The sequence below is a fragment of the Anser brachyrhynchus genome, assembly GCF_964034855.1.
Source record: "Anser brachyrhynchus genome assembly, chromosome: 3".
NCBI classification, from domain to species: Eukaryota; Metazoa; Chordata; class Aves; order Anseriformes; family Anatidae; genus Anser; species Anser brachyrhynchus.
Window position 1 is genome coordinate 24,025,510 of NC_137696.1, and position 72,089 is coordinate 24,097,598.

Consider the following 72,089-nt stretch of genomic DNA (forward strand, 5'->3'; position numbering starts at 1 on the left):
TTCACCCATGTATTCCTGAGGTTTGCTTTGTGCCTCTGAGTATTATTTAATTAAAGTGTTTTAAGTTTGCAGAATCTTTGTTACTGTACCAGGTATGTGGGTGAACATTGAAAACCGAGGGGAACTTTTATAAAGCAATGTAAATATTCAACCTTAAGGCTGTTCTTGCGTAAAGACATAAGATTTTAATAACTACATTCTGAAAACATCTGTTGAATTTATAAGAAACACTACAGTAACTGTATAGATAGTTGAAAGCATTCTTGAAAATCCAGCTCTCTACTTTTAAAAGTTAAGTCTCTTTCATCAGATGTCAAGGGAATGGGTAATACAGTTTCTGTAAAATTGCAGAATTTTTTTCTATGTATAGGAAGTCAGTTAATAGAAAAATGTTTTTTTCCACAGGTTGATATTAATTAAGAAATAAAGGTGAAGATTTTGTGGCTTTAAAGATAGGATTTTCACCAGCAGCATTGAAAGATTATACATATATATATATACAGAAAGATATATATATATATAAAAATGGAAAGTGGTTTACAAAACCCCCAAAAACGAGCACTGTACATGAGAAGTGAAAGCAAAAACTATATTTGCCATGTGTATTATATAGTAATCATTGGTGTTGATAGTGCAAATGTTTCCTTCTGGTACCAACTATGTGTTTGAAAATTCCAATACGCATTGTTTTCAAAAAGCTCCCCTTAAGGAATGTAACTGGTTTATATGAGTAAGCAGTTACTGTATTGCACTTAAATGTTCTGTTGAAGGAAATGCAATTTTGTTTTCTGTAGAACTGTTGGTTGTAAACCATCTATAAACTGAAGCTAAAAAAGCTCATATTTAGAGCTGGGATGAAAACTGGTATTTAACCTTTGTATCTTCTTAGGAATATCCTTTTTAGTCTACGAAAGGTGGTGGCACTATGACTTTATTTAGTCTTTTCATCTGAGCCACAGTCACCTCTCCCTCCCGAAGCAGCCACCTTCCAAATGCACAAATATACTGGGATATGTAGAAACAAATCTAGAAGAAACAGCGAGCTTACATTTTCCTCTAAAATCCATCCTTTCTGCATTAAGTATACCACTCAAGTGAAATATTAGACAAACACGATAACCATCTCATTACCATGTAACATGTAAGAGTCAGAAACTGAAAAAGAAGGAAAAAAAAAGAAAAAAAAAAGCCTCTTTAGGTTGGTTTAAATGCTGCCCAGAAGAGTCAAAGGTTAAGGTTTAAACTGATATTGTCCCAGCCATTACTCGTATGTATATAGTTACAAAAGTGACAAAACACTGCCTTTATATTATTTAGCAATATGTTGTAAATAGCATTATTAAGCTCTTTTTTTTGTAATAAAGACCCTTTAATTTGAAGATAGTACAATAATTGAACTGATAAAGTCAATTTTTGATTTTTTTTTATTTTATTTTTTAGCTAGAGGCAATTTCAACTGTGGATTTTTTTGTTGTTGTCTATTGTTCTGAAGACTTTGCATAATTTATTGGTTTAATTTATCCTAATTTATTTGATGAAGGTGTACAATTTTGTATTACCAAGGATGTACTGTAATATTAATTGATGACAAGATAAAACAATAAGACTCCCCTGTCTGTTTGAAAAAAAAAATAAAAAAGGTGCAGTAGACAATTGATTGAAAAAAAAAAAGTTACAATTCTAGCTTGGCAGCTACTAAATTTAAGATAAACACAGGAAAAATGTTTTTGGGGGGGTGGATTTTATTTTGTGTGTTTAAAGCTTTTGTATACTCTCCAGACTTTTACCTTTTTGCTTTGTACCACTTAAAAGATACAGTAGTTCAATTGCCTTGTGTGCCTTCCATCTTCTCTAAACTGAATGTATGTGCAGTATATATGCAAGCTTGTGCAAAATAAAATATAAATTACAAGCTCATTGCCATTGTTTATATTTCTTTCCAAAAGTTGATGTTGCCCAGTATCAAAAAGGGAATCACTGGAAACTCTCTGCTGTGGCCAGGCTGTATCTAGGATTGTAGTCCTCTGCAGGTTTTCTCTCCCCCTTAGTTAGAATTATTTATTAATGAAACTGCCAGCCCTCTTGCAAAATGGATATAATGATTTATCTAATCCGGTGTCCTACCTCCAGCACTGGTTAAGATAATGAATGTTATTTTGCAACAGTCTATCAGAGAAGGAGTAACTCCCAGCACCAGACATGCTATGTCTGAGGCATACACGGCCTCAGACATAGCCAATGTAGCCACCCTGAGCTAGAAAGTTCCTGTCTTCGGGATATTTAATCATTTCCTGAGTACACCTGCCATGCTGGTGTCCTGCAATAGGGATTTCCACCAGTTAGGTGAATGCAGAATAATGCTTGGTTTGGTGTGGTTTACATTTACTCCTTTTATCAACCTTGTTAGTAGTAGTGCCCACATTTCATTCTTTTTATTTCAATCTATCCCTCTTTCCTGGATCGCTTCCTTTTTGAGCTGCATAATCATTAGCACTGTATATAACTAATCTGTTCTCACACATTTCCTCAAAATGCAAGTCTCATTTGTGCATTGTTTTTCTCTAGTCCTTCTCTCTTTCTGCTGCTTCATGTGTATCTTAAAGTCTTGAGGTTGAATGAACCACTGAATTAAATTATTGTCTGTGTTTCAGATATGAATGGTATCTTTTTGGCTTAGAATTGGTGCAGATGGCAGTAAAATGGTAATTTATTTGGATTGCAAATATTCTTGCAAGAATTTTTTGATTTTAAAGGAGGACTATGTTAAAAATACGTTTTCATCTGAGGTCATTTACTTTCATAATCTTCACAGATTCCGCCTCAAGACACTGTAGACTCGAGCTGGAGCATGAACGCAATGTTAGCTACACTGTAATAACCTAATAAATACTTCATCTCTGCAACAGCAATTAGAACTTCATGTCTTTTTATACAGTTGGAATTGCATTTGCTGGGCTGTATCAACAGCAGGTGTAAAGGAGATGATGAAGTTGCACCTGTGTAACTGGTAGTCCTTGAGGTGTAAGATCGTCTCCGATCTTATTGCAAACAATCTGCCTCATATCTATCTACATTACCAAGCCAGCATACTAGAAGCGTTGTCAGGTCAAAATACTTGACATTCAGGTCATTTCTTAAGGAAATGCTGCCCCACAGCACTATTTGTCTGTATATTCGGGAGACTGCTAGGACTGTGGCACGGTGATCAGGGAAGGCTGAAGTGTCTGAAATGTCAAGAATCCTGGCTCATCTGCTCCCGAAAAGCTCCAGCCTTGAGGAGGTCTTCTGCCAGCCTTGGTTCAGAACAGGCATGGGCATCCCAAAAACGCTTTCCTTGGAGGAGCAAAAAAAAGGAGGAAAGCTAAAAAAAGGCTGAGGAGACCCAAATTAGATATCTGCTTAAGCATCGCCTAGCAAAGGCTTACACGGGCAGCCAAGGATTATGTGGAAGGGCTCATTTTTGTGTTAGGTAGCAAGAGTTAACTCGATGAAGGAAAGGGAGATCACCCTTAGGTACCCAAATAATGGACGGAAGGATAAGATCTGCATGGGTAATTGCTAGCTCACCCTGTGCCCAGATCATTTTTTCTCTCAAATATACTTGTTCTATGAAATACATTTTACCCTGCAGTTGAAAACACACAGAGCTCTAAATAAGAAATCCTGGCTATTGGCATCTCATAATACTGCAGGAGTTCAGAGCTAGACTGGAACTTGGCAAGTGGTCCCTGTCACTGCAAAGGGCCAAATCAACTTTCCCAGGCTTCGAGCACCCTGAAATGATCCAAATTCTGCAGATCTGGCCATCTGTGCTTGGAAATCCTCAGTTCCCCTAATACCTGGAATTTTTACAATAAGGAAGATAGCGCGTTCTAGCTTTAAAATCCTTAGGAAGACGTGAATCATCTCTGGCCAAGGCAAGCGGAGCGCTTTTATGCCACTGAGACCGTCGGGAGGAACTGGGGTCCTTTACATGACGAATTACTGGGAGGCTGAATGTGGAACATGGCATTTTGTGATTTGAGAGCCTGAAAGAGTTAATTGCTCTCGTTTTCTTGGTCTGTACCCTTATTTATGCCCAGTCTAGGTTGTGCCAACACAATTTCTATGGAGATGATCCCTTCTGATCCAGTCTTCCCTCTTTGTTAGGAGGGGAAGGGAACTGGCTGGTGAGTTGCAGCATGCGACTGCTTTTAGGAAACAACGGCGAGCACATCTCTCGCTCTGCGACGGGTTACAGTGTTTCCCCAAACAGACTAATCTGATTCAGTTTTAAAATATGGCGCTGGGTTTATTTTAAGAACACAATACGGAAAATAAATTAAATCTTCGCTAGAGCTTATTGTTCAGCGGGGATGGAGGGCTCCCATGGTGGTGGCAGCACTGCTTGATAAAGGGGGGGTGTGGGGGGGGGCTGCTTCCCTGCCTGGTCCAAGTCTCTGACCCTCTGGGCACGTTGCAAGGCCTGCGTTTCAATAAAAGTGGGGGGAAAGGGGGGCTGAGAAGCTGCCTGTTAAAGCCTGATTGATCGGTGGGGTGCAGAAAACCCATCATTTGTCACACTGCAAATTTCTGTGTACAGCCTACTAGTATCCCTAACACACGTGTGCCTCAAAGAGGTGAGAGAGGTATATTATATTTACTTTTTTGTTGTGATTTTTTTTTAGCCATCCAAATGAATTCTTGCTGGCTTAGGCTAGCCTGTCTCTTTCCAGAGCTGCAGAGCAGAGTGAGGCACCAGCTCCGGTGCAGAAAAAAAGATCCCCCACCTCGCGCTGCCCAGAGCCTGGGAGAATGCGATTGCATTTTCATGAATAAATCCTAGGCAAGTGAATAGTGGTACTTTCCCATTTATTTGGGAGTCACTGTGAAAAAACAAACAAACAAACAAGCGCTTTGCTTCCCAACAAAACACATGAAAATGAACTGCTGTTCACACTCAGAGGCAGTTAATTGCTTGCAGAGTTTAATTTTATTCTTTAAAATTAGACTTAACGTTGAGTCCCTCGCTAGGGGGGAAAAAAAAAAAAGAACAGAAAAGAAAAAAAAAGAAAAAAAAAAGATGAGAGGGAAAGATGACACAGATAGCTAAAGAAATACTACCAGCTCCAATGTAAATATGTTTGCAGTTTGCAAGAGACCTGCCAGTCAAGCAGCTGTGGGAGGTAACAGGGGAGAACGCATGAGAGGAAAAAGTCTTGTGGCAACAGTGGCCAGTTTCATTATGGCCACTGCCAGACTGTGAAACAACTCTTGGGGCTTGAAATCCTATTGCCTATTAAAACTGGGCATGACAGCTCTTTTTTATGCTTCACCAACCAGAGATGGAACTGTGTCCTAGGGGAAATAAGGAAAAATATTTATTACAAGTGTTTAACACCTTTTAGTACAAAACAACCCTAATATGCAGCACTCAAGGATAATTCATGCCAGCGCATGTAAAACCAAGGGGAATCGCTTATCAGCTCAATAATTTGGTCAGAGCTTTTAAAGGAAGAGATGAAGCTCCGGTCAAAACCCTGAGCCCAGATTTCTCTGAAGTGGAGGCACTTTAGAATAATACTTTCAGAATTTTACCATTTCTGGGAGATGGACACAAAGCTGGGAAATCACAGCCCCTGTCCAGGGCTGTGGAGTGGCTGTTCAGACCAGGGACGTACCTGTCCTTGTGCGTGCCAGAGGCCCGTGGGGCGCTCAGGGGAAGCCCCCGGCGTGCTGCAGGAGGCTCACGCAGCCCGCGAGGCTGAGGCTCAAACCTCCGTCAAGGCTGACTGGGAAAATGCACACCCCGAGCTCGCCTCAGATCGCGAACAGCCAGGGAGCCTAAGGATGCTCGGATCAAGGGGTGTATTCCGACCCATGCCTACTAAAACGCGTGCAGCTAGAGTTGGCAAAACCTGACATAAATTTCCCAGCTTTCTTACACGAATCTGGGCGTTATGGCAGCACCTCCTCCCCAGGACCCCCGCTGCGGGGCCAGGAATAGCGCTGGGCCCTCCGGCCACCCGCCTGGCTGCGGGGCCGCTGCCAGCCCTCCGCGTTACTCATTAACATCCGCTGTTACTCGTTAACAGAGCGAGGGCTTCGCGGGCAGCCTTCGCAAAGCCCCTGCTTTAAATTGCGCAAGCTACGTGCTGCTGCCGTGCCGGCCTGTTTCCGAGTAGGGACGGTGCTTTCCGGCACCCCTTCCCATCCCGATGTTTTAAAGCACTGTTTACCCGCTCGTTTGCTTTTGGAGAACCTGGGGGAGGAGGGACAACGGGCAAATTGGTGAATCCTCTCCCCGAGGATTTTTGTGAGCCCGTTGGCCAGGCCCGACGCTCACAGGAGGGCAGGGCCTCCTGCTTGGACGGCGTGTGTGCCCTTGCAGAAATTTCCAGAGCGTTGGGCAGCCCCTCGCCTGCCGCAGCTGCCACTCCCGGGGGCGACTGGCCTTGCCCAGGCCCCCGCTGTGGCCCCCGTGGCAGCCAGGAAAATGTCCCCGGCGGCGGGGAGCTGCCCGTGCCCAGCCCTGCGTGCCCCACGGGAAGGCCGGGGTTGCCCCAGGGCTTCTATCCCAAACCCAGGAGAGCAAACTGCCGGTGTTTGCAGATGTCAGAGCCGTTCTGGGGGTTTTTGAGGAGGGAAGTGGAAGGGGGATGACCGTAGTCTCAACAAGGTCAATGCGGCGGCAGCCGCAGCGAGTCAGCACGTATGTCCACCCCAGCAAAAGACCTAAACAACTGCCCTGCGATTCTGGATATTGGGCCACGTCACTGGCAGAATTCAGGATTTATCCAAAATGCGGTGCTCTTCTTTGTTTGTTTTAACAGATGATATCAGGAATATATCATAATTATTATTGTTATTATTAACCCTGGGGAACTTTGTTCTTCCGTAAACATAAACGAAGTGTATTTATCCTTAACCCGATTTCAAATGACCTGAAAAGAGAATCAAAAAGTGCAAGGCAGCAATACAACAGGGCAGAAAAGGGGGTGGGGTGGGGGGGCAGCGAGGGTGTTGACTGCAAAAGAAAGAAAATTATCCCAATTCTAAGCACTGCTGGAAAAACGTGAAAGTTATTGCCGCACAAAGAACCTCTTGAACTGCTCTGCCTTCCAAAATTTCTACTGCACTCTCTGCAGTTACTTGTGTATGGCAGAAGCAGCATCTTTGTATTATATGAACAGTCTGCTTCATAATCAAATACCATCTGTCGCTACATCTGAACTTGTTTTCAACATCTGTGCGTTCTGGTCTTAACAAAGCTTTAAAAACTAATTCAAAAACTTTCACAGATCACTGACTAAATATGTACATTTACCATCTTTCATATTGGTTTAAAATATTTCTTCTATAGCTGCATCCCCTTGGCTGGGAATAGTTAAGATGTATACACTGAGTTGCTTTATTAAGCTTATTTTCTAATGGCCTTGGGTAGCCAAGTGCAAAAGAGGGACACTTGCTCAGGCACCGAGAGGACCCATCATATTCTTTCTTGGTGCCAATACAGTCCCTTTCTGCCAATGAGAAACCTGAAAGTTGATCAGCTACCATACCCCAATTACTCAAAATGACACTACAGATAAAACTGCAACCAAGGGGAGAATCAACTGTATGGCTTATATGCTGCTAAAGTGTGTCTGAACAAATGGTGAAGTAAAATCATGAGAGCCCTCAGGAGGATAAGTACGTTGTTACTTTGCACATGCTTCAGAAATGTGAAGTACATCTTTACAGAACTTTTGGCCAACCCCCTGGCAGATGTTGACCAGTTTTGCTTATGTATACATCAGTTGCAGAACACTAAAACAGAGATTGGAAATTTTAATTTAGTCAAGGCAGTTGGGCTAAAATGATGGCTTTTGTTGAAACCATTAAATAGAGCTGCCTAATGAAGTACAGTACAGCACTGGCAAACCGAGCCCTGATGAGATGCAGCAGCTTCCAAACTGCAGCCCTGCAAAGGGGAAGAAGGAAGCTTGCAAGTCTTTAACTAAAGTGGAATGGCGACAGCCCTTGTAAAGCTGCATTTGATTTTGTGTTTGAGGGCAGACGCACTTGTACATTATCACCCTGACATTTTAACCATTAGTTGGAAATGTGCCGTTGCAGTTCCTGCCATATATTTCTCAATCCTATTTGTTAGGAAGTGAGCTAATAGACAGCGTGATGAAGTGATCATAAATTCACTTTCAAAGGGCATTTGGGTTCAGAGCCTAAAGATTGAATATGGCAAATTCTTAGGCACGGGGAAGAAGGTGGGGGCCAGGAGGGTCATTCTCACTGATGGGTTCAGTGATTGATTCCACTACAGAACTATATTTGCCCTTTACTTGGCTGTTTAACACAGAATAGCTATAATAGGTTCCCGATCCATTATTCCTCTTCCTCCTAGGGTCAGTATGAAGCTGAAAGAAAATATAACCTTGGCTGTGATAAAATAAACTTTAACATTATCAGGTGTTTGGAAATTGGAAGGTGTCTCCTTGCGTTACGTCCATACACACAAACACACACAAAGGGTTATAATATAATCCTCAGCTCTGCCTCTGACAAATGGTTATTGCCATTCAGTATTGGTTTTTTGCTCATGCAATAATATGGTGTCATGCAAGTCCACACAGCCTTGAAATTCTTCTTATTATATGTAGCCTTCCAAAAAACATGTGCAGCATGCTGCTTTTTTGACTGTGATTAGCAGCGTTTTTTAAAGATAGGTGGCTTAGAACAAAATTTGCTTTGAGAGAGCAAAAAACGTTCTGAAACGCAAGATCAGAACGAGTGTTTTAGCACAAGGCAGCCCCAAAATATTTTCAATAATTAGGAGAGACTTATGTTCCATTTCAGTGTTTTATGTGTTATATAGTATAGAGCAAGTGCCACTGTAGTTAAGTGTTTGTCAGCATTTCCCTTGTAAATCCTGGTTTTCCAGAGGGTTGCTGTAACTTGCCAATTTCAAATCACACTGGGCTAGCACTCACTATACACATTGTCAGCCCAGATGCAAATTTCTGTTGTTGTTATTACCAAAAATGAAATCAAGTGAAGCCACTAGTTTTTAGTTCATGGCAAAAGATAATGCTTTGGAGGTGTTTTGTTTTGTTTTGTTTTGTTTCATTTTATTTATTTACTGCTATTGCTCCTGGTTGGGTTTTTCTTGTTGCAATGGTCTGATTCAAATGGGTTCATTTTGAAAGGGATGTGAAAGGAAATTAGGGTAGGGGTATTTTATATGCCCCAAAATATAAATGAAGCATAGAGGACTCAGGGACAGAAGAGGGCAGCGTTCTGATCTGGTGTGACTTACCTGTGGTCAGGAATATGTTACTCAGGAGAAAGCCTACTGACCCGTGTCCCAAGCTTTGGTCCATTCGGTCCATTCAGCAGCCAAATTTTGCAAGAAAATAAAATTTGTTTGAGTCAGCTGGAGCAACTCATGTGAAGCACAGATGCAAACCTCAGCCTCCTCCCTACAACATTCAAGACTGGCTGTTGGGTTCCTCCAGACCCCATAAACTCCGCACAGAAGGGAACAAACCTCCCTCTTCATTCCCCCCAAAACCTGCACCATCCCACAAAGGGCTGAGGATCGTGCAGGACTTTGGGGCTGTGCTGCAATCCCAACCATCCTCTGCCTGAAAGCAGGAGGAGGGTGCCTCCTCCTGCCAGGAGGAGAAGGAGAAGAAAGAGAAGGATGCTCACTAAATCGGCAAGACTTTTTCTGTTTTATTTGTTTTTGTTTCTCTTTTCATGATCCAAAATTATTTTTCAAACTTAAAAAAAATGCTGAAGCATTGCTCTCCCCTTATTGATTGAGTCTTTTACTATTTAACAACCATTTGGTTTTGCTAACTGTGGAAGGCTGTACCAGGCTCCCTTGGCTGCTCTCCTTGGAGGATGCAGCCTTCCATCTTTGCAAGCCACAGGCAAAATCATAGCCCCGTCGGAACAGGTAAGTACCATGTCGGCTGTATGGAAAGCTGATGCCAAATTCTGGTTGACAGAGGCACCGTAGCATGTCACTAGTGCCACCAGAGAAAACATTTCCCTCTCTGCAAATGACGGCAGGTGTGCCCAGATCCTGATTTTACCAGCACAGCAGTAAATCCAGACTAAAAGCAGATCTACACCAGTGCAGCACAACAGTATATTGTAAAAGTAAGTCATAAAAACAGGCCTAAGGTAGAAGGGTTGCATCTAGGAGGAGTTCACTTCTAGATGTTTACAGATGTAGAGGGTTTTCCGCAAGCAAAGGAACAGGGAGTCCCTGGACGAGCAGGTCTATCAGCTCTTAACTGGAGAGGATAAAAAGTGACACCATGCTCTGGCTGCCTGGAGAAAGCCAAGTTGGAGAAAATGTCCATATCTCGTGGACACGTTTGGTGCTGTCATCTGTGGGGTTTATCTCGCTGCTGGTGGAGATGTGGGCTACGGCTTGTGAGGGTTGGATGCTCTGTGCTGGAGACTAAGGTCAGCGAAAGGGACTATGACATAGTAGGGTTGCATCAATTCACATCAGCTGAAGTTTTCAGTCTGCTTATATTAGCAGCAGGTTAATTTTACAAGCTATTTTTCATACAGTTGCCTCCAAGATCTACAGTAATCAAACACCACTTTAGCACAGAAAACGAGGTGCACATTTAGTCATGCACTGTTGTCCCCATCTAGAAAATACTGAAGTGTATTCCACTTGGAAAAAAAGGGCAATTCCCTACCAAGTTAGAGTTAGGCTAGGATCCCTCTATTTTACTATATCCTAGCTCCAGATTTCCATATATTGATGCATTCCACTACAAAATTCAAGCTTAAAGATAAGATGACCCCAGTTAAATGTCAAGATTTTTCCACACAAAAGAGAAACTGGATTTGCCCTCTGTGTAAGACACACAGCAGATAAAACCAATAATACCTTATCTCCTCCCATGACTTCCTGGCCAGGAGCAGCCGCAATATATATTAAGATATCAATTGACTGTTTATAGGATTAAGTAAGGAATAGCTGAAATCAGCCCTTGCTTTTATTTGAGTTTAATTCATCCAGTCATAGATCTGTCTGGTAACCACCTATAATAAAGTAATAATAACAATAATAATAGAGCCTTGCACTTTTACAGCATCTTCCACCGAAAGCTATCTCAGTGTGCTTCATAAACATTACTCTTGCATTCATCCCTTCAATTCCTTCACTTTCTCCTCATCTTTATCTGTAGAAATTGTAGTAATACCACAGCATGGATAGCTTTACAAATAAATTAAGGCAAGATGTTATTTCAAAGAACTATAGAAAGAGCAAGGTGAAGTTATTGGAAAAATATGAGAGAAATTCAGTAGGCTGAGGATGGCTTTATGTTAATTTTGCTAACATATTATGTGCTTGGTTAAGGATAAAAGAAAATCCATACATTCTGCTCAGTCAGCTGATATTTCTTGTATTAAAGGAACATAAATCAACATATACCACTCAACATGTCTTGTTTCTGAGACAAAGAAATAAAGAAGAAAAATGTCCATGAAGAAAGTTTGGAAAGATATGGGATTCATTTCTTTATTATAGATAATATTTTGTAAAATCTCAGTCTTATGATCACACATCTCATGTAAATAAGTCACAGCATTGAAAAGTGACAGGAGATGCGGGTATGGAGTTGCAATTTTGGACTCTGGAATAGCAATGCTGTCTTTATCTATGGTTATATGGCAGCTAGTTCAACACAGTTATGAGACAAATAAGAAATCCTAGCAAATATTGACACAGGTAGTGTCTTCAGTGTCCTGAACTGACTTCAGAACAAGGAAAGAAGAGGGTGTTTGCTTCAGGAAATTCCCCCCTGGAAGGTTAGCCTGTCTCCAGTGGAAGACTTCCCAGGGCGAAATTTCCTCCATGCAGATAGCCAGCACAAATCCTGTATACTGCCAAGCTTGTGGTAATGGCTGCCTCCATCTCAGTGCTTTAATTTAACTTGAAAGGGGAACAGAAAGGCAAGGGAAATACTTGAGAATGCACAAAATTAAAGCCAGCAGGCAGATTTCAGAGCCCCCCACCCCTCAAAAAACAAAACAACAACAAAAAACACCTACAATCTTCTACGAATATCTGACCAACATCAAACTTGAATCCAGGCTTGAATCAAGCAGGAGTGAGATGCCAGCAGTAACAGGGAAAGCAGAGGGAAAGTGGGACAACTGGTAAGCTCCAGTGGAGAAGCAGGAGGAAGAAAAGAGCCACAGTCCATACCTCAACTTCTCCATCTGTAAAATACAGAGTAGTAAATATCTTCCTATGTTAAGTATTTTGAGACAGACTGTGTAAACATTAAGATTGCTACCAGCTATTACCCCTTCAGTAATTTCATTCTTCCCTCCCCCTTTTCTCAGTTTCACAATGACTGTAGCATTATCCCAGTAATTGGATATCCTCGTGCCTCAGATTGCCTGGTATTTAATTTTTATATCATTCTCAGAACCTATCACATATTTGTTTTGATTTATTCAATATTGATCCTTTCTCTGACTTTCGAGCAGCTATCACCTTCCCCGCCTGTTCCCAGAGAATCTGCCAAGCCAGCAGTTTGTGATTTTGTCATAATACATGTGTTTCGTTCTCCGAGTGGCTGTCACAAGCTTCTGGATCTCACAAATGTTACATCCCCTCTTTTTATTCACACGTTCTGTATATTCAGTGTTCACAGAGATGGGCTTTTCTCATGTGGAGAATCATGGCTTTCTGTATCAGTTTGTAGGGTACAAGTCTGTACCTGGTTTAATGGAGAAAGGGGAGCTTGATTTTTGCTGCATTTGAATAAATGCTCTCATACTGCTTTCTACAATACACTATGCATAGGAGAGGTGAAAAAAAAAAGAAAGCTGACTGTGATGAACCTGGGGCAACATTTTCTGAAGTGTCAGGGTAACTTGGGCATGTTTCACTTCGATAGCAGATAAACAGTTCTCTTGCTTTTGGTACAACTTACTCAAGAGCCTCCCTCAATCTCTTCAGAAAATTGGATCGAGATATTTTAAACTGTCTTCCCCAAATCTGTTCTCTTAGTTCTGTGTCTTGCAGCTGGTTGTCTCCTTAAGCATGGCCATGACCACCATGAGAAGAAGGACACACATCACCTGTTAAAGCATTGTCCAGTTAGGATCTATCCTCTCCCCAGGAAGACTAGAGCAAAGCCCATATGAGGCTATGTTAAGAGAAGCACAACCAACATACCAAGGGAAGTTTTCATCCCCCTTTATTAGGCACTGTTGAGGCTTCATATGGAATACCACCTCTGGCTTTGAGACCCTGCAATTCAAAGAAAATGTTGAGAAACTGGAGAACTTCCAGCAGAAGGCTACAAAGATAATTAGGGCCTAAAGCTCATAAACACTGAGGAAAGACTGAGGTAACTGAGCTTGCTTACTGTGGTGACGAGGGAGGAAAGGGAGGTCCCTGGTCAATGTGAATATCTGAGGGACAGTCGCAAAGTCCTGGTGCTGACAGACAGTAAAACAAGGAGCAATAGTCTCCGTGAGCTTCCATTTCCTCCCTATTTTTTTTTCTCCTCAATCTGTATTTCCTGCTTGTGAAAGTCTTATTTCTTTCTACTTCCACATCCCAATATTAAATGAGTTTTGCCTCTTTTCTCTCAGCAACATGCCATCTTGCGTAAAGCTGAGATCTGGCTCCTTATCTCAGGACATTTCCACTCACAGCAGCCTCAGAAATAATTGGTTAATTAGAGGCATATGCTTGGGTGCTGTGTCCCTTATGACAGTTTGTGCTGTAGTCTTTGGGGGAAGCAATGGAAAAAGAATCTATCCTTTTTTTTTTTTTTTTTAATGGAGAGATCTTTTGTTTGTTTGTTGTGCAACCCCAGGCAGCTCACAAAATAAAAGAAGGGTTTGCACAGGGAAATTCAGAGATGGGGCAGACTTTTGCATAGATTCTTTTCAATAAACATTTTGCCGCATTACCATTTCTGCTACTGCGTCCAGTATCACCAGGGAACGGTTCAGCATAAACACCTCCTGAGGAACTGTTCCAGAGCCTAATGCCAACCTGAGACAGCTGCTGATGCTGAACAACATCATCAAGGGCCCACTGTCCCTTCCTGCCACTCCTCCTCCTTCACTACCAGTGAAAGAACTATGAAAAGACCAAGAGCTGGTGTACAGCCAACAAGAACTAAAGATCTTGCAGCTGGTTGTACCACCTGTGCCTTGTGAAATTCCAGCCAAAACAACGTCCCCTCCCTCCCCTCGGATAACCCCTTTATTAAAGAGAAGGGCATAACATTTGATAACTTTATAACCAAGAGTGACACGAGCACAGCAGCAGATCTGGAAGATGCTCTGTTAGCTATTGCTGATGGCTGTGGACAACTGACCGTCTTTTGTGGGTGTGCAGGGCCACTCTGGGTGAGCCGTCTAGTACGTTCAAATTCACACACAGTGTGTAAGCCACATTGTGCCAGATATATATAGCTGTTCAATGCCACCCTGCTGAGCCAGTGCCAGAGCAGATCACGTGGTGCTTGCTTTATTTGGGCTGGTTTGTGGGAGATGTACAGAATCCATGAGTGAAAGCGCTGATACATGCTACTCTGACACAAAAGGAAGAATCCTTCACTTAGGGCCATAGAGCAAATCCAATGATCTGGATTTCCATGCTAATATCAAAAGGTGTTATACGTTCTTAGTTAGAGCACATTGTCTCAGGTCAAGATCCAGCACACAGCTCAGGAAGGGGAATTTTGCTTGGAATGGGTCTATAGTCATTAACTGATAACATTCTTTAAGCAGCAAAGTATTAGGCGTGCTTGTTTTTATCTATTGCTAACAACCAATGTTTTGACAAATAATTTTTATTTTAACTGACCTAGAAATGGGAGGAAACACAGTTAAGATGGAAATAATGCATCTTCAGTCTATCTATTTGTGTTTCAGTTCAACTGTTTTCACATCTAGTGTGAGTGTACACTTTTGCACTTTGTGATCATGTCGTTATTTATATCTAATACTGATGGGTGTGAGAGAGAAAAGACCCTAAACAAATACATCTGTGTACAACCAGGGAATTAGTTGTTGTGATTACTGTGCACACCCTGGTGACACTAACAAGACAAGTGAGACCTTCTTTTTCATGGCCACTTGGTCTAAAGACAGTCTCCTGACACCATCAGAAGCCCAGTCTTCAGACACATAACTGGCCAGCTTTGACTCTACTCAGCGAAGGGCAGCAGCATTCAAACACAGAGGCTCATTAAAAAATATCAGCATTCCAGCTTTTTTTATCCAGTGAAAAACATCTGGCACTGGGGTGATCCAGCTGGCAGCCCATGGACTGTACTAAGTTGTGGGACTGTTGTATTCATATTCATCCCACCACAGTTGCCTCAGTGAAGACAAAGATCAGCTGTTAGAGTGATGCTGAAAGCTGAGCACCACACGCTGAAGGTTTCTAGACATTACCTGCAGGCAGGAATGCTACCTGGGGCAAGGTCAGGGGCTGGGAGGGCCGGCATCTCCTCCACCTAGCCCATGGTGGGTGAAGATGGGTTAGGGGCAGAAGGACCCTCCAGTATTTTGTACAGTTTTGGGCAACACACTATGAGAAGGACCAAAAACTATTAGCATTCAAAGGAGGGCTACAAAGCTGGTGAAGGGCCTAGAGGGCAAGACATACAAGGAGCAGCTGAGGCCCCTTGGATTGTTCAGCCCAGAGCAGAGCAGGCTGAGGGGAGGCCTCATGGCGGCCTGCAGCTCCCTCACGAGGGGAGCGGAGGGGCAGGCGCTGAGCTCTGCTCTCTGGGGACAGAGACAGGACCCGAGGAAAGAGCATGGAGCTGGGACAGGGGAAGGTCAGGCTGGGTGTTAGGGAAAGGTTCTGCACCCAGAGGGTGCTCGGGCACTGGGACAGGCTCCTCAGGGAAGTGGTCAAGGACCCCAGCCTGATGGAGTTCAGGAAGCATTTGCACAATGCTGTCAGACACATGGTCTGATTTTTGGGCAGTCCTGTGTGGGGCCAGGAGTTGGACTCAATGATCCTCGTGGGTCCCTTCCAACTTGGGATATTCTATGATTCTATGACCAGCTCCTCCACCCATGAAGTTTGGTTTTGCCCTGCATGAAGTAGCTGGAAATCCTTTGTCTATTAGAAAATGATCTCCTATTAAAGGGTCCCCAAAAATTGTACTGGAAACACTGGGAACATTTTTAAACAATTCTTTGAGACAGGAACTACTTGGCAGGAAGATCTGATTTTGCACACTTGGCTCTCTCTCTAGCAGTTTCTGCCACAGAACACATACTCTTCCTTACTGACTCCACAGGGCGGTACTGAGAGGAAATACGCCATGACCTTCATCAAAATAAGAAGTACCATTAACACAAGTTCCATTCCTTCTCTGCTTTCCTCACAGAGTTAAGTGAGGCGCAGGAATCATCAAATTAAATGGCTGGGTCAGCTTAATGTAATAAATCTATTAGTTCATATCATCATATATTTGATTTATACTACGCTAGACAATTACTAGCATGTCATTTCTTTGTTTAGGGATTTTTAATTTGAAAGTGTTCTAATCCTTAGTGTCAGCTGTTCCTGGTGGGTGATGACATATCTACTGTGAGTGAAACATTCTGATGACATATAGAGTGTAGGAATCAAATGTCATAAGCATAAATATTTAAGCAATAAGACATGACAGGTAGAGCATTTCTTGGCGATTATCACACACCTCGGGTGGTGTTATGACGAGGCATTTGTCCAAAGGCCAACTGACTTTAACTACACTAAAAGTAGCATAATCGCCTGGAAATGTGCTGCTTGAAGTGTCTTATTGACATTTTTCCTTCTCTTGATGATTTCTTCTTTTTCTAGTGGGAGCCCCAAGGAACTATCATTTCCTTCCTCCAAGACAGGGACAGCTTACACAGTAGAGATATCTGAGCACCTGGAGCTGCACAAAAAGGGGGTTGAATGAAGATGGAACTAACCCTTAATGTAAGACATGTGCTGCCCACATTTTCACAGTCCAAGTGTGGTATTGAAACGGTAGGTCTGGCATTTCCTGCTGTAGTACGTGCTTTCTGAATCAAGTAGACATAGTCAGCATGGCAATGAGGAGCCAAGAAATTTCTTTAGCAACATTCAAGCTACAGACAGGATTTAAGGAGAAAATACCATATAATCTTCACATAGAAGTTGCTCTCTGTAGGCAATTACTCTGGATTAATAGCACTACTATTTCTGTGAATGCTATGATGAAATGCTGTGAAGTACTGAGGAGTTTCTCTTGACCGAAAGTAGCGTAGAAAACACATACTCGGCTTTTGTTCAGTCCATTCAATATTTCCAAAGGCCAAATGTAGATAAAGCAGCCTAGCTCTACCACAAGCATCTAAACTAGTTGTACCTCTAAAGCTCTGCGGGACTAACTTCTTTTGTGTCTGAATTGGATTCTGTTAAAACGAAACTTATATATAAAAATAAATGTTGTGTCCCTTCAATGCCTATAGTACTTTTTCTATTTGCTTGTCGTGTAAGAGAGGAAACATATGGAGGAGTTTCCTAATCTGGCCAGGCCTGTATCATTCATGGTGATAACTGCTGTGATCACAACACCTCAGCTTTTTGCCTAAGTATTCTGCTGGGCTTAGGACAAGTAGGTAGAAGAATGCATACATACATCCAGTGCACCTCACTGAGGAAGATTATGGGCCACATTCATAGTATGAGATTGCAAAGCCAGTTTTAGGCATAACTGACTCCCTCAGCAACTCAGTTCTTTGGTAATGAGTAAGCAGAGAATGCTTTAACTTCATAGATTTCAAAATCATGCTTAATTTGGGGTTTTGAAATGACAGGAAAATCCTGCATCCTTTTCTTTTCCCCCCATGAACCAGGCAGCTCATTGAATTAATGAGTAGTAGTAGCCATGGCAGCATTTGCTTCCTCCAGACGAGGCACTGATGTTTCTATGGACGACTTTCAGGCTAGTGCTAAGGTGAGCCCCAGTTTTTGTGAAGAAAGAGCCTCTGTCTGGTCTGACAGAAAACCTCCCACTCTCCCTTCTTTCACTGCTCCACTGCAGCTTCAGCACCAGAGCTCGGCTGCGTTCCCCAGCATGCCGAAAAGTCAGTAGCACTCAGCCTTGGTAGCCTTCAGCATTCAAATCACAGGACGGCTAATAGGACCATCTCATGCAACGAAGTAATAGAAAAATGCAGAGATGGAGAAGACACCAGCAAAGTTTTCTTTGTGATCATTGTTTAACACTGTAAGTAATTAAATATTAATGAAAGTATGCTACTTTCATTTTGTGAGCAATTTAATTCAATTAAAAATAAATGGATCTCCTTGGCTCAGTGGATATACTGATATTCAGCACTGCCCTTAACTTAGTTTCAGCAGCATTTAACTCCAGCGTAGCACAAAGTACAGGGGCAGAAATGTAGCCCCCAGCTAACATCGTTAACTCTTTAGGTCCCAGCGGCACGATTCTGTCACCCCGCTGAACCAACGCAGCCTCTCCCAGGGAATATTGGCTATGCTGTTTAACTTGCAGGAGCGGCAATTTATACCCAGTGTGGTAGCTAAGATATCTTGCACTGGGGCACTGTTTTCTTGAAAGGAAGCCATTTCAGAAAGACTTAGCAGGCCTGCATGGGTCTGAATCTCCTAGCATGCCGTGATCTGGTTAAGTAATATATCTGGGAACTTCATGTCACATAATGTAGAACTCTTCTTTTATTGCACTGAAAGAGCTGTTTTAGATTCCCTCTGAGCCCATAGGCCATGTCTTTCTGATAATAAGAGTGTTATCAATGCTTTAATATTGAACTCAAATCTCTGCGTGAGAGAGCATCTAAGAGCTATTACTCAGCGCTGAAAGCAAAACCCAACTGTTCTGAATGGGGAGGAAAATGCCAATCTGTTGACAAAAAGTTAAACAGAGGTGAAATCTAAACTCCGGCCAACATTTTACAGCCTTAGCGCATTGTTAACTTTTCATCTTATCTGTCAGGAATAGGAAACTAATGTTTTAAAACAATGTATTGCTTTTACGGGCAAGGTCAGCATTTGTTAGATTTCAGGGTTACACCAAGCACAGGCAGCCAGCACTACACAGAAAGAATTGCTCGAGCACCCACAAGCTGAGGTCTTCCAAAAGCCAAAATGTACACACCGGTTTCATTCCCATTTTTTCCTCTCAGCCAACAGAAGCTCTGTTCTGACTTCTTTGTTCGACCTCTGTTTTCACGTGTGATAGTGCTAGCAGTGGCCAGAGGTTAACATCCTTCAAGAGGTGCCACCGAGCAAACCCTAGGCCAAAGGAACGGTTATTGCATTTTGCTTTCGTGGGAGCGAGGGTTCAGGGTCACTCCACTCTCTTCCAGGAGCGAGTTCCAGATTTGTGTGCCTGCCCCTTGGACAATGCTGGGCTTTGTTCAAGCAGCAGGGCATCCTTGCTCGGCCATGCAGTTCCCAAGGAGCCACATAGGTAAGATAATACAGGGAAATGGTACAGAGAGTCATTCTCTGCAAGACACAGACAGAGATCTTGTCTGAAACATGCGTCTCAAGGATGTTTTCCCTATATTCTTTTATATTAAATAATTCTACCTCATATCCTCAGAAAGCATATGATCTGTATGACAACTGTAAGAATTAGCTGCTCATGATGTCATTAGAAAAAATCCACATACAACGTCCACCAAGCAGCAAACAAAGCAGCAAGAAATGGGTTTTGTGCAAAATAAAAGAGCTTCCAAAGCAGGTGCTCTGTGCTGCCACATCCACAAATCTGCTTTCCTAACCGATATATCCCCTCTCTTTCCTTACTAGTAGACCTAGTGCACCTTCAGGTGCACAAGACTTGTAAGCTTTTTTTGTGAAAGTAGTAAAAATGCCATGAATCCCAATGGAAGTGATTTTTTGTGGAAATCCTAATAACAGGAATGCTTTTGTTATCGTTCACACTGAAACAAAATAAATTTGTCACATCATTAAGAATATTCATGGATTATATGCAGACGGGCAAAGTACCATTCAGTGAAAAAGAGGCAATACTGTGTGACTTAGGTGATCAGTCACACAGGAAAGCTTATAAATTCCAAATGCTCAAAAATGATCTGCTTTTGAACAAGTTGTAGACCCAATTTTGTTTACAAGAAATAATACTTAAAGAGTAAAAGCCAAACCAAAAAATAGCACTAAAAACCTCATTAAATCATCTAAATGATTCGGGATGAATTATTTGACCAGCACTAGGTAAGGTATGTTTTGTACCTTCTGCCCCACATGCTTGGAGATTTCCCAGCTTGTTTTAATCTCTCTAAGCAAATGAGAGCCCTCAAGGCTCATTAGGGCTATTTACACAGTTCTTAACTGGAAAAAATCAGATCTACAAAAACGAATAAATAAATAAACTGATGTGAAGTATGAATGGGAAGTCATGTTTAAAATCGATTTCCAAGTCCGCTAGAGACGTGGACCTCCCTTGAGCTACTTCAAAGAAATAGCCATGGGGAGAGAAAGAAAGGAGAAGTGGGGAAAAAAAAATGCTGAAGTTTTTTTTAAAGAATTAAGACTAGGGTTGGTGACAAGTCAGAGACACCAGAGTCTGTAACCATACACAAACACAGCTCAGAGAAGAACGGAATCTTGTGATTAAAGGATCTGTGATTCAGCCTCGGCTCTAATAGGGTGGCTGTTTATCTGACCGTGGCTTCTGCTCTCTATTTGTAAAATAAAGGTAATGGCACCTTCTTTTTCCTCCAAGTTTTTTTTCTATTTCTCTAAGTACAGGATAGCTTTTATTTTGGATGTGCATTCCTGCAGTCATTAAGGGAAAGAGATGGGGACTCTTGTTCCACGGGACGAGCAGAGCATTTACAATCATACTGATCTTCTCCCAGACGTGCAGGTGCAACTACTCATGGCCAGCCAGTTCCTGCCATCCATACACACATGTTCCTTTGAATGGCTGCTTGTACCTACCCACCCACCCCAAAATAACATCTATCTGATTAGCACAGCACCTGGACCATCCACATTTTCCACTACTGAAACACTTCTTGGAAGGCAGACCCTGGCTTCAGAAAGGAGAAGGGAAAAATGGATATTGTAATAGGGGCTATAAATTATCAAGTGGCCAATTTTAACTGATGCATGTGAAAGGAAGAGCATCTTCCCATCACCTTTCTTCTCAGATATTTCAGTTCTGTCAGCAGAAAAATATTCACTTTTTGACCAAAACAGGTTTCAATCTGTTCTGTTGCATGTCTCCTAAGCACGTGGCCTCTGTCCATGCCCCTGCCCTCCACAGACTTCCATCATTATCAAAGTTTGACTCTCTTGATTGCCTCAGTAGTGACATTTTTTCCAGATTCACCAGCATGGGCATCAGACATAAGACATTAGCAGTGCAATAAAGCCGTTTTGTTTTTTTCAGCAGTCCTTTGCTTCGGTGATAGGATTGCCCATTTCTTGTGCTTCTGCTTAAACTAGAAAGGCTCATATGGCTTACCCATTGATCGCCTACATATTTCTAACCTTCTTCATTACCACAGTAAGAAGGACAGAAAAGGAATTTTTTCAAACACCTATGGCATTATTAGCCCAGCAAGAATGAATTGCTCCAAAAGCAAAAATTTAAAATGATCTCTTTAATACCCTGAAAGGCAGAACTGAAGAGAAGGAAGCATCTTGTGGTCAGTGGCACCACAGCTGAGGTTCTCAGCTGCTGCGGTCTCAGATGCACAGTCAGCTTCAGCTGAATCAAGAGGAATCATGCATGCAAACCCAAATGAAAATCGGTCTTGCATCCATAATATATATTTCTGAAAGTGATAAAAGTTACAGCAGATCTGCCGACTTTTAAATTATAATCCCATCAAGCTGAGTTGAATAACTGAAGAACATTTGCCTGGGATATTCAATAACCATTCAATTCATATGAATATTCTCCAAAGCTGCAGAGTGTAGGGTAGGCATCAGAAGCTCTTTCTTGAGACTTCATCCCATCTTTAACAAGATATTTTTAAAATGCTCACAAATTTCCCACAGCATGTGAATAATGGGATACAAATATCATACCATTGTTCAACATTAACAATTAAACATGGCCTGCAGCTGTACCACCTGGGGCTCTGATCTTGACAGCACTCACAAGTTACAGAAGACTCAACTCCAGCTAGAACTTGGACGAAAAGCCTCCAAGGAAAAAAAAGTGTTACAGAAAAGAATTCTGCAATTCAGTCGGAGAAAAAGACGTAAAGATTTTCTAGTGGTCTCAAGGTGTTTTAACTGATGGCTTTTGTAGGCTCTTTCACGGCTTGGAGCAGGGGAGTTACCTGCCGCATTCTTCCTCAGTTATAAAATGCCTTCCCGCTTCTCTGAATTCCTCTCCGTGATTTCCACATGACAATGAAACTTGCAATGCTAAATTATCGGGTACTGTGGCTGTATGATCTCAAACACCTGCTGGTTTTCACTCCAAAGGTAACTGCATTTCTGCAGCGGGTGAATCACTTCCTAGAGATGTAAGGTCTATGGTAAATTGCTTAGGATCCTTGGAGATGACATATGCATAAGATACTGCTGTTAATGCACTACCACAGCTCAGATAATAATTATGTGAAGCAAAGCTCTCAAAAAGGAAAATCTCTGTTTTGTTTTCCTGTTTGTTTTGGGGGTTTTGTCATCTGTTCTCCATCTCCCTCACCCTTTCACAGCAAAAGCACAACTTGAACACCTCTGCAGAGTTAGATGTATAGCTTCACCTTCAAACTGAAAATTAGAAGTGTTTTTCCCTCCAAGCAGCTCCTTCAAAAGCTTTTGAGCTTGAGGTCTGTTCCCTCAAAGAGGTTTCAGTGGGAGAAGTGACACTAAAACCCTTCCCCTCATTGACAGTAATTACATCCTTTCCCCTGCTTCTCCTCACTTACCTGGGCTCGTGGTGAAAACTCACTGCGACCACTCTAAGGAAATTCTGTTATGTGCTGACATTTACCAGGTGACAACGAGGTCGGGTCAGGTGTTTGATACCCCAGCCTTTGCAGGTAATTATCAGGTAGTATTACAGGTAACTGAGGCTCAGCGCATTTCAAGGGGTTATGATGAAGCAGCTCTCTTACTTGTCTAAGCTTTTTCTCAATAATATTTTTAAAGGGGCAAGAGGAATTTTAATCCTAATCCTATGCTTCTCATGGTCAAATTTAGGGGTTATTTCTTTTGCAATTTAAAAAACCTACATGAATAAAAATGAGTGGGTTTGTGAGCCCAGGAAGGTGATACTCTGTAACATCTCTGAGTGGGAAAAATATTCTGTGAGGTTTTGATATTTGCCACCAGATTTCTTCTCTGATGTTAGCAGATCAATCCCCATTCTCCAAATCTTCTTAAAACCTCAAACGAGTGCTGCTTTCAACTCTTGAAAGAAAAAGCTACCCACTTTCTGTTTTTTCTTCTATGTCCAGAAAATAGTCCAACAGAAGCTTCTTAAATCAACGAGAAGCTTCACTTGGGATTAGAGTATCAGCCTGTGGATCTGACCAGACTGGAGTTAAATTACATTTCAAAACAACATTTTAAATACTACAATCACCATTTCTGAGTCTGTTCGCATGGATTTCGGTTTGTTTAGTTTTCTTTTAAGCTCAAAACCTCGCCGCCACCGCAAAGGTGCCGTCTTAAGTGTAAATCTAATCTAAATATTTTCCAACAGAGGAAAGAAGAAGAAGAAGAAGAAGAAGAAGAAGAAGAAGAAAAAAACTTTCGAAATCATGCTGGAAGCTTTGAAAGCGATCCCGCAGGCAGGCTTTGCTGCCGTGCTTTGCATTTGCCGGCCGGGTGCTGGGTGCCGAAACCAGAGGCTCACTGACACCCAGCGGCTGCCGCGGAGAGCGCAGCGCCCGCCCCGACGCCTCGGTGATGGGCACGGCAAAAGTTTCTGCTGGCCTTCGGCAGGGCCCTCTGCTTTTGGTTAGTCTGTCCTGGGTGCTTGAGAAGCAACGAGAGCTTGCTGCCTAAAGTCTATCTGCAAAGGGGTTGCTGCCCCGGCGAGGAGTTGCCTTTTTGATGCACGCAAATCGCGTGCACCGGTTACCCGCACAGCAGGGGTAAATCCTCTGTAGCTGTGTAGGCGTCGGGCTTCTCATCACCTGGTGTGCACGGCTGGGATTGTAAGGATGAAAAAAAAAAAAAAAAAAAGAAAGACAAAAAAGTAGAATTTGGAAGAAGGGGTAAGAAAAGCAAAGGAGGCAGAGGCAAGGGAAGAAAAAAATGGTTTCAAATTAAAAGTAAAGCAAATAGTCAACTTCCACTTCATTGCTCATTATGAATCGGAGGCAAAATAGTTATATGTAGAAGACAAATCAAGTAGCCACAGAAGCTGAGCCTTAGAAGTCAGTATCAACTGGTCTTTAGTGTCAAAAACCTCAGCTGCCGTGCTGAACTTCCTTAACCTCTGAGGATGTCCCAGTTAAAGGACTTTTTTCAGTCCTAATGGTAGCTTTTTTTTTTTTTTCCTTCAGAGTGTCAGACTCCTGGAGCTGCCGGGCTGCAGGGCTGACCAAGCACACCAGTGCAGCTCCAGCAAAGACAAAACATCGCCAAAGAGACGGCTGTAACTGTGCTCGTGTCCGAGGCTAGCGGCCCATCTTGGCACAGTTCTTGCAGCTCACAGCGGCGCTGAGTGAGAGCTTTGCTTCTTTTGCTACCAGCATGCCTGCCATGCTCAGCACCACAGTTTCTGAATGCTTTATGGACGTTGAAGGAACAGTGAACAATGGGTCTCTCTCCCCTCAGTTTCTTAGCTCTGTCCTCCAAATGTTGCAATCTGTAATTTTTTACTGGAGCAGTACAAGGAGGAATTTCCTATCTCATTTTTGATGTGACAGTGTTGGGTAGAAAAGACATAGTTTTTCTTTTGCCTGCAGTTTATATGTACAAGACAAAGACTGGCAGCGTGGGGTGCTGGTTTGAAAAACAAGTTACATGACCCCAGCTTGCAACAGGTCTATGGCCATTTATTTCTCTTCTGTTGCCCACATGCCACACGCTGCAGTTGCTGGGCATTCACAGAGCATGCTGGGGCCCTCCTTACAGTAAGTGGAGGCTCCCCATCAGCAGCCGGGGGTGCAAAGCCTCTGACACAGGGCTGGGCTGGTCCAGTGCAGCCCAAAAGATAGCAGAAATTTTGCACTGCTTGCAGTGCGCGTTTGATTTCCTTTCCCAGTTTTTTGGCTTATCTTCAGATGTTACTGTCAACTTTTGCAGTCGTAAAGGCAGGAGGTTTGTTCCTCCCACAAGATCTGGAGTGACAGCCCCATGTGTGACACTAACCTTTTGACAGAGAATTGCTTCAGTGTCTCTTTAAGTGGGTGTCCCAGCAGCACAACACAATCTGGAGACAGCGCAACCCAGAATTTTTGACAGACAAATCATCTAAAATATGTGGGATGTGGCCTTAAGTTAAAAAGAATGAATTATTTTTCACTTCTTTGGTGGATAAAATAATTCTCTTGTTCTCTTCTTCAGCCATTTGCATCTGAATAGGTGGATCTGTTCTTTACATTACTTTTGAGAGTCTGCATTTCCCAAATTCCAATTACACCACTGGGCTTTCAAGGACAGGAGTGAAGCCAAAGCATTTCCATCTAATGCAAACATGGATTACTGGAAGGATGTTCTCATTTTTTAAAAATGCACTGGGAGCAAGAGCCAGGTTTGCTAGCACCTTCTCAGCAAGCCATTGCTTCCTTGGCTTGATGCATGCAGAGAAAGAAAACCACACCAACAGGAAAGTGCAGAAGTTCCTGGAACGCCACAGCTTGCAAAGAGCTGAAGAAAGTGCTACCAGGCAGGCAAGCACACCCACAGCAGCTGCAAGGATGTCTTGCAGTGAAATCCAGCATGCTGGTGGCTGGAGGTCTTTCTCCATCCACCAGGCTGCAGGTGGTCAGCTCAGTTCTGCCTCACCTGCATCACTGGGAGACCATCTCCAACATAAAAGATCCAGTGCATGAAGGGAAGATATGTAATAGCTCCGATGTGAGTGGAGCTTAGATTTCAGCTGCAACTAACCCCAGGCAAGTCCAAGTTTCCAAATGTTCCAGGTGTGGTTCCAGGAAGCATCTTCAGCTCTAGAAAGGAGAACTCTCTGGTAGCACAACCAGTGTCCAAAGCACTTCTTCCTTCGAGTAGAGACAGAAACTCCCAAGTCAACCCAAACCATTCTTCCAGCCTATGGATACTGAATTACTGATGGGCTGAATTTTGTCATTGCACGTATGCGTGTGTGTATATGTATATATACACACAGAGTTCATCGGTACTTCTCAGAACATACACGTAAAAATTTATTGCCTCCACTTCTCCCTCCCCCGCTCCCAAAATTTTGGGGAATCTGGGGAGCTACTCAAACACAAAGTGGGAAATCTCAGTGCATGCTGCCGATGCTCCATCTGTGCAGAACTCATTGCAAGCCAGTTGATGTACTTAGGGTGGTTCGGGAGGGGGATCTATTAGAGAGAAAAAGTACAGAGTAGAGTTAAGAAGCATTTTTTTTCTCCTTCTAACTGCTCTCCTTTTATCTGCTCTCCTTCTCATGTTTCTGGGCTTTTTTTTCTTCTTCCTTCTCCTTCATCCTATACAAGTGATACTGAATGCTGATGAGATAATAAATGGTCCAACCCCAGGCAATCATTTTCAGGTAATTAGTTCAGCTACTGAACTTCTGAGAGTCATTTTTTCACCTGCCCAGCCAGAAAACTTGGGTAGTTAGTTACCCCATTACTGCTGAGTGGTCTTTGGGATAGGGGCACTCAGCAGTACATGTACTTCAGGTCCTGGATATGTTATGCAATCTCTAATTAAGCCTAACTTTGGCCTATATTTAGCATTTTATTTACATTTTAAGGAATTCCCTACTTGTGCCAAACATCACATCCCAAAATTCATGATTTGTTGTAAGCTTCTGTGCACAATCACACCTGAGCTCACAAATTGGTTCAGAAAAGAGGAATAGCACTTCTTCGGGGAACTTGGGGGATGCCCGTTGTCTTTTTCACTACAAAAGTTTCAAAATTTCCACTGGAAGGGAAGTTTGGAGAGGGGAATCATGGCATTTGGCTTAATCAACCTCACAGGAGAGCTTCCATCTTTTCCCTTTCCCAGGGCGCTTAGCTCCTCTTTGCTCCATGTCAAAGCCCTGAGAACCACACATGGGGCTCGCTGCCACACAACCCACAGCTGCACTTTCATGAGCACTGGGCTTTCCCAGCTCCCTGCCCCATGACAAGGAGCCTGTAAGCCCTACAGATGTCGATCTGGAACAGGGTGCCTCAGAGCTGAGGGCTCAAGGGCTTCAACTCCAAAGCAGCCCAAGCGATGGAGGAGCCCTGGATCCACAGACCCTGAAACCCCTGCATGGTGGTGGGGACCCATCACTGGTGGGTCCCCAAACCTGCGTAGTTCCAAGAAACATTCTGGTTGCAACAACTTGGTGTTTTTCAACAAAAATCTCTTGCAAGGGAGAGTTCCTACCCAGCTCTGGGGCACCCTCAAAGCTTCAGGGCTGACCTCTGATAAAATGAAGGGAGATTTGGGCTTATGGATGTACAACCTGCTCCTTTGCTGCAGAACACGGGACAGCCAGGGCTGTGGAAGGGGAGAGGAAGTTCCTCGCAGGGCAGTTATGCAGGCTGTGTAACCTCCCCTCTGACACCCATCAGTGTCAAAAGCAGAACATGGGATTAAATAAACCAACCATTGTCTATTTTGGTATTGGCAATTCCCATTTGATACTTGATAGGGTCAAAAAAGAAATTGAGCATCCTGGAATGATACAGAATTTGTCAGGCATCTCTGTACTTCAGAAACGAAGGAAGGACACAGCCACATTTCTGCTTCCACACAGCTCATCTTCAGAAAGTTTTGTTTCAAATCTTTGCTGTGTAGTCCCACTCCTTTTTTTTTCCTTTTCTTTTTTTCTCCTCTTAAAGTCATCTTGGGTGACAGATGTCACTGGGCCTCAAAAGAGTCCCTTGGATAAATCAGTAACTAATATTCATGAAATAGTATGTGCTAGCATATCCTGCTTCTCTTTTTATCAATTCTAACAATACTGAAATTCCTGCTCCCTGAGACTCAAATAAAGCCCACAACAGAGGGTTCACATTCAAACTCCAATCAGCAATTCACAAGCTAACAGAGAATGATCTAGCTGATTTCACTAGGGACCTCCATATGGTGATGAAATTTATTCTGAGCCATGTTTAGGTTTTGTACTTGTGGGCACTATACACAAACCCTGAGAGGAACTGAGGTTTTTAAAGCCAAGCTGGGAGTTTGGAAATACAACTCCTACTGAAATAAGTGGATGTGGTTTGCCCTTAGATCTCCGTCGTACTAGAAGTTGGATAAAGTCCTGTATCCTGCACATTTGTTATTCAGACAAATTAAGAATAATCTCTTTCAGCCTTTTGAGTCACCAGTTCACTACAACAATTTCCCAAGGCATATTTTTTTTAGACAGTAGTTTTGCTCTTATACCCTGGAGGTAAACATGTCTTCTCCAGTCATAGTATTTTTAACCTTTAAAATGTTTTGTTGGATTTCATTTTCAAAAAAGTACAATAGAGAATTCATATTCCCCAACCCTTTGAAGCATGTAACAAATATATATATTTTACAGTATGGTGTAGGTGTGAAGTTTGTATGGCTTGTCTTCAAAAGCAAATAATACTGATTCACTCTAGTTTTTCTCCTTACACTTTGAAAATGGATTGATTCTTCTCTCTCTTTTTTTTTCTTGTTTAAGTACAGAACTGGTGTTGTTTTTTTTCTGTATTTTTCCCTTCAGACAGCATATTTTCCTGATGGAACTCCCCTCCCCCCAATACACAATGTGCTTTTCTGATTTACCAGCTCTAGCATTTTCTCAACAATCATGTGAGCAAGAGCAAGGACTGAATATTTTTAGACACTAGAACTAAGCAGATGGCGAAGGATGTAGAAGATCAATAACTCCAGTTTTTGTAAAGTTTACAGTTCTGCTTTTTTTTTCTTTTCTTTTTTTTTTTTCAGTGTATTTCAAAATGCAATGAGAAGAATATAAAATTTCACAGAATGAAATGGGAGCGAACTGCACTGACCTGGGTGCTTTCTACAAGAACATTTTTCGAGCAGATCTTTGAAAGCAAGCCATGCACTTGCTCCAGCTGTAATTTTGAGCTCTCCCTTTGTTAATTTAATTGTACTCATGTTGCTGGTTGGTAAAAGGTCTTGGACAGATGTGTGTTCATCTGACGTTCTTCCAAGCATGTCTGCGTGGTCAAACTTGAAAGGTTTTTGGGAGCTGAAAGTCATCCCGTCAGGAACCAGAAACAGCACCATCTGCTTTAGGTGACTAAGCACACTTGAAGAATAGACACCTCCCTCCTCTTCTGGGCTAAAACATCCATGTTTCCTTGGGCTTTTCCTGGAGAGTAGCCCCCCTTCTGAGGTGCAGAGAAAGGGGAAACCACAAAAAAAGCTCTGGCCGCAACACAGTTTTCACTGCCCCTTCAGGAGCCTGAGGACTTAACTAAGAGCCAAGCAGAGTCAGGCACTGGCTCACAGGCTGGTGTCAGGGCTGGAAGTGGGGCCTCCTGCTCCAGAGCAGGGCCACTTCGCAGGAGAAACCTGTTTCTTGCTTTGTCACCCTGAGCAAGTCCCTCCGTCCTCCTGAATGTTGCGAACAGCTAAAGGCCAGGGACAAAGAGGCTGGTTGGCGACCTGTAGCCTGTCGTCCACGGCTGCTGACCTTTCTGGCCCCTAACTTTTGCTCGCTAAGGGAAATGCCCGCACCCTGCCAGCGAGGAGGAGCTGACTGGGGCCCCGTCACTCATTTCCATGACCTTGGAAGTGGAGCCGTCCCTAAAACCAGGATGCTTTTTTTTTTTTTTCAAGAGACATAAGGCAGAAGGGGTTTATGTGGTATTTTTAGGGCTCGCAACATCCTCGAGCTGTTTGCGCCCGAGGCAAGCGTCACACAGCTGCCATCTTGCACTCAGCAAGGGCCAGGGAGCTGGGGGGACCAGGACCACCGGCCTGCCGTTCCCCTGAGACCTCGAGGGTTTCTGTGCCTCAGGCCTTGCTAGTGAGGCTCCTCACGCAGGCAGGAGGCCGTGAGGAGCCATGTGGCCCGGGGTGGTAATGCTCTTCTCACACCCTCCTCAAAGAGTTACGGTGGGGTTTCCAGCTTCCAGCCAGGTCTTCCCTGCCCAAAGGGGGCCCACTAAAGTGTCTCGGTGCCACCTCTAGCAGCTGTCCCCTCCACCCGAGCAGTGTCAGCCTTGGAGCTGGGCCAACATCTACGTGTGGAAGCTGTTCCCTCCTCCAACCTTCTGGACCTTAGGCAAAAGAGCTACTAAATGAGCCATACCGACACCAATACCGCAATCAATTTGTTAATAAGGATCAGAGACAGACTCCGCTGCTGGGAGGAGGAGGAGAGGGGAGAGGAGATCATTATTTTTAATTTAAATAAATCAATATGTTAATAGGGAAAAGGATGCACCCCACACAGGGATGGTGGGAGGAGGAAGGCAAATGAGTACAGCTCTTTTTTTGGGGGATGGGAGGGTGAGGGGGTGGTGCCACGTAGTTTGTCATTAGCCTGGGTTAAAAAAATAAAAAGGAAAGAAAGAAAATATATTTAATATAAAAAGAGTGGGAGTAGACAACTTTAAAAGTCCAGTAATAGCAAATAACTAATTATACCCATCTGAGACTCCGGAGCGTGCCTGGCTCTTCTCTTTCTTTAAAACAAATTAAAGAAAAAGGAAAGCTTGATTCCCAGGAGGGCTTATCTAAGGCCTCTCATCTCCAATACACATCTAAGGGGACAGGGAAAATATCTTTTATCACTTAAATCTCCCTGAAATTTAAGACCAGCTGGGAATTTTTTTATGTGGATATGATTCATTAAATTCATATCATTCCAAAGAAACCTTCCTGCCGGTTTATCTTTGCCACTGCAGTCATCTCTCCAGAAAAGCACAGTTTCCTGAATGTTGTCAACCTGGACAGCTCAATTTTTGGCTGAAGGTTAGATTTCATTCGGAAACTATGGAACTGGCCCCACATTTTTCTTTTCAGGGAACTGGTACGTGCAAATCATTCTCTAAGGCAACTTTTTCCCCTCTGCTGAGACAATAGGAAAATCCTGCACCACCGTACCGGTTCCAGCCATTCGGCTTCTCAGTCCTGAGAGGTGGGGATTTTTATTTTATTTTTTCATAATTTGTTTCAATATTTATATATTATACTTGGAGGTTTAGCGTCTTTGATCAAATATAGGTACAAGCTGGGCTCCGAGAGCAGGCTCAGAGAGCAGCCGCATCCAGCTTCCGCTGGGATCAAATGCAGTAAGTTTGTATTTCGGCAATCTTTGGAGCTGCTCTGCGGCGCAGTGATGTACGAGCTGATAAATAGCGGGCTGTGGCGGAGTTAATATCCCGGTGTAGTGTGCGGCTGCCAAAACGCTCTGAGCAGCGCTCTGCGGAGTTTTCTTCGCAGGCAGGGAAATGTATGTTTTACATAATGAGCTGCTTCATATATCGTGCCACAAAAGTTACTAGGGAGACGGTTCGTCTTAAGCGCGAAGAAAAACAAAGGGAAGTTCACGTGGCAAGATCGCTCCTTGCTGGCTCCGTCTAGCAGCCGATGCGGAGGCTGGGGAGGCACTTCCAAGGGCGATGGCTTGAAAAGCAGAGGCGAGCCAGGGAACCCGGGCGGTGGGGAGCGAGAGGCTTTGGGAAGAGGTCAGGCGGAGGGCAGGGTGGATTGAGTTCAGGGGCGGCAGTCAAAGAAAGGACGCGCGGCCCCAACAGATGCTGGCCGCGTTGTTCGGCGCGCTGTCGGGGGGCACGTGAGCGCCATGGTGATGGGTGCGCTCCCACATCCCGAATAAAGGAGCCCCGAGATGGGGGGCTCCGGCGAGGGGGAAGGCGGCCGGATCCCAGCCCAGGCAAACGCTTCAAATCAGGCTGCGCCTAGAGCTTGTGAAATTAAAAATAACTGCTGGTGGTATCACAGAAAAGTAACCCAGAACTCCCTGGATTTACCCCAGAGCGTAGAGCTTTCACCCTGGGAGATTTCTTTCCTCTGAGCCATTGCGCAGACACAGCTCTGGGTTTTGAACAACTCCATAGGATGGGGGAGAGCCTGTCCCTGGGCTCCCTGTTTTAAACACTTCTTTTCCTAAGCAGGTGCCTGAGCATGTCCAGCTTTTGTGTTTCATCGGGTATAAAAGTGTCATTTTTCCTATTTCCTGGTTTGCTCTGGATAAGTTCACAACTTCCCTACATTTTAGCTCTACTTATTACTCGAAGATTTACAGTTATATTTCTAAGGTTCAGATAATTCAACTCGTGCAAATATTCCTGTTAGTAAAGGCTGCATTGTCTGGTTTAGATACAGATGTAGCCCGGGGATTCAAACTAGGCTTTTTAGCACATGTCCAAAATTCTCACAGACCTCCACTACCTTGAACACAGTAAACACGATTAAAAGTATCAGCTCCTCTCACTAGATTCCTCTGGGAATATCAGATCTAAAGTAGATTATTAAACTGAAACCCTGCTTTTCAATTCAACCCAAGTTAGCAGCCGGGATCTTCTGGTCGTGATTGGAAGCAATCATCAGCCTTTAGGGGCCAGATTCACACAGGAATCACCGGCAAGGGCTCATGCCACAGATTTACTTCGGCTTTCCAGCTACTAAACTCGATACAGCTCTCTGCCGATCCCCAAATGCAGACAGTAATATTAGCTAGCAACCTGCACTAAATATTCATAAATCATATTTTTTTAAAAGCCTAGCAAAACAGTAAAAATTCTCTTGGTAGGATATTCCTCGAATTACAAAATCTCTTTACTTATTCAGTAATGGCTTTTGCTTTAGGACCCCATGCTGTCAGCACAAGAACAGTTTTTACCAGCGGGCAATATTTTGCTGCTGCCTTTGGACCAGCAATTAGAACAACTAACAGATATAGTCCAGACAACAGCCAACTTATCAGCAGAATGCCTCAAATTAAAAAGATTCAGTGTCATACAATAATCAACACTATATAAGCAAGTTATAATTTTAAGGTCTTTAGAGCAGCGACCTTCCATTTTTTATATTGTACCTGTACAAATGCTTTTAAGGTTTTTAAAGGTTTTGAGCCTCCTGTTCATAGCTTTTGACCGTTCTTATGATAATAGTATCAAATTATTACTATATAATGTATAATTATTTTATAATGTATATACTAATATATATACTAAGATTAATAGTGAAATATGTACTATTGTATTATATATTATTATGTATTATGCTTTGTACATTGTAACCTATATATTATATTTATATATCATGTATTGTGTATTATATAATGTTTATATGTAAATATTTATTATATAAAGGCAGTATTCACTCATCTCCACACATGAGCAGACATGTTTTGCATACATGTGTGTTGTGCATACATACATCAGCAGCGTGCTATCAATGCATAACAATATTGGGAACTGCTGGGTTTTAAGCATATGGTTTAGAGGAATTTCTTTACAGATGCAGTAATTACATAAACAAAATAGATTATGAAAGTCTACATTGGTATCAGGTGCTTTATTAAGGAAAGTACTATGAAAAAAGTATTAGTAGCTGAACCTAATTATTGGTGATGAAAGTCATTTCATTTCAAACATCCTATTAACTAAAATCCATACATAGAAAATATTGGCTGCTTGCACCAATCCCCATTATAAGAACCGGTGAAATCCCTTTGCAGAAAAAGGGAAGAGTACAGCTTAAACCTTAAGTACTTCGATAAAAATATAAGATCGGTTTCATCCCAAAGTACAAATCCCAATCTTCATCTAAAACTGCCTGACCCTAAAATATATTCAGAGCTTGTTCTAATCACAGGAGATGTATTCTGAATAGGACAGCCCTCTATCATCTGCTAAGTCTCTTTAAGTCATCGTTTTCACTGTATCTGAAAAATTAATTCCTTTTCAGAAATATTCTCATCTTCTAGTAAAAGAAAAAAAAAAAAAAAGCTTTTTTGATGTAGAGTGACAGGATTATGAAGTGACCCTTCAGGTCAGAAGGAGACTTTTCCTTTTCTCATCAAGGAAATCAATTTCTAAGTCCAAGTCTCTTAAAATAATATATTCTTGTGGCACGCATACAGCTTTTTTTGATCTGCTATGAAAAGAATAAGAGGTAAAGAGGATCAGGGGTGGCGATGGAATATTATAATCTGCCACACTCACACATCAGCCTTTCACTAAGTAATTCCAGATAAATTGAGGATTTACATATTTAAGATTAAATGGGGAAAGAGTAGCAATGCATAAATAGAAGAATACAAAGATACAATTTCGGGAAGTTAACTCTTAAAAACTTAATGTTACTTGATGTTTGATACCCTTCTCCTGTCCCACCCCACCTTTTTTTAAAGCACATAATGTTTATTAGGAAATAGCCAGGATAATCTCTTTTAGATCAACCGAGCGCAAACACAGATGCCTTAGGGTTTCTCTCCTCCACCCCTCCCACCTTCACTACTGAAAAAATACCAATTACCATGACAAGAAACAGTTAAATGCCTCCAAAGACACATACACACAGCAGATGGAAAACAGGAGGAAACCAGCTGGAAGTGTGTTTCCCTTAGAACTGTTTTTAACAGCCTGTGCACAAATAATGTCTCACTAATACGCAGATAAAAATAAAACATAAATATTTAAAAGGTGACTGGTCAAAGCAACAAGATGGCATTTGATATGGAAACTTTCCCTCTTCTATTACCTTTGGTGTCCATACTCCAGGTAATGGTTCAGAGACATCCTGAACCAGGTCTGTGATTCAGGGAGAGTAACTTTAACATGAAAGCTCTGGTAACGGCAGTAACCTTTTGGTACTGTTATTTGTAAGGCACATGTGCTTGCTTTGTTTTTTATTACTCACCTGTTCAGCCTTTGCTTTTATGTCGAGCTTCCTGTGCTGAGGGCTTCCCAACACAGCCTCCCAGTGCTGCGTGCCCCAGCTGAGCTCCAGGAGCCGTTGTTCACACCGGTGCAAGACAAGGAGGCCAGCCTTTAAACGGTGACTTCTGCTCTTGGATGCTCAACTAGAAGCATTTTAAAGGAGCTTGTTTCCCAGAAAATGCAAAGCACTTACTTTCTGATAACAAGGATATTTAAAAAACGTCCCACACAGTAATCTGATTCCTGTAATCCATATTTACCACCAAACATCTTGGCTTGGCCCCTCCAAAATCCGGACAGAATCCACACTCCCTAATACTGTTGCCTTTAAGGAGGGCAAAATCAGTGGAGCAAAATCAATGCTTTCAAGAAATAACAGGGACTTGTGGCACTATAACCAAGGCAAGGGCAGCTAGCAGCAGGGACAGTGAGGATGGGAAGCCAGCAGTTCTTCCCTAGTATTCCCTGGGCCAGGAGCATTTGAGATCTATCCTGCTTGTCCTGTCTCTGATCCTAAAGACTTAATTATCAGCTAGAACAATCTCAAGCATGGCTTGACAGTTGCTTATTTAGATCCTTCCTTTTACAGTTGCTTCTCCGCTGAGCCCCATTAGGCAGCCCAGCACTCTCCAGGAATTCAGCAAAGCAGATCTTTAGCTGGTGTTAATTGTTCTAAGTCCGTTTACTTCAAAGAAACTACTCTACCTTACAGTGCCCAGAAATTTGACCCAGTTTCACTTCTCTGCATTACGTGGTCTCTTGGTGGAGGAACAGATGCATTCCCTATGCTCTGGGTCTGAAGCTTTAAGTCATTTCACACATTTCTGAGAATCTAAAAAACCGTGGATTCTTTGGAACAAATACATCCTGAACATGACGACTTACAGCAGTGAAAGAAATTTCAAGCTCCAAAACATAATGCAGAAAAGTAGCGATAACTCAAAGCCAGAAAGGACCAGAAAATCCTCTCATTAGACATCTAAATGACAGGGGGAGACAGGTGAACATGTTAGCACTTGGAGGAATCTTGGCCTGAATGGCATGAGGCCATCAAACATGCCCTATATACAACTGGTTACACAAGTAATCTAGAGTGATCTGGCATGAGCAAGGATTAATGATTTGGACCAGTAAAAGATGGCTGCACGTCTGATGAGTCTGAATGTGAAGCACATGAGTCTGATGGTGAAACACAAGGATTTTATTTTACTTTGTTGTTGTTGTTGTTATTTTTTTTTATTTTTTTTTTACATTTTTTCTCACTTGCTTTCAGCACCAATAGAAGCCAGTGAGCCTTGGCCAATACCACTCAGTGTTTAGGTAGAGTCTGAGTCTGGTTGTAGGGGACAGCTGTAGCACAGGCAGTAGCAACAAAGGCACTGGGAGGTAAGGAAGGAGGATAAGTAACTGGTGGTCTTTGAGGCAAAGACGGGGGGAGAATGGTCTTACTCAGGTGGTATCAGAAGGGTCAGTGGCTAAGGACGAGCACTTCTCAGAAGCTTTTCTTGGTACAATTCTGGCAGCATATCACTTGGCTTTGCCACAACATTAGCACCATTTTAAAGTTGTTGTTTTTAGTGCTTAATTTCCTCATTAAAACTCTACAGAAAAAGAAAGATGTTTCCTCTGATGTTTCTTTCCCCCCATGAATGAACTATACTTTTGTCTGTTTTTATTTTTGTACTGCCATATTTATACCTAACACCTTCAAACACATATTATTTTAGAGATCTGATACCATCTAGTGTTATTGCTGGCTTTTCACATCTTACACTTATCAAGTAACCACAGTCAGCAACATGTCAGAGTTCATCACTGCACCACGTCAGTAGTAAAATAAAACCTGCTTCCCACCCAGTATCTATATTTACACACTCCACAGGTGGGTGGTGAAATTTACAGTTCATCTAGGAAATTTACTCTTCTTTAATCTCTGGAAATTAGTTTATCTCTATGTATACTTATCATTATTATCTAGTGCCTCACCACTGATTTGTTTCAGCCCCTGTAGCAAATAGGCTGGGATTATTAATAACAAACACATGTATTTATAAACAGCCTATGTACACTCTTGGGCACACAAGGGTCAAGGGTACATTTACTTTGAGGCAACCAATATTTCAGCCTGTTGTTCAGTGAATTAGATGAGATTTTAATTTGCAATCAGTAATGACTGGTGTAAAGTCTTCCTAAATATTCATAGTTACTAAAAGCTGGTGATGTCTAGGAGGGAGATGCTTGTATTATTTCATGCTAAAAGATCAACAAGAAGAGCCAGTCTCTGCTGGACAAAACAATGCATTCATCTGTTTGGGCACAGTGAGCTTTAAAACACAATGTGCTGCTGAACCGAAAATACACAGAAATACAGTATATTCAGAAAGGTGAAAAAAGAAAGAAAGAAACAGTGTGGTTAGTATTATAAAAGATGGTGGATTAGTATCCATGGAGACTCCTTTCTTTTCTTTATTCACCCAACATCTACCGGACGATTGGTGATTTCTGTACAACATCCCAACACTGCCTTAATTTGGACAGACAGCAAACACCTTTGTAGCTAAAAGGGTAGTTTGGACTCCATGTCCCTCAGCTCAAGGCCTCTCTTGTATAATTGGGATGTATGTCAGTTATGATAATAACGTCTGCAGCAGGGCCACTTGCCTACTTTAGAAGTAGACTGGTGGCCGTCAATACTTTTAAGTCACTCAGCAACCTAGAAACAGCAATCTGCAGGAGGTTCATATTTATTGCTACTCCTTGCAAGCAATTTACTATCTACAAAGGACATTATTCTTTAAGGATTAAGTGCTTCATTGGAATCAGAGGAAGGGGAGTTCGTTATTTCACAGCTTTGTGTAACATAAAATTAGGATATTTTTCAGGGCTGTGTTTCAGTTACTTATGACTGCTGGCAGTGGGTACTAAATCCTTTTACATGGTAAAGGTGTAGTTTTCTGTGATGCTTACACACACTAAATTCCTGGGACTAGGAAACAGATACTTGTCTTTTAGGAGCACTCTTCTACGCACAACTTTTTAGTATGCAGGCCATATGAATGAGATCAGCTTAGAGGGGAAACACACTTTTGTGCCTCTAGTAAGAAGGTAAAGAACAAGAAAAAGAGTGACAAGGCATTTTTAGAGAGGATTGCCTCCAAAAAATGAGATGATGGTGTGTGAATGTTAATAAATTTTTATATTAGAGAAACTGCAGCAAGTAGGAAGAGTTGCCTCATGCCTCTGTTGTGTTCAAAATGTATGGTTAATTTATAAAACAACCACTAAAAGTTAGTACAGTTCATATGTGACTGTCCACACTCAGCACAAAAGTGTGTTGAACACTGAGTTAGCTGAAGCACACCAGCCACAGTGCAAAAGTAGACCTGGCCAAATCCACCAGAAGCTGCTGCAGTTGATCAATAGATTGACCAAAATGGTGGAGTTGTCAGAGCACACTGCAGCCCGCTCAGATGTGGTTGTGAGAACAAGCATTATGGAGAACTTCAGCTAAAAATAACAAGCTTCTACCTTTACGGAGTTCAGCTCTGAGAGGCCACAAAGAGGCCAGATCCAGCAGAGAGGCTGCCCTCAGGCAAAGGGATGGAGACGAGATGCTGTATACACCTGTACCTATCACAAAGCCTGTGCCCCATCTTGTAGCCCCAACTGGAGGCAGATGAATAGGCACTGTTACTACTAACTCAGGGATCTTTAAGGGTTTACTCAAGCCAATTATGCTACAGTAACATAGAGGTTACAAAGACAAGAAAATATCGATACCAGAGAGGGACAGTCACTGCCTCAGGGCCAGCCGCTAATGAGAATTAGCAATGCGTGTCCTTATGCCTACTGTATGGGAACTGAATAACACCAGTATGCACGATATGACCCCAAATGTATTTACTCTTCCCATTCCTCGTGGTCATTTTCCTCCTAGTTTCCCCTCTGTTATTTCAGTTAAAACTTTTTGATCTCTGTGTTGTGAAATCTCTACGGCCATGCTCATTCTGATTCTGCCAGTGCATGTGCAACAGCACTGTTGGGAAGTTTTCAAGAGGTAGGCTACCTGGAAATAAAGTGTTATGGTTTTATTTATTTATTTTTTCCCTACAGCAGCATTTTTCAAGTGTTAAGAATTGGCTTGGTTATCATCTTTTCATATTTTTTTTTCATGAAAAAAAATGTTGACAGCTCTTATTTTGAAACAGTCTTATCAAAGAAAAAAGAAAAAAAAAGCAGCTGTTTCAAACTCTTTGAAGCAAAGCTGACTAAAATATCTCAAGTTTTTTTGTTCTACTTAAATGTTCCATTTTCCTTTATATGACAAGATGACTGGAAGCAAGTCCTCTCCTTTGACCTGGCATTAGATTTTTTGGGGGGTGACATCTGTTCTGACTGATGCCTTGAGGAATTCCAAACCACAAAATCCCCTCATGTGAGCACAGGACTTCGATGTCACCGACACATACAGCAACCAGCATATTTATAACAGTTTTTTGACAACAACGGTTCAGTCTACCTCAGCTGATATCCCAAAGTCAACAACATATGCCCATTTTTTTTTACTCTTGTAACACACATGGGCTTTTCAGCCACAAGTACTTTCTGTGTTTAAATTAAACATATGATATAGCTATAAACTGAAATGCTTTCCTTGTGAAAGGTTCCCTGATAGACTGCAATAATTATTTGCTTTTACATAGTTTCAGAAGGTATGTAAAAGCCTCTCAGTTTGACACAGACACAGCTTGGGTGTTTTTATTTTTAACAAAGCAAGCTCTTGAAGTATCCTTATTTTTACTGTTTTGACTGTATTACCAGCTGAAATGTGAATATCCTTTGAGATCCATCATGTCACCTATAGTTATCTGAAATGCTGCTCTTAATTCATTGTACACAGAAATAAATATACAAATCCAGTCTGACAGTCTCATTTTATGTGACAGTTCTCAGTCGCATGGGAGATATGTACCACCAACCTGTATTTACTATAAACGTATATTAAAAACCTGCTCTATATGAGTACTTGGATTAGAAAACAATTTTCGTGAATGTGTCTACAAAAGCACAGTCCAATCCATGTTCCTTGCCATAATACAGATCTAATAAAAATGTTCACGAAATTCTTAAGGGTTTGCTGCCTTTCAATTTCTCCCCCTCAGGTGCTTCCCTCCCAGGGGACTGGTTGTTTTAAAAACAAATCTAACTATGAGTCTTGTTTTTCCTGGAAAATCTCCATATAAGCACAAGGTGAAATCATTTTTTTTTCCCCCTCATCAGAGCTATTTCTTTATATCGTTGACATTGCTTTTATTCTTTTAAATTAAAGAGGGAATCTGTAAATCTCTGAAACTGCAAAGAACTGAATTGCAGCTCCGCCTGGGAAAGGCCATGGTTTACAGCAAAGCTTATAGCTCTGGAGACAAACACGGGGGCTCCCAGCTCACGCAGGATGTAATGGGCTTTCCAAGCCAGTGCCTTAATGGCTCGTTTCTCCCTGCATAGGTGTGGCCACGCTAATGCTCTGGAACAGTCTGGTAATGGTAAGTCATACGTTGTGTGGACAGGGTCAAGGGAGGAAAGGGGAAAATGTGCCATTTTCCATCACTTACCACCACTCCCTAATTTAGAAGTGAGGCAAGGTCTATGGAAAAAAGGCATTACCTAGCACAGCACACCTGTGTTCTCTCCTGCCATCAGGATGCCACAGCTACAATAACATGACTGGTACAGGCTTAGAAGAGACAGAGCTGAATCGCCCAGAAATTCAGCAGGGGGAACCTTCTGGGCTGCTGTGGAGCATCTAGAAAGACCTACTTTAAATTCCTGTAAGGTACCACAGCGCTCCCAGCAAGAGGCAGGCTGCTTTGTGGAGCCGAGGCAGGCCCCTTCTCTCTGTAAGGTAAGGAGCGCATCCGCACGCACTGGCAGAACCACGGCAAAGCCTAGAGTTGCTCAGGGCTTTCTTGACGTGTTTGCATAATTGTGGTTTTTCAGACCAAAAGCGGAAGGTAAACTTCATAAAAGCTTGACCTGACAGCCTTCACAGCTGGAGCATGTTGGGAATCACTCCTGGCACCAAAAAGGTTAATTATCTCCTGCTGTGAGGTAGGAGTCTAGAAAAGGATACCACATTTGGTGGGAATTATAGTAAATGAGGTTTTCTTTATAGCACTGCTCATTCTCAACATGTTGAAAGGGCATTAGTTCACAGTCACTTTCTCTGGAATTATCAAATCTGCTCAGGAAGCCTTCATTAGGATATTAAACAAGACTTAATAAGTGAAAGTGATTTGCATCGCTGATAATCGTGTGCATTAATCAAGCAAGCTTCTGTCTCTCCCTCTGCAATATGTTTCATGTTGCATTGTAAAGCCTCTTTAATTCTGTAGGGCTTCTTAAAAAGGAAACGTTACATTTAGAAAGCCATTTTAAAAATGATTTACTTAGCAAAGATCACTATAAATAATGTTCAACTCACTCCTCAGCTTTAACCATCAATATAATTAATACTAAGGGGTTTGTATCAGGGATATGGACCAGATGTGTTCTCATTTATCAGATATAGATTGCACTTACTCTAATAAATGTGTTTTCATTCTGAGTAACTTTTGAAACCAAATAACTGCATGTAGCACTTTAATCTGAAGTCACAATTTTAGGCTAAGGCATTTATTTCTCATGCCATGCAGGACTGTGCAAGCGTTCACTACATCATTTCACACGCCAGAGTCACACCCATGGTTCTTAATGAAATTGTGTGGCTAATATCCCCCACTGCTCGGTAATTCCAAGGTAACTTTGGATGATCTGCTCTTAGGTGTAATTCATACCTTGCGTTTCTCCAGCATCTTCCTTCCCAAGATCTCACAGTGCGTGGAAATAGGTTTAATGTTCAGAACACCCCACGAGACAAACATTTTGCACACTTGCAAACTGAGACTCAGGGGATAAGCGTCTTCGCCTATATGGGCGAATCCTTGAGAAAACAGAATGAACCCCTTAAAAAGAAAAAGTCCTATTCTGCTGCTCTCACCACTGGCCCACACTGCACCAGTGTTGGCCACCCCCTCTAGTACAAGCCCACAAACACCAGGAGGGCTTTGCACACAAGTGCCACCTGGACACTCCACATAATTTTAATAATTTTAATTTCTCTAATGTGGAAAAAAAGTGTCAATATCATTATTTTTCCACCAAAAGTCTCACCTAGGATAGCTTCAAGGAAAATCATTTCACAAGAGTCAGCAGCCTCTGTGAAAATGCGGCAAAATGAATAACTGTTGCTTATAGTGCAGCAGTCAGGAAGGACTGGGGTTATGGTCTGTAAATATACAATGAGGACCAACACTGTAGTCTAAGTAAGGAATAATATTGGTGTCAGGGTGAAGAAAAGAAGCACGGCACCTAAATTAGCCCACCCATGGGAGTGACCTCTGATCCACCAAACTGATGATGGTGGCAGGAAGTGCTTATGCATCTATTGAGGTGGCCAGATCAGAGTCTCAGCAACTGGGATCCTGTTAGGCTACTTGTGATACATCTGTCCTTCTGATCCTGGAGAAAAATCAGAGGAGGAAATTACCTCAATTGGTGGGAGTACACGGTCCTCTTTTTCTGTAGGTCTGATGATTTGGTCCACTCCCCAGAAGCAGCCATTGTTTCTCAACGCTTGTTGCATGTACTTTTTGCAGTTGTCCTCACTGCATCTCATGGTATTTACATCCTTCTGAGACCTGCAAACATCATTTAAGAAACAATCACTGAAATTAAGACCACGAGAGTATTTACTGCTTTCAAAAAAAAAAGAAATCTGTTTGCTAGAGATCTTGTTTGCGTTCGCTCAGGCTGAGAACATTGCTTAAATGGAGCTAAAGAGATGATGTTTCTATAAAGTTGTGGAGGCTCAATTCATTCTAATGGCCTGAAACATGAATTATGCGCCCTGCTTCACTACCTTCATGGATCAGTAAGCTGCTATAGCTCAGATGGAAGCATTTATCTGAAGAGAGAAAGGCGTTATTCCCCGCTTACTGCTGATTTCCTGCTATTTGTGTCTATATAGGTGTTCATGTGTGTTGCTTTCCAGATATCAGGTGTTAAGCTTCATAGGTCTCTCTGACCAGTTCCCTTTGTTTTCTAAAGTATATCTGAGAAGACTGTCATCCAGTAATTCTTTTCTGTTTTCAATATCGAGTTTTATGGTTGGGCTATTCATGTGGGTGTGAAGCTGTGCCTCGAAGCTTTGAAATCGGTTATGTGGATTCACTCTGATGATAACCAAATGGGAAAAATATTTCTGTGTCCACTTATAAGAGCACAAATGCAACCATATTTTTTCCCTAACTGCTGTATAAAAGTTTTACATTTTCAAAACGGGAGCATGACATTTAAGCACCCAAATCAGTGCTTTGATGTTTAAATGGATTTGGCCATTTATTTTTCCAGTATGTTGGGAGTTGCACTGGAGGTCAGTGTGGCAGGCTTGCCCAAGCATGGTCCATTACCCTCTGCAGCAGCAGCAGCCATGGAACAAAGGGACCCCTTCATTATCACGCACAAGGAAAACCCTGGCAGAGGCTGAAAGAAGGTAATGAGTATATCTACAGTGAACAAATACAGTGGTGTACAAAGATACCCAGACTAGCTCTAATTGACAAAATGCAGTTTCTCTACATGGCATTGCACTGTGCCATGTAAACATAGCCTAAACCTGTGTTTAGGGTGGTACCTTCCTGGGAATTCTGGGCAAAGTTAGCTTTAGGGCCAAGACTCCCTCCATTTAGCTCTGACAACTGGAAGATTTGAGCGAAGGCTGATATTCCTCTACTCTGAATTATTGTTGCCAACTGTATCAGACTTAAAGCCCCTGCTCCTGGGATCATATGATTTGCTGAGAATCTCTACTCTCATTTAATAATAAAAAGGTAATTTCCATCAATGATGCAGAGGAAAGCTTGGAAGCATGACCAGAATATGTCCTGAAACCGCTCCTCTCCTGCCAAAAAATCCCTCAGAGGTAATAAAAGGAGCCTAAAAAGGTATTATTTTTAATCTTCCAATATTTAAGCCAATGACATAATTCTCTGTGCTGCAGAATCTTATGATTTTTGAGCACTCAGAAGTATTAATAATGCAGTCTAAAACAGATATTTGTGAAAAGACAGCACTAAATAGCACAGGGGAGAGGCAGATGAGGCCTTCAGAATAGCAGAGCAGGGCTGGGGAGGGAGGGAGGGGGAACGGACACACACGCTGTACTGCTAAATAAAACAGGCCCTGGATGCTTCTCTGTTCAGAAGCCAAGTGGAACAAAATGGCCGGTGTCCATCTACGTAAATTTGCTTTCCCCCCAAACGGGGTGGCTGCCTTCAAAATGCCCACCGGGACGAGTCCCTGGCTAATGCGGGGGAGCTATGGCACTGCTGGGAGAGCGCTAGTGGGTGTAAGCTAAAAGCGTGCCCAGAAGCCTGCTGACAGTCGAACAATATAGATAGTCACATCCTAGCGCTCAGCCCCGCTTTATTTACTGCCATAAGCTCCTGGTATCATAAGAAGGGAACACTCCAGGGCTGCAGACTCAGGTAGCTGGGGAACGGGGCACGTGCAGAAGCCCTGACACAGTGGAGGCTGTGATGGGGCTGCGGGGTGATGGAAAGGGGTAAGAGAAGCACGAAGCAAGGGAGTGTCTGGCAGGTGGGAAAAGAAAAGCACGAGGAGCCAGAAGGCAGCAAAATGTGCAAGTCTTTTAACACGAAGCTGGAATGATTTTCTTAGCCAAAAAGCATAAGTGCCCTTTTCACTATAAAACATTACTACGTAGCTTGTTTCCCACCACCTCACCGTCTCTGTGTTTGTAGAAGTTCCCCGATAAATATAAGCCTTGCTAAGCCAGATCGACATATTACCCAGAAAGAATTAAGGACCAAATTTTAATTTACTCTTCTTTACACATCACATTCAAAACTCAGGCAAGATGATACCAACCAACTGCTTTCAGGAAAACACATACACACACAAAACCACACACAAGACCTCATCTACAACAAGATTGTTGATTTAGGTTTAATTGGAGCAAATGCTCTTATAAAAGGGATTCGTATATGATTTCTCAGCCTGCTAAAATTCATGGGTAATATTGGCGTCAAATACAATTCTGTATGATTTTAAAATGGAGGAGTCTGTCCAAATATAGGGTCTGACTCTATCTCCATTGCCTCTAACTTTCACTCCCCCTCCAAAAGGATTGCACATTAGAGACAAATACTCAAATTTGGAGCAAAATTTGGATGAGGCGTTTTTGGAGGACTCATCTCATGGCCTGAGGCCAAGTCTAGTAATATGTTTTTATAACCATAGGGCGCAAATGCAGAAGGATCTAGACAGAAACATTTTTATTTAGTGGAAAAAGTAAAGCAGAAAACTCTGGCCTTGGAGATACAGGAGGAAGCAAGGAAGTTGATTGAGCTAACATAATCAAAGCACCCAGACTCTGCCAGAAGCCTTGGATATCACCTGTTTTTAACTGCAGGCCAGAAGGTCAGATATAAATTGCAATAATTACTTTCAGAAATTAGAGCGAGCATTCAGCGGTAGTGACATGGGCTTCTCGTAGAACATGGGTCTGATTCTGGCGATCGTGATGTGGAAATAACGATAAGAGGAAATCCTTTCAAGGCTTTGTGCAAGCCTTGCCACAGATTCCCCCAGCCACCAGCTTTCTCACTGTCATGCCTAAATTAATTGCTAATCCCTGTTTGGTGGCCCAGTTGCAGTGGGATCCTCTCCCACAAACTGACTTCTGTAGAAACCCCACTCCTCTCCCCAGAGGCACCTTCTGAAACCTGCAGCAGACAATAGCTCACTGGTAATTTCTATAATGATGTGCCAGTGGTACTAAGATACTTGCCTTCTTGCTGGAAGCACTTGGATAACCTGTCAGTGTCTGTTATGTTTCCATGTCATATCATATTTTATGTGACACTGCCTACAGGGCTGCATATATGGAGTTTCATGAGCCCCTTTCCAGTGGTCATAGGCGGGTGTTCAGAGCAATAATATTTTTTTACAACTTTTGGGGTAATAAAAACCATTTTGGGATTTAGAATAATGAAACCAACCTCAGACGGGGACTTTGCTGTTGGCCTGATGTGCGGCTCATCATGGAAAGGACAAGAAATGTTCCTGCTGTCCTTCACGGTAAGCTATCACAAGGATCCAGCAGCCACATGCAATTGAATTCTGGCACAGTGATCAACTCATTTGTACTCATCTTTCCTGTCATTTGCCTTGTGATCTGCTTAGCAATGTCCTCTTGGTGAACCTGACATTACGTCCTAAATCCACAGGTCTTAGTTTTTTCAGCAGTATTACCACTCTCACATGCTGCAAACTCAGCACTGGTGGTGAAAAGTACTCAAGTAGGAGAAAAACACAGATTAACCAGCAGATTAACCAGTAAACAAGCACACAACTGACTGCAATTAATAGCAATAAAACTTCATCATAAAAGCAGCAAATTGAAGGAAAATCATTACAGCCAATTTTTCAAAGTAGGCAATGTTTTGGGTTTACATTACCCTGGTACAATAGCAACTGCATCTTTCTTCCTGTTGGAGGTAGACTATGGACAGAGAGGGAGGAAGAGGAAGGAAGGACAACTGGTGTTGTTCACTTTCTATTTTGATTAAATCTGGGTAATACATCTTGTTCAAGGAAACCTCAGATACCAGTAAGGACCAGACAGAAGATTACCAAGACTGTGGGAGACCAGAGTTTGAAATACTTTCATACACAAAATAAAAATATATATAAATTAAAAACTTTTATGGATTGGTATTAGTTTATCTGCATTTATAAGAAAGTTAATCACTGTTACATCCTTTAAGAGGTGAGGATAGCCTAAAGTACATTAGGGCTGAAAAATGTCTGTGACAGTGACAGAGCCAAAGATGGAACCAAGTGGCAACAAATCCCAGATCTTTGGTCTGACAAATATTTAATACTTCGCCTCAGATGTTAAGAAGTCCAATTTTCCTGGGTTACATTACCCTCCTGGGTTACACAGCCCCTTAGTGGCCAAAATATAAGTTGTATCAAGCTCTAAGCAAAACAACAGGTTCCAGAATGGCCCATGCTAGTGAAATGTAGAGATTTCATATTCATTTGCCTGTGGTAACCTCCACCTCCAAAGAAAATCACTCATTTCAAAAATGATTTTATTACAAAAACAACAGAAAAAGACTCCTTTCTTAAATGAAGTTATAAAATGATTTTTACCACATCCTTCCGCATCTCCCTTTTCTACGGATCGGAACGACAGGAACCAGATGCTAAGCCAGAAAGGACATTGTTCCACCTGCAACATCTGGCTCTTTGGCAAGCTGCACGGGAAGCTTCAAAGTTGCATCTCTGCCTCTCACATGGTAAGGCTGCTGGTCGATTGCTTTATCTTCCTGGATGTAATTTTCCTTTGATTCACCTATAATTCTGAGGAACTGATGCATTTGTATCCATTTTGAATAAGGTTCTGTACAAATGCCACATTTGATCTCTAGGCAGATCCTTTTATTTCCTTTTATATGTTCTCTACTTTAATTCATGCACTAGCTTTACTGCTGCTCGGCTACATCGTGGTTGATACTTGCACACACGCCATAGCCTTTTTTCCCTACATGAAGTTAAATATCCAGGCTCTCAGCCATGCAAAACCAAGTAGAAATTAAAATACTTTTCTTAGTATTTATCCTTGCTGCAGCGAGGCATTTTTAGAGGCGAGGTAGCCTCCTGTTACTTACTAACATTCCTGAATCACTCCTTTCCTCTACTCCTCAGTCCTCTTCTATGAGACTGTTTCCACCTCTCTGTTTCTTGTAAGCATTAGATCAAGCAAGTTAAACATTAAAGTCACTTTGACATGAAGCAGAAAAAGCAAGAAGGCAGTTAAGACTGGGCACCACACTCCTCAGAACCAGCTGCTCTAGTGAGGTAACAACACATTTCAGCTGTTTCCAAGCACTTTGATGTCGAAGTAGCAAAAAGCCCTTGTCCCTACAAACAAAACAGTGAGATAATCCCGACAGTGGAGAACTACACAAACCACGTACATACAGCACAACAGTGTTCTGACTGGGCTCTCTAGAGGGTGCTGTGAAACATTCTGTTAATTAATAGGAAAGGAGTAATAATTCATTAGCATTCATTCATTTCAGATTTAAATCCTGATTAGAAGTGTATCCTGCCCTACAGCTATCTTGATTTTTTTTTTCTTTGTGCTGGAATCCGTAACAGGGAATGTGATTTCCCCCTTGCTCTGCTCTTCTCTTCCTCTACCTGCCTTGCTGTCAGACGGAGATCTATTTTCCCAGCTACAGAATTCCTGCTCTGAGGTAGGTAACATCTTAATGTGGGATGATGAGGTGTGGCCTAAGAAAAGCATTTTTTTTCCTGAAAGGGCCATTTTTTTCAGGTTCTGTACCTGGGGCCAACCAAAACCCAGAAGCTGCTTTGAACCAACATAACCCATGACAGCAGGGCAAGTAATTAGTCCACAGAAAGCAATTAGTACTTTCCAGGAAGTGGCACAGAAGTACTTGCCTCATGTATTTGCTTTAAATACACTGGGGCAGGCTCAGTTTCATGGTGGATGGACATAGATCTACTCCTCAGCAAGCAAATCCCAAGGAAGTGGGACTTGCACCTTTGTCTATGTCTAAGTACCAAGCTCAAGGAAAAATGCTTTGCAACGTATAGACAAAGTAATAAAAAGTAAAATTAATGGAGTTTAGGAGTGTAACCAGCAGAAACATACCACCCACTGCACTCCAGCTTCACGAAACTCAGCAGGAGTAAAGGAAACCTACTGCTGAATTTAAGTTTATTTGAAAATACAGGCAGAAAAGAACCCCAGACTATTTTGCTTCTCTGAATTTTAGTGAAAAGCTGTGTTTTATTTTATCTTTCAGCAATTTGTTAAGGTGAAAGTTTCCAGGTTTTTCTCTTAAGTGACACAGGAAGCTGCAAGCTGTGTTAAGTCCCTTATCAGGGGGACGTACCCTGGGGTCAGTACCAGTATCCTAGGTACTGTATGAACACAAAGTAAGGGACCCAAAGGGCTAGCAACAAAAATAAAAAAGACATACAGAAAATGGCAATGGAAAGAGAAGCACAGAGGTAAAGTGACTTCATAAGGTTACATAGCAGAGCCGAGAGTAGAATCCACCTCAACTTCTTAAGTACCCACTAGAAGAGGTCATAGACGTATTTTGGTGTTTCAGGACAGAACACCAGTATTTTTTACCCTTTCCTGGATGCCTTCAATTGTTTTGTTTTGTTTTCTGAGAAAAAAATAAAATAAAAAACCACCACAGTCCTTAGTCCGTACTGCTCAATATTGCCACCGTGATTTACAATTATAAGCAGCTATGAGTGAGTTTGAGCTCAATTATTACTTTTTTTTTTTCCACCCATTTTCCTCATCTACGTAGTTGGCTGTGTAGGAATACAAGTATATGCTGGGTTGGACTAACTTCCCCTGCAGTCTGTACAGGCCACCTTCTGCAGTCTGACACTACGGTACCCAACATCCGAGGATCACACGTGGACCTCCGCAGCATGAGGCCATGATGCTAGAAGTGAGCTGACTCACCCATTTGGCAGCATAAAGCACTGCTCAAATTGTAGCTTGCATCATGCCAAACTGACACCAAAGTTACTATTTCAGTACAGAAATACTCATGAAAAGCTACACACCACAGTGATGTAGTGATGCCTGGTAGTTATTAATCTCTGTTATGATGCAGCCACAGACATTTGGTGGAGAAAATAGTTTGCCAGCATTATTTGCTTGACTCATAAAGAAAATAAGAGCCAAATACAATCTGAGGGCAATAGCTTCCATGGGAATCTACATGTCTTTTCCTCTCTTAACAGCAAAGGAGCCAACCAGAGGTTCAACACCTGGAGCCTCCTCATACAGATGGGAAAGAAGAACCTAATTTAATTCAATTCACCCAACAGCAAGCAATGAAAGGGAAGGTATGGGTGTCTCTGGCTGCCAAAACATCATACGAAAACTAAATCCATGCTGATTGCAGTCCTAGGAGTGAACAAATAAATGCTATCAATATGTATTTAGTAATATGCACTTTTGAGAAGCAGAGGGGCAGCACTCCTAACTCCCATGGATACTGGGCATCACAGATTCCCTGGGTAGGTGTTGGCTGGTGACAAGTACTGCCCAGTCCTTACAGGCCAAGTGGCAGCAGCTAGCAGCCTCCCCACCCTCTCACGTTTCTTTCTGTCCAGGTGAACCAAACGACTACTTCTCCTGCTCTGCAGGGTGTACCATCCACAATTTTCTCTCAGATTGCCCAATCAGCCAGTATAGTTAAGTCCAAATTGAAGAGGTTGTTCCCAGCCTTTATGTATCTTGCTCCAGACTGGAAGAAAGTTTTGTGTACCGAAAGCCACACCTGATTTTCTAGCCTGACCTAGAAGCAGATACTCTTCTTCCAAGCCTTATCCTTCTCCCAATGTGTCCTTCACACTTCCATCTCCTGCAGAAAGTTTGTCTTGCAGAAGGGAATCACCTGGAAAAGGGAATGGCCATGGAGAACAATCACTCTTCACAGGAGATCCCCTTTTCTGCTATCATTATTAACCAAGAGATTCATTAACTCTGTTGATAACGTCACCTGCCACACAATGCTCTCTGGTATCTTGAGGAGAGGTCGCAAAGAACAACCTAGGATCTGGGAACCTGACAGGTACTGGAAAGCTTAGACAGCATAGAAGACTTGGCCAACAGAGGTGAGAGACATGGAAATCAGACATGCAAAAGAAGTGATTACAGGTTTCCTCCAGAGTCACAAGCCATCTAAGTGCCAGTGAAGCCTCTACTTCTGAATCCTTCCCTAATGCTGGTAGACTGTGTAGAAATACATGGGTTTGGTCAGACCTACACCACCTTGCTCAGCTTTCCCAATACATCTTTCCTCTCCTGCATTTTTAAGCTGTGTAGTGATGAAGATAATTCTACGACATTGAGCTTTATCTTCAGAATAAAATATCTTGTGGTCTAAAAAGACTTAGTGTTTCTCTCCACATATATGATTTTATGAGTTTTCCTTCCTCCTTTATAGTAACATCGAAGTTCTTCAATGGTCAGAAACCTTGGGCTTATTTTTGAGTGTCAAGGACCAGAAGAAAATAATCCCCTGTGAAGTGTGTGTGTGCTCAGCACCTTTGAAAATCAGACAGTCTTGTGCTTAGCTATCAAAATGACTGGCAGCAGGCATATCCCTAGACAGTGTGATCTATATAAAAGTTTTCCTCCTTCAAAACCTTGTCACTAATTCCAAATCACATTCCTTCAAAACCCTGTCAAAAATATATTAAATTTCTACACAGTTCAGTCCAGCTTCTCTACAGAAGAACAGTTTAATCCACCCTGCTCAGCCTGGTTAGGCTATCCATATTCTCCATTCAATTAGGCCAGACCTATTTTTGATTACATCAGCACCAGAACAAACATCATTTCTCAGGCACAGTCTCAGGATATTTACCTTTTAATGTCTCCACTCAAACTCTTCCATCTTGATGCTTTGTCTTCTGTTCTTCAGTCCTCTTCCTACACTTCCTATCATTTTCAAGATTTCTTTCTGTGTTGCCCTGTGAGACCTTCCTCCACTGAGGCACTTCAGTGTGCCTCAAAATTCAGTGGCAATTCCTCTTCTCTTCAGCCATTATCCTTTACACATACATTTGCAAAAATCAACAGCATCCTGCTTATGATGACAGTGACACTGGTCTTTCATAAGCCACTATTTATGTTTCTTTCCTCTGTGTAGTCTTTCCCAGGAAAAATGGGATGACATAGGGTGTCAACAGTGGTTAGGGAATTCTCCCTGTTTCTGTAGAGTTTGCTTACAACAGGCAGCCTTGCACGTGCACACCCACCCACACATAATATTTTTATAGCAAACTGAGTCCATCTAGTAGATGGAGATCAAAAGGGCTACACTGACCTGTCACACATCTACCAAATACCCAGGAGAAAAACTTGGCATTAACCTTCAATAAATGAATGGATTATATTGCAAATAATAAAATGGCTAAATATAGGCACAGTCTATGAATTAAACATTGCCTAACTTTGCATGATGCTAATTTATTTCAGCATATCTTGATGATTGTGCTGTGACTGTGTCCTTCTGAACGCATTTTAATTGTCCAGTGGTTGTCCTTTACAATCCAGCTGCTGGCTACAGTAAAATATACAGTAATCCATGTCAACACTACATACATGACTACACACACAGTGTATACTGGACATGGATTACGTTTTGTTTGGTACAGGTAGATAGGTATACATGTATGCAAGCACTCATTAATTTCAATAAAAATATAGCAAAGCTCAGTCTATTGAAATGATTAGAAATGCTGTCAGTAGAGTAACTCTGGGTGTATCACAGGTCTGAGACGAAACTTTTATTTGCATTTCCTAACAATAATGCATTATCATTCCCGGTACAGAGGAATATTATCTTATTCTCAGGTTTAAATCTCTATATTCGGCCTTCTGTAAAAACTGGAGGCCTCAGCCAAGATAAAAGCGACCTTTATTGGGTGCTGTACAACAACAGAAAAAGAATTAGCTGCTGCTCCAAAGGCAGTCTAACCCAGAAAAGAAAGGACAACAGTTGGAAAGCAAACAGAGAGAGGGGACTTGCCGAAGTCCCAGGCGCACGGCAGTTATTCTGCTCCTGTAGGCTTCTGCCTGAAAGCAGGATGGGACTAACGCCAGACAAGCCATGGGACAGCCATGGAAGAGGAGCAACCAAGATCCAAAGCTCCCTGTGGCAGGTTGCCGAAGGCCCCAAGCCAAGCCAGGAGGATGTGCTGAGCCTGCCCCTGGCTGGAGTGCCATTAAAAGGCACTTGTTCCAAGGCAGGGACATCCCTTCCTGTATGCATATAGGGTGCACATTTACCTCAATGATGCTTAACATTACAAGCACCTTAATATGTACACAGCACAACTAGTTATGGCACGGCCAGGACTGTATGGCCTATGACTTTGTCCCCGTGTGTTCATTTCAAATACAGGTGCACCTTGAGCTCCATGCTTCTTTTAGCCAGAAAGGCTGTTGATCCATAAATACGCTTTTCACTTTTTTAGTACTCTTAGAAGCCCATCTTTGCCTCACAACTAATTATTGAGTGGGACTTTCAAATGCTCCAAGAGGTTTTTTTCCCCCCTCTCTGCTCCCAGAGCTTTACCTAATGCACCAAGGAAAATGTGCCAACACTTTTGCACCAGACATTGCACACATCATCAATATGAAGCTGACTTTTCTGCTAAGACACAAAAATTCACATTTCCTGCCTTCCTTGTGTTCTAAATGGACAATCACCTGGAAGGAAGCTGCAAAACCAAGCAAAGAAGATATATTTGCCATATATTTGCCATACTCTCGGAGGATACTAGCACCCAAGCCATAGCAGCCTAGAAAACCTACTGGACCAAACCAGGCACAAAGTATTCTTGTTTATTGTGCCTCTCCCTAAATTCAGTTATGCAAACCCTGCCCAAGATTCTCAGGCACCACTCTCAATGGATTGAGTCATGTAGATCAGGGCTGGAGAGGGCTTTGGCCCTTCTGTTGAAATTTGTCTTCAGCGCTATCACTATTACCATGTTTTTCATGATATTTTCTTTCCAACGCCAAATACTGACTATTTTGTCGCTTTAAATCTGCAGGTAAGAAGGTTAGATAGCTTTGGAACATGTCAATGTGCTTTTGAGCAAGTGGCAAACACCATCTCAAACATGCAGCCCTGAAAGACGTGCTCAGTAAACTCATATGGCTTTTTGGGAATAAAGAATTGAGCTTCCTATTGCTCTCTCCTGTGTAAGAGTAAGGCTCATTATGGAAGCCAGTCTCACCAGTTCACCCCCATGTTTACCAAACCTACATACTGAGAGCCCAGAGAAATAAAAGAAAATGCTGAAGTGGATAAAATAATAAACATTGGAAATTGTATATTTAATTCATGCAGCAAATTACCAGAGATTACTTGTACAAGTAGCCTGCAATGTCCTCAAAAATATTCTTTAACTGAGGAAAAGTTTTCTGACCTTTGGAGGAAATGCTTGCTTCTAGCTATGACTAAAAAGAGATTTCCTTCTTTCTCTGTTGTGTTAAGAATCTTTTCTTCTTATAAAGAAGGCACCACAGTGGTTTATAACTGTCATAAAAGCCTGCAATCCTTTTGAGGTTAAGCTACTCAGCTATTCAACTTTTACTACAGAAACTTTGAAATTCAAAAAGAAAAAATAATGTAAGTTTTTGAAGGACATGTGTTGCTGTAGGTGATCCTGTTAATTAAAAGTGATTGCCTGCTAGGAAATCATACTTTAAAAAGTTTCATGAATTTATTAGAACCCTGAAGGTATCTTTGTATGCACAGGGCTTTACATGCCATTTATGCAATTTTGTTTCAGATCTGTTTAAAGCTTCACTGACGCTCCCAGAGCAGGGAACAGCACTGCCAGCATTTGTATGTATTTTGGCTAATTGAATTATGTGAAAATACATACTAATGAAGCTTTACCAGTGATGTTTGCTGAGGATAGTTTAAGTCTCATTTTCTTCTATATTAGCAGTATCTTTCTGCTGCAGATTTACCTTTTTGAAAAGTACAGATTCCTACAGCTTTTTGTGCAGAAACTAAGTCCCAATTTTTGTGGCTTTATTCAGAAAGTAGCTACGTGAATTGTATACGTCAAGGTATGTGAATATACATACAGCCTTTAATAGAGATGAAAAGATGATAAACAGTAAACTGTGATTTGATATTAAAATATACTAGTTCGTTATTAGGAGGGAACAATTTAAAATGCAAAGCTAATGAACATCTATTGTAACAATTTATTTTCCTGCTTCTAGATTTACAGATTGTATTTTAATTGGTCATTACTTAATTATCCATTTCTGCACAAATCCATCTGGCAATATTCTTACATAGACTTTTCCTCAGCAATGCTTTGCTACCCCTTGACAATGATGTTTGAGGAATAAACGATTGAGACGGAACAGTTATTTATCGTGTGTGTTTTTTTAACTTGAACCATGGGAAATATCAAAGCTGAGGTATGTGAATCTCTTTGCATTTGAGGTGGGCTGGGATCCAAATCCCTACACTCACCAGCTAACTGCAGGTATCTCAAGTTTGTCACTACTTCACAAAAGCAATCAGCTAATTGCCTAATAAAAATTGCGATCGGGTATTCTCTGTTCACATTTTCTTTTTCAGCTCACAGACATTAGAAAACTTTTTTTTTTTCTTTCTTCTTTTCTATTATGTCATTTTTGTTCTTTATAGCATATTGCATAAACTAACACAATATGTAGGCAGCACCCTGCCTCGGTATAATATCAAATATTGAAATGTTAAAAGGAAAAAAAAACAATCCTCTGCATCTCTTACCAGCCAAGAAAAAAAGAGCTGAGGGAAAGTAACAGGAGATTTATGAAAGTTCACCATACACTTTGATGAATATGTGGGCAGGTACCTTTGCACATGCTTTGGAATATGTTGTCTGTTACAGAGAAATTTATGCTCCCCAGGACTGACTTGGAATGATCAGTGATGGGGAGCTGTTGAGACCTGCCTGGGCACTCGGTAGCGTTAGTGTTCATCTGGAGCCACCGCCCTCAGTTTTACAGAGTTTTTCTGGAATTAGACTATTTTAAATAATGTCCTGGTATAGCTATAGACAGTATGCATGATTTCAGAAAAAAAAAAAAAAGGCATATTAATAGCAAGCAGAGGAAAGTATCATTTGGTATATTTTAATACTCTTCTTTAACTCTAGAGTCTCCCAAGTTATTGTTTTTGTTTCATTAGAACTGGGGTTTAATTTTTTCAAGCTGGGCTTCCCAGACTATTCATGAAATTTAATGGCAGCATCTTTGAAAACTTACCTCTTTAGAGTTTGCATGTGTGTGTGCATGTGCATGTACTTCAGAGTCAAAGTTACAGGCTTGAGAGTCCTGACTGTATTTTAAGTCAGAAATTGCATTTATCTGATATATCTACCAGCTGCAGCATGAGCAGTTTGTTATGTAATGCATGAATAAGAGATGGATGCATCTGTGAATAGCAAAGCCAAGACTTAATACTTTAGAGGGGAATATAAAGTACAGCAAGAAAAGAAAATATGCAATTTTTCTGTCTCCCACTAATATTGGTACTGTCGATCTAAACTGTAATGTCTTTGAGGATTAAATAAATGTGTCAGTTCATCTGAATGGCTGAGTGAATAATGTATTAATGTGCATTTGATGTGCACATTTACGAATACGTATCTGCCAAGCCCAGTAAAAACACCTCTTCCACAGCAATTCCCCCTTTTTTCAGAAATGATACCTCTTGAGGCATTAGAAACAAACAGGGCTTTTCCCTCAAGCACTTATAGTCCCTCTTCACCCTCCAAAGTAATCAGACAAACATTGTTGACACATCAGTGAATTCATCTTTAAATAATCTCTAACTCCCATCACTAAAATAGCAAGGTGGTTCAGAAAACTTAAATGAAAGAAGCCTGCAGGTTAAGGAGAAGATTTTGTTCAGTCATGCGAGACCTACATAACATAGAAGAAAGCATATGAAAAGACCCCAAGCCTTTTGAAAAATCTGTAACTTCTGACCTACAGAAAATAAGCATATTTTGCAAGTGTCCTATTTATCTGTCACATCTCTCTGCTCGGTGCTAGTGTCTTGTAACTGTTTGTGCAGCAGGAGTCATGGCCAGTTCTACTACAAGTTCTCTGCCACCAGTACACACTCAAATACTCACCAGCTGTTTTGCTCTGAAAAGAAAAAAAAAAAGACAACCTGGTGTTGTTACCAAATGCCAAGACCCTAGTTGAGATGCAGACAATGTCTCCAGGCTCCCATTATGTTGCTTCAGCCCTGAGCTCTGAAGAGTATCGATAAGGGGCACAAAATGAAACAGGGAAATCAAGAGACGCTGAGTAATAGACCTTTGAATCTTTGTTATTGTTAGATTTACAAATAACACAAACTGGTTTGGGTAGGGAAGGGAAATCACTTTGTAATTCAGCATTGGCCTTGATACAATATCATTTCTCATACATGGAAAAAGGCATATTTGAACACCGAGAGTCATCCTGATACAATGAAAGTGAATAAATCATGGCTGCTGTATTAAAGGGTCAGCCTCTCCATCCCCGTGTAAAAGGGTAAGCAGTGTTCATGCTAAAGTAAAGCTTATCCACCTGCATGCATAGTGAATTATCTGCACATTGAAAGAGAATAGTTCTGCGTCCTGAGTATTTTCCATCCTACAAGTTCCTCTTGCCTTTGTATCAGGTGTTTTTCATCTTTCTTTATATTTTGCTTGCAGCCAGTAAAAACTTATGCTTTGGAACCCAGATGAAGATTTTAATGGAAATTCTGGATTTTGAACAGAAAGAAACTCCAGAAGCTGTCAGCCTATTTGATGTGCATGCCAGTTTGTGCATTTGCATGCAGTTGTTTGGCTTTCTAGAAAGCACGGATAGTTACTTGCTCTCAAAAATGCCACCTAATTAAAATACATGAATAAATAAATTTAGCAAAGTGTGTTGTGCTTTATTAAAACACACACACACACACACACAAAAAAAAAAAAAAAAAAAAAAAAGATTTCATCCTATAGGCTTAAAATTGAAAGGCTGTCCTGGAAGAGATGTCTGGCACTCATCCAACCACGGGGCTTGGCAATCTTTGTCCCCGGGTGCTGTCTGTCTCGGAGGCATGTCTGGGATGGCCGTGCCCTTTCCCAAGTCCTTGCTACATCACTGCCCTTGGCCCGTTCCAACAAAACTGTGGTGGCATGCTCATCCCACCTCCCTGTCCCGCCTGTGCTAGCTGCTGGTGTACCCAGAACAACAGGCTTCAAACTGCCAAATAACTCCAATAATCACACGGTGAGTTTAGGGCAATTGTTTTAGATGGGCTAGAGACTCAGGTGGACACAAGTGTGTTGATTAGTTCAGAACAAATTTTCAGCATCTCTGTGCAATAATGAAAGCTAAAATTAATGCATTCAAGGAAAACCCGTGGTTTTGCCATCTTTGCATGACTCTGTAAATACATGGGCTTATTGTGCCACTGCTGAACCTGGAACTCAGTCTTCCAAGCACATCCTTGGCTTCAGGTAGGGTTTTTATCTGCCTGCTTTCCAATCACACTGCCCAGTTTGGCCCGCACATAGACTGATCTGTGCCTGCGCAGCAGCCCTTTGTCTGAAGTGACTTGGGTTTTGTATTTCCAAGGTAGCAACCCTAGATGGAACAATAAATACTCTTTTCTGGCAATGTTTTTCTCCTTAAGATGGCAGCTTGCATCCCATTATTTTTAAGGTAGTCCACTGAAGCAGGCTATTGCTTTGAGGCAAAGTCACAAGGAAGCCAGTTCCCTATGTGGTCCCTGAGTAAAACACACCGTGATTTCCCACCAGGCTGGTATTACAGTAGAGACTTAATCCTTTCCCAAAAGATCCATCTTTCTTGAGCCTCAGTTCCAACCAGTAAAGTAAGGGATGGGTCACCCAGAATTAAAAAAAGAAAACAGACACGGCTCTTTGCAGCTTGCAGCCCTGATATAACAGCATCCCTGGCCTCTGGGGGATCAGGTAACAATGGGGTTTGATAATACTGCCGGAGTTTATTTGAGGGATGTTGACAAGCCTAATTGCTTGGCAGCTCTGAGCAGCTGTAGGGCCCCTGGCTGGTCTGGGGGGGGCATTAACTCTTGGCTTGCCTGTGGGGTTCCTGTCAGAGCTGAAACGTGGCATGAGGGAGGGTTACTGTGACACCAAGCTGTGAGAAACACTCCTTGAAAGCATTTGAGCCCAAAATATGGGAAATGACTAAGATACCGAGAGGATGTAACGGTACCAGAAGAATGAATAATGACTATTAAATGGATAGCAGGTCTAGAAGCAGGCTTTCTGCATGAGTTCTCTGCACATGTAAAGTAATGTGCAGCACCGTCAGTTCTTGCCATAGAAGCCTTTTCCTGTATTATCCAGATAGCTAGCTGCCTGAAAAGAAAGACCAACCAAGGCAAAAATGCCATTACAAATCATTTCTCTGACAATGAGTCAACTTCCCTCAGCAGTCTCTCCAGCATTTATTTTTACTTTTCACTGAACTTTGATTTTTAAAGCAAATGGGAAGAATATATTTGATATTGTTCTGAGAAATGGAAGCAAATGGGGAAACATATACCAACACTAGCATTGCTGATTGTGATATAAAACTTTGCAGATGTTAGAATCTGTATCATCTCCACTTTGTGTTTCATCCTCGTGGAAATGGGTCATTTGCAAGTCTAACAGCAGGTATATAGCTGTAACATGGCAGGGTAAAGTTGCTGTGGGAGTTTCAACTGTGTATTTCTGGATTATTTTAGTGAAAGTAAAGTCTTCATTTCGCATTACAGCAGTGGTTTTGCAAACAATGTAGTTATCTGTAGCTTTCTGTTGTGGAAAATAAAATCACACACAATCCTACAATTGTTTTGGAACACAAAAACCCTTCAATTTTCATTATACAGTGACTGTTTAATACAGAAGTCCCTGAATTAGGTCTTAAAATTTGGGGTTAGTATTTGTCATCTCACCATGTCATGTTTTGTGCTAGCAGAAGTCTGAATAGCCATAATTTTAGTGGAAACCAAGAAATCTACAACTCTTCACCACCTCTGCCAAAAGGTCTGCATGGTGCTAACCACAATGTCTTGCTTTGCTCAATTCTGTGTTAGTTGGAAAACAATTTTTAAAATTTGGCATGCAAGGGCAGCTCTCAGTCAGCCCACTTAGCACAGCTATGCCAGGCCCAAAGGATTACTAGGATTACTATCTTTCAGAGAGACCCCAGCTGTGGCATACAGTGTAATGACTTCTCCCTGCCGGGTACATGTGCTGTCCACTTTTCTACCTGGCCAAAATATGTGTGTCATCTCCTAATAAGTGTCAAAAGGAAACACATTCTTTTCCTTAATCTCTTATTTTCCTTGATTTTATCCTTGCTTGAGCATTTATGTTAGTGTTTTGGACTCATTCCTTCAACCTTTCTTCATGAAATCAGGAATTTCAAATCTGCACCATCTGTAGGTTCTGTATTTAAGAAATAATTTGTTTTACATCTTTTTACTGATACTAGGCCTTCGGTGCAGGATTTTCCGATGCATGAGCTGTGAACCATAGGGTGTCTGTGAGCTATGTCTAAGGAATGTCTAAGAAAAGCAAGTCTAATGCAAATAGTTATATTTTCTTTGCAAGCACCTAAACGTTCACTGGAAAAATTTTCAAGGGTTACAAAACAGAAAAGCTTGAGAGCTACTGCCTTAGTGTATTCTTTCTGAGAATGTAATTCAGGTAAGCTTGCCCAAAAGATGACTCTCTGAGCTCTGAGAACACTGAAAGCTTCCTTTGCGCAACTCATGTGATTTCTTTGTGTTTATCATTTGGCTTGGATCAGTGAATCCCACACAGTGCATCATTTCTAATAGGAATGGCCAGAAGTGCTTATATATCAGTTCACACCGTCTGCTATTCAGATAATATTTTGGCCACACCTCTCTTCAGTGCAGACCTTTGGATTTTTCCTTTTGTGATTTGCAATGCTGACTTGCGTTTTCTTGGCAATGGATAAACTCTGAATATGACAGAGTTATTTTTAGCTTTACATCAACATATTAAAAACAAAGAAATCTTTTCCACTAGCTATGTACAAGCTAATATAGAGGAGGAGATAAGATTTTAGATAGCTAGTAAGCCCAAGCTGCTTTTACAGGCTCTCATGGCTGGCAAGCTAGCTGCTTGTTTTGCACTGAGTAAAGTAAAAAATACTATCTGTTTTAAATAGCCTGTCCTTTCATCGCTTCTATGAGACAAGAATACTTTGTCTTTGTTTACTAGGTGTCTTGTCCTCTTAAAGCGCTGAGAGGATTGATAAAAGCTAATCAGTTCCAGCATTTAAGATACAGTAAATGACACAATTACCATCTGTGTATTAATGTACATTGAGGTGATTAATTTTATTTTCTTCCAGCTCAGTGAAAAAGAGCGCAGTAAGGTAAAAGGGGCATTGGATTCCCAATGAGTATTTTCTCCTGCATCAATATTTTTCTTTGACCTGCAATGGTTTTGCTTTGATTAATTATTTTTGAATGAAGCTCTTAATTACAGGCAACCCTACAACACACCCAAGATGGCATTTATGCCAAGATAGGGAAGGGTCACAAAATTCAATCTGCCAGCAGTATCCATGTGATTTCTAGTGCATAGAAAAAGCTTACAGTACTACGTAACACTCTGAGGATACAGACATATAGTGCCCAGTAAAAGTAATGCCAGTTTACTGAGATACCCTGTGATCCTAAACAGTCTTGTTTCTAAGTGGCGTATTACAAACAAATAACTGCCTGAAACATTTCCAGGTAAATACTTTGAGGCAGAACTAATTTGGAACACCAGAGATCTGTTCAAAATGCCCTCAACTCCTGTATAAAAAAGTACATTTGGCCCTTTCTCCTCATGTGGCTTGGAGTCAGTTATTTGCAATTCTTCCTGTCAGTAGACCTATCCAGAAGACAGGGATAGTTACAGCAGCTCCTGCAACAGCCAGGGATGACCTTAGCTTTCATTTGCTGATGCTTATGAAGCACCTTAAAAGCACACAGTTTAAGAAGAACTGGAATTTTATTCTGTTGACCATGAGCAAGTTATTCACATTCTTTGTCTTTTCAGCAAAGCGGTTGTATGAAAGGCGCTTCTGAGGGAGGCACTGGCCACGGCCATGATGTAAGAGCACAAACCCTTTCCTTATCAGGGAGTTCCCTACAGTTTCCTTCTGCAAACATGGGAAAGGGATAGTGCAAGGGGACATGACAACCCCACAGCCTTCCTTCAATCCCAAAATTCCCCAGCTCTGCCAGGGCAGTGTGAAAAGCTGCTCACACACTTCAGCCTAAGGAGAGTGCTCCAAACAATGCACCATTGGCCCATGCCTTGATCAACATGCCTCTCTGCACCCCACCAGCACCACCACCTGCCCTCACCACATACAGTGGGACCTTCACAGACCACTGAACAAAGAGACTTTCCATACAAAATGAAGAAAATGAGGAATATTGCAAAAGAATGGCACCATGCCCCCTTGCACTGCCAGCACACGCAGCAGTGCACGGTCAGGCCTGGTGTGTCGTTGAGGCCACAGTGGGCTCAGCCAGAGAAGTCCTCCCCAGATCAGGCCTGCTCCTCATCCCCGCTCGGCAGACCTCTGAAATAATTCATATTGTAGCCAGTAGATGTCAGCAAGTGATAATAAAATGCAGGCTGAGCCTTACCATGCTGCCAGTTTGGGGCTGGTTCCTGTGGAGGACTTGGAGAGCACGATAGCGAGCAGATCTCCCCCTGAAACCTGCACACGAACATCCCCGGAGAAATCTGCCACCTCAGGTGGCAAAACAGCATCCAACGCAGTAATCCCTGTATAATCCCTGTATAAAGGCACATATCTTTGCAGCGTACTTTTATGTAAGTTAGACTTTAATATAGCCATAGGCAGAAGTGGAAATGGGACTGCATTCAACTGAGTAACATAGTGGGCCTTTGCAAAATGTCAAATACATCTGCCAATACTTTTCAAAAACAGTACTTATAAGCAGAAGGTTTCATATCAGGACTTCATATCTAGAATAGTTTAGTCCTTACCACAGCTTACTGCCCCAGGCAGTAAATGTTAGCAGGCTCACAGGCCATCATCCTGGCAGACGTTTGCTGATTGCTAGCTCTGTTCTGGCCTCACCAGCAGAAATAAGGGTGAGGTAGCAAATTCTAATTCTGTACTTGTTGCGCTTCTGGATGAACAACTCATCCTGTCATCAAGGAAACTGAGCCTCTGAGCATTGAGAAGGCATGTGGAAAATTCCTGCACATTTGCTAGGATTTTGAAGGCTAGCCTCACAACTAAGCTTTGAGTGATCTGTGCTTGCACTGAGCTCTGCAGGCCCCCAGGAAAGCATAACAAAGTCCAATGTCATTGGGCCTGCAGCTGAAGTTTGGCATGAACCCCTGGGCAAGGGCATCTAGGAGTCAGTGGGTTACCCCATGTATATTTTTTTATAAATTTTCCTTGCTAGTAATAGCACCTCCAGTGATTGAGCTTCAGATGATGGTTTGGCCTTACAGCTTTAAAATTGCCAAATTTATTTTCTTCAAATTGGGCTTGCTTTTTAAGTCCCAACTATTCGCAAAGAAATCTTTCTCGCATAGTTCAACCCTCTTATTTCATGGAGCCTGTGTGTGTAAGCTGGATAACTTACATTTTTTGACACCGGTTTGAACTTCTCTTTTTAGGCGATAGGAATTATGTGAGCCTGAAAATGTGGATTGGAACTTATGCAGAAAAATGCCATTTTTTATGTGAGTATGCCAAAGGCTTTGCCAGTTCCACCCCAGCTGCCTGAACTGTCACCAACCACAGAAAATACCAGCCTCAAAGGAATTGCTCTTTGACATTTATGGGCTGCTAAAGTGAGGTAAGACCCAACCCTGCCCTACTCCTCACAGGGAATTGTGCAGGCCCAGAGCACTTAATCTGTGCTTAAACAGATGAAGAAGGTGAAAGTGGATGAAAATAAGGATACTGAAATTCGTCAGTGTAAATTCTAGATGATGTCAGGCAGTTATGGGAAATTCCCTACTGTAAAACAACATATGGAAAGACTAATGGACAATATGGCCGAAGGGGCTGGGGATCACCTAGCAATGACTATTGCACTGGATTTAGGTCTATGCAGATGGACAATAAAGCCCAAAACAAAGGCAGGGTTAAAGAAACTCCAGAAAGATCTAGAATTTTTGGTGGAAAGGATGTAAAAACATTGCTGAATAAAATTTACAGAGTTAAAGTTGGAAGTTAATAAGATCAGGTTTAAAGACCAACTCATAGTAACATTTTGGGGGGGGAGGTAGTAAATTGTAAATTTTGTTATTTTGTAAGTTTTGTAGTAAATTGTGGTGGCTAATGTTTCAGGTTCCCTTATGCCCATGGTGTACCAATAAAAAGTAACTCATAGTCAGAAAACACCACTAACATTAACATTTACCTCAATAAAAAAACGCAGAGCAGTTTCCCACGGAGGCTGTTACATAACCTGATATTTTCTTTTATGCTAAATTAGTATTGCTACGGTAACCCCAAGAAAACATGAAACCAAGGATGTTTGCACAGGTGCCGATGTGTTTGTTGTTGTAGGGTCTCTTCTGAGCTCTGCAGGGCCCAGGAATGGATGCAGGTGCTGGGGAGGCAGCAGGGCCACAAGGGCTCCCTGTTATCTGGCACCCCTGGTTGCATGTACCCCCTCACTTTCTGCCCCTTGCCTTGCTCTGAAAATACCTCTGTATGATGCTGGCCTATTTATGACAAAATTTATCAAGGGTGCTTTAATTTGAAGGGCTTACTGGTGTTGGTGTGAGGTTTTCCATAGGTTTTCCGCAGGGGTCATATCCAGTTATTAGGTCCTTACTCTCCCATCCAGCTTACTGACTATAAACCCAAGCATATACTTAAAGGACTGATGCAGGTTTTTTTGATTGCTTGGCTGAATAGAGAGACTTTTAAATGTCTGCTTAAATGATTTGTGGGATTGCGGCCTGGAAAATCCCCGTTTTCTCCTCAGTGTGAAGGAAGAATGCAAAAATGACGAGAACTTAGTCATGGAGTTTAGAGAACTACCTTCCCCTCCCTGAAAGGAAATTCAGGGAAGAGGAAAGTTAAAAAAAAAAAAAAAAGCCTCTCCTCTAACACTTCATTTTTATTGAAAATGTCCCGTTTCCAGAAGAGTTTAATCTGTTTTCCAGTATCCACCACAATAACAACCTTTCTCAAAACACCAGCACAGATGCACCATCAGACAAGATGTTCTGACAAAGCAGGAAACAACCTTTGCAGTTCAGCAGGAAGAAGGTCAGATCATCTTGCCCCTCTTTCTGCTCGGAAAACTCAGTGCTGCTATAAGAACTCTGTTTAGATGTGAAAATACTCCTTGCCTCACGGCTGCTCTTCTCTTAGCATCTGGATATGGTCCTACCTCAACCAGCAAAGCTGAGCCCAACGAACACATGGCATCATACTGCAGAACTTGCACTGTACCCTTTCTATACATCACATTCTTAGCAATCTGCCTTTCTTTTGACTTAAATGTCATGTTCTTCCCCCTTTAATTAAATATATAACCCCAAACTATCAGTTATTTCTCTAGCCTTGGGTGTGTTAGACTTCCATTTTTCTTAGTAGTGGGATGTTTGACAACAAGTGGAAGAACAGCACTGCTCTCCAAAGGCAGTCTGCATTTTACAATTCTTTCTAATTTACTGTTCTCTATTCACAATATTTAGGTCTTCCACTGCCATATTCTTTGTACTGTCAGACTTTTTTTTTGATGATGAATTAACGCCAATGGGAAGTTTTCAGCTGCTTTCAACACTCCTTTCCTTTTTTTTTTTTTCCCCAGACAAAACAAGGGTACATCTCAGCTGTTGATGCACAGATTCCAACAGCCTGTTATCCACTATCATTTCTGTCATTGTCAACTCCCCCTGACCACATTGGAGTCACTCGGAACCCAAATATCTGTTCAGGAAGAGTACACATTTTTTTCAGGAGCTCAAATACATTCTTCAAGCACCGATGGAAAACGATTCCGTGTGCCACAAGGCATGAAGTGTTTTATGACTGAAAGTAAATTTTAGTGGGAATCCTCCAGAAACATGAATTGGAAGAGGCTACCTTGAATGCAGTCCTGTCTTCCATCAGGCAGTATGCATTGCTGCATTGTTAAAGATCTGCTACTTCCGTTGATGCATGCCTCATTTGGGTAGGCACAAATGGATAAAGTATTAGGGTTACTGTTTCAGTCTTGACACTGTGCAATCCTACTAAATCTTGCTTGTGCTGAGCAGCAATCCAAATATCTTTTTCTCTATTTTAGGAGGTACTACAGGTTCAAGATATACTTTTGTCCATACAACAGTAAGAAAAAATATTCTTTGAGATACCTGGATTCCCAGTGCAAGGAAATGTTTGAGGAATCCCGTTATTTAGCAAGAAGGTAAGATTTCTAAAGAGATGACAATGTGGCAAGAGTGAAGCAGGAACAAAGAGAAAAGACATTCACAGTCTTTGACATATTGAGGTTTATATCCTAAGTCTGAGATAAACTAGAATTTATCTAGAGGTCAGAATAAAACCCAAAAAACTCTTAGAGCACAGCTGTTTGTATTCTGTCTTTATTTCTTGTCAAGCCTAGTGAGTTCTGTGATCCCAGAATAGCTATTTTACCTGGATTTTTGAAAAAATATAGTTTAAAATGTTTTTATAAGGAGTTAATGTTTGGGATTTTGAAAGGAAGGGCGAATTGTCTAGGATTGTATTGGTTATAGAAACTCAAACAACTTCAAAATTATCAAAGTTGGAGAGAACTACAAGTAGCTACATCAGGTCACTACCATGGAGCTCTCTAAAAATTACAAATTAAGTAGAACACATCCAGAAAAATAGAAAAATTTGGATTACAGACTTGTTCTTGTAGAGAGCACTCTCAGCTTCTACAAATTTCGTTAAGGGCTTGATTGTGATACTCTTTCCCATGTTAAGTGGTATCTTAATTCTTCATTCCAGTGGGATAACTCAAAGAATTAGGCATTACTCAACTTGAGAAAGGTATCACAATCTAACCTTAAGAGTTGAGTGCTTTTAACACAGAATAGAACTAGGCTCATTGTGGAGAAAATTAATGTTAGACTTTTGAGGTGAATAATATTGTTTTGCATAAATGATATTTTCTACCAAAAATCATCTGAGGAATTGCTTAACTTATACAGTAAAACCTCTTGGGGGAGGGAAGAATGGCTCCAGTTTCACTGCCTAAGTGTCTGTTCCATTTAAAGGATATTAGCTAGCCAAATGAAAAATGCATGAATCAATCAGCAACAAGGACCTTGATCTCTGAATGAGACAATGCTGAGCTTTGAGATTTATGGTCTTGCTTCCAGAATTCCATTATTTGGAGGAACAACAACAATAACAATGGGAGATGACATCAGAATAGCGAGTGTTCTTCTTTTCCCTTCTTTTCCTGTTGATCACAAGATGCTGACTTCTGTGTCATTCACCCCTGTCAAATGAGTAAATGTTCAGTGCTTTAAAGCATTACCACATGCATGCCCAGTTCAAAATAAAATGAGAATGTCTTGAATGAAAGGGCATTATTGCTGCTTGCATTTTGCACTGCTAATTAGTTTATACACAAAGCAATTACCTATTGCTTACTTTCCTCCTGTATTTGTTCTGCAGGCAGAACTCCTTTTGATTTTTACACAGAGAAATGTATTGTTTGGAGTCATACTCCACTGATACTGAGTAGACAAGGGTTTCTTTCTAAGTACTTGTGATTCTTGTTTTCCATTTCCCTGAATAACTGCAGAAAATGTAATAGAGTTGCCCCTTATCTTTATGTTTTCTGCTGTGGGTGAAGTTCCTTCAGACACTGTCTTCCTGATAAGACCTCCATAGGAGGCTTAAACTCTTCTGCCACAGCACCGAAAGGGGCAAATGATAACAAGGGGATAGATTCAGTGGAGGAAGCAAGGACCTACATTAACACTGGCTGGGCATGGGCACGTGATATGCCTGGGATATGCCACACAACTGTGTGGCATTCTTTCCCACCCAGGCTGGAGCTAGATATCGTGCTAGAGAGAAGTAAATCCTATTTCAATCTGGTCATACAAGGTATGTGGAGAACCAAAAGAGCATAGATGTGCCCTTTTCTAGAGCCCGGGTCCAGACCAACCTCTTATGCTGCCTGGAACATCACCAAAACTCTATATAGACAGATGGGTAGAGATAGATATAGAAAGAGTTGACAGAAACACTAAGAGATTGCAAATTCAAGGTAAAAATAATTAGTAGCCTTGAAAAACAGTAGTTCTAACAGTATGCAACCATATCTGGTAGGAGAAATAGGCAAAACTAGCTTATTGTGAAAATGTGCATGCATTTGAAAGTGACAGCAAAGATCAGATGCAAATCCAGCCCTAAAATCTCTCCAGACTAGTGGATATTTGGATTTAGGCTTTTTTTTTTTTTTTTTTTTTTTTTCCCAGTGCCAAACATCACAGCATAGCTCAGCCAGTGAGGCAGGAAGGGTAAAGGTTACATCAGAGAAAGTGATACAGTCTTTGCTTTTATGCCTTCAGCCCCTTGCTTCAGCAAGTACAGGTTATCCAAACCTTTGATAAAACCTTAAGAGTCTTCAAGATAAACAGCTAAACCCCTTTCACTTGTGACAAGGTCCTCTCGTTGGATGACAGTGAGTTTAACACAGAATAGATTGTTAGTGAGGTGAAGAAAGAATTACATCAGTTGAAACCTCCCCACATCTCTGGAGTGACTCAGTAATCGGTTATCTGCAAGGAAAATGGCATCCAGAGCGAAGCCACAGCTCTGTAAATCAACGTGTGTATAGACAAAATAAATTCCAAACTGTAAAAACAGCATCCTCGTTGGCACAGAATCTCTTCTCAGTACCTTTGTACAAGCTCTTGTAAATAAATCAGCACAGAATGCAACTCATTTATTCTACTAGCATAAGGAAAACATCTCCAAAGAAATTGGTATATAAGCTTGCCAACAGATAAACATGTAGTTTCTTTCATTGGATGCCAAATCCAGTAACAGGAGCAAAACATACTTATAGCTTTTAGACCTGAGAAAAATGTAGTAGTAGACTTCCTGATAGATCTGTTACTTCTGTGCTACTAGTTTAAATGTAGTTGTGAAAAATGTCAAAGTGCTGGCGACTAAATTGCAGTAGTAGTGCTGCTTATAGCTATGAATGTACAGGGCGGTATCGCTCCATCTCATTGGTGTTCTTAGGAGAAAAAGACAGTGTGCCACAGAAAGAAAGTCATCCAATTCATGGAAAGAAATCCACGTTTGCTGGCAGGAGCCTCCCAGATTACTTAAACATACATTTTAATCTCCTTTCAGTCTGAATATTTATAAAACATTATATTTTCATTTTGAATTTTGCTTTCCTAGAAAAACTTGCAGTTACCACGTCACAACATATGATGAAGACCCATAGGCAGGAGAAAGTAATTATCTTCAATACTTCTGCCCTGATTTAGAAGCCACTGGAGTCACAAGGAGCTTCACACTGGTTTTGGTGAGTTCAGAATTAGACCATTTAAAATGCTGATGTTGCCTCACAGAAAATTCTGAAAATATGCCAGATAAGAAACTGTTTTGCTTAGAAAAAATATTAGATTTAATACTAAAGGATAGTCATACATTGTCCATTCTGTATACCTTGTATACATTATTATTATTTATTAGCATTACTGGGGATGCTTGCTTAACAAGAAATTCATATGTTTTCAGAGTTCACTTGCTCCTGCTGTTTACAGGAGCAGTTTGCTGAGACCAGCAGTCCTCCAGCTTTTCAGGTCATTTATTTCAGACAAACCAACCTTTCCCCATCTGGCTACTGCTGCTGTCTTGAGTGATGTGGCCATATAGAAGGCACTTCAATGTAGGACATCACGGCATTCTCTGGTGGTGCTTAGCTGATGACTCAATGCCAGTTCTAGGCAAAACAATTTTTGAACTTCCAGAAAACTGAGAAGGTCTCAGACTGACAGCTAGACCCACCAGTGCACCTCATACATACCAGGTGCATCATGTTTTGGGGAGAGATTTGCAGACAGTGGAAGGAACTGCATATGAACTCAAAACAAATCTGTAACCTTAAAGAAAAAAGAGACTCATGCTTTACAGCCTTGAAGAATTAGAAGGCTTGTACAGCTTTGGGAAGAAAAACACAACTTAGGGGAAGGGCAAACAGTAAAGATGATCAGGATCAATGGTTTCCATTTTTTCTGCATTTGTCAATGTGTTTTTCCCTTTCTGAAACAGAATAAAATTTCTTCCCAAATTTTCCTTGAAATGAAATGCTAACAGAAAAGAACTATTTAGGATTTTTAAATGAAAAACTAAATAAAAATGTAATTTTTTTAATTTCAATCTGGTATTTTTTACCTTTTTTTTTGTATGTGTGTGTTTTTGGTATTAGCTTTCAATGAGTTAACGTTTGCCGTAAGCAGTTCTCTGTTCATTTCTGAAAATTTCCAGACAGGCTTGGAAAATGACAGGGAACAGACACCACAGAGTGTTTAAAATACACCCCATGCTAGCAGGTATCTACACATACAGTAAGCGTTTGCCAGTGTTGTTCTAACCTGGTCTCAACACAGAGCTTCTTTACCCACCTTCATTCTTCCAAATGTTCTTCCAGACAGGTAACCTGAAAGAAGGGTCCATATGGTCGTGTTGATGATGCTTTTATTTATCAATAGATTCCTACTGCAAAAAAATGGTAATGTGACTTCAGAGGCCCCCCGCGGATGGAGAAATCTGGAGATCTGAAGTTACATTTCCCATTTTAGCAACATATTGTACTAACTTCTGATGGCTTTTCTTTTAGCTAAGAGCATCACCCAGTTTCCAGCATGGTTGCAGCTGCAGGAAAAGACTGGCAGCTAACATAGTAATGAGTCAGTATCTATTGAGATTCACTCATTACTATTAATTTCCCTGTTGCTTCCAACTGATTCAGGAGCTACTTATGGAAATTCTTCTTCTTCTGTCTTACTGAAATCCAGCCCCGTTGCTGTCAAACCTGCCAACAGGCGCAGCAATGCTACTGTGATAAAATAAGTCCAATTCTATCCCAATCTTGCTTTCCTAGGGAAGAACAGAACTCATTAAATAATTATCAACTGTGACAAGAAAGTAGCTGGCCAAACACTTGCTGCTAATCTAGGCATGACAGCAGGACTATACCTTTCAAAGCAGTAATTAGCTAGATGAACAACAACATAAGTACCAGACAATGACATGGAAAGGACTGTCCCTAAAGGACAGATTCATTATACGTAGGGTTTAGTGTTTGTGTGACTTATGAATGTTATTTTGCAGTATACAATTACGCTTCTTTTCTGCTGCCTTTCTCTTTGTTTTCTGCACAGTTTATGGAAGGGGACTGAGAGAAAATCTGGAGCCGAAGCCACGAGAGAACAGGTGACAGGAGCTCTGCAAGACCTTCCTTACACACATGGAACAAGGGTGGCTGTGTAGATCACATGGCAAAACAACACCATCAGCCTGCACCCCACCCTGCGGGAGTCAGGAATTTGGTACAGGCACCCTGCCCTCATTCTATGCTTGGACTGATATTCAGCTAGCGTTTGTAGATGGGGTACAGTAATCCTTATGAACTCCTCTTTATCAACAGTGCAGATTCTCATTGATGTAAATTGGAGTAAAGCTACTGAAGCCTGTGGAATAACATGCATTTATCCATGGCATGCACAGACCCAGCAGTCAGCACCAGTGCTAGAGCAGTGGTCCCACCAGCTAACAGAACTCACAGGGCAAAACTGCTTCCACTGAATGCAGAAGGGAGGACTGCAATTCCACCTAGAGCCGATGCTGGAATCACATGCAGCCAAACTTCTTTTCAACTGGTCTGTTCAAGTGCTTTAAGTTAAGCACACACATAAGTATTTGCAGGATTAAAGCCTCCGTTTGGAATGATAGAGTAAATCCAAATGGAGATGGATTAGCTGGCAGGGGGCAGGTGAGGTGGTCAAAGGCACATGCAGTTTATCATATGGCTCTGTAATTTACTACATGATTATCACAACTACATATTTGGTGTGGGGATATAGATATACATGCACACATGTGTACACAGAGCCAAACTTTTTTGGCATGGGGGCCACACAGTCATTTCAAATTGAGACTCTGGGCTGCACTTGTTCCAGGACTGCTTGTCTGTTGCCAACACACTGAAGCGCCTCAGGCTTCAGTCTGATTCTTTGTTTGCTTGCCCATTAAAGTTCTTATCCCACACTCCCTTTTGGCAGAAATTTTT

The 72,089-nt window shown here is 41.7% G+C and overlaps 2 protein-coding genes and 1 long non-coding RNA gene across 7 annotated transcripts in view; all 3 read left to right on the forward strand.

Annotated features, from left to right (window-relative positions):
• The window catches only part of PROX1 (prospero homeobox 1), a 48,641-nt gene extending 46,724 nt beyond the window's left edge, over positions 1–1,917 (forward strand). For all 4 annotated transcript variants that reach the window (XM_080587215.1, XM_080587218.1, XM_080587216.1 and 1 more), the window contains exon 5: positions 1–1,917. This exon is cut by the window's left edge. The gene's annotated coding sequence lies outside the window, so the exon portion shown is untranslated.
• A 16,216-nt stretch (positions 1,918–18,133) lies between these two features.
• Positions 18,134–52,404, forward strand: LOC308192250 (uncharacterized protein). Of its 2 annotated transcripts, XM_080585608.1 has the most exons (8): positions 18,134–23,611; positions 23,703–31,235; positions 41,002–41,112; positions 43,453–43,594; positions 46,110–46,203; positions 47,327–47,429; positions 48,295–48,392; positions 49,936–52,404. In XM_080585608.1, exons 4-8 carry the CDS (start codon positions 43,500–43,502, stop codon positions 50,080–50,082), a joined length of 537 nt encoding a protein of 178 aa, XP_080441734.1. In that variant the 5' UTR covers positions 18,134–23,611; positions 23,703–31,235; positions 41,002–41,112; positions 43,453–43,499; the 3' UTR covers positions 50,083–52,404. The 2 variants fall into 2 exon arrangements, 1 of the variants encoding a protein (XP_080441734.1); XR_013948675.1 differs by lacking the exons at positions 41,002–41,112; positions 46,110–46,203; positions 49,936–52,404 and having other exon boundaries at positions 18,134–31,235.
• A 13,468-nt stretch (positions 52,405–65,872) lies between these two features.
• The window catches only part of LOC308192251, a 6,429-nt gene continuing 212 nt past the window's right edge, over positions 65,873–72,089 (forward strand). Inside the window, exons 1-3 of the long non-coding RNA XR_013948676.1 lie at positions 65,873–66,200; positions 69,194–69,320; positions 71,182–72,089. The exon at positions 71,182–72,089 is cut by the window's right edge and continues 212 nt beyond it. This is a non-coding gene — a long non-coding RNA (uncharacterized lncRNA). The remainder of the gene's footprint in view (positions 66,201–69,193; positions 69,321–71,181) is intronic.

What these genes read in the sequence shown, in the direction of transcription:
- LOC308192250 (XM_080585608.1), top strand. Translation starts at nt 43,500, where the DNA reads ATGGTCCATTACCCTCTGCAGCAGCAGCAGCCATGGAACAAAGGGACC. An exon ending in CTGGCAGAGGCTGAAAGAAG is followed by an intron (nt 43,595 to 46,109) that starts GTAATGAGTATA and finishes TTTGGGATTTAG; the next exon opens with AATAATGAAACCAACCTCAG. An exon ending in TACAGAATTCCTGCTCTGAG is followed by an intron (nt 48,393 to 49,935) that starts GTAGGTAACATC and finishes CTCTCTTAACAG; the next exon opens with CAAAGGAGCCAACCAGAGGT.